At 47.0% G+C, this 58578-nt stretch overlaps 2 protein-coding genes across 4 annotated transcripts in view; both read right to left on the bottom strand.

Annotated features, from left to right (window-relative positions):
• ZBTB34 (zinc finger and BTB domain containing 34) overlaps positions 1-1624 on the bottom strand; it is a 25615-nt gene extending 23991 nt beyond the window's left edge. The window contains exon 1 of one of the 2 annotated variants that reach the window (XM_037036974.1): positions 1570-1624. The gene's annotated coding sequence lies outside the window, so the exon portion shown is untranslated. Of the gene's footprint in view, positions 1-1074; positions 1310-1569 lie in introns of those variants that run through there. The other variant, XM_037036975.1, reaches the window with a different exon arrangement.
• Positions 1625-27323: 25699 nt separating this feature from the next.
• ZBTB43 (zinc finger and BTB domain containing 43) lies at positions 27324-44286 on the bottom strand. Of its 2 annotated transcripts, XM_037036977.1 has the most exons (3): positions 44139-44286; positions 40255-40353; positions 27324-30281 (listed from the first exon to the last, which is right to left on the bottom strand). In XM_037036977.1, the coding sequence occupies exon 3, from the start codon at positions 30256-30258 to the stop codon at positions 28855-28857; it is 1404 nt and encodes a 467-aa protein (XP_036892872.1). In that variant the 5' UTR covers positions 30259-30281; positions 40255-40353; positions 44139-44286; the 3' UTR covers positions 27324-28854. The 2 variants fall into 2 exon arrangements, with proteins under 2 accessions (XP_036892872.1, XP_036892873.1); XM_037036978.1 differs by lacking the exon at positions 40255-40353.
• Between the last annotated feature and the right edge of the window lie 14292 nt (positions 44287-58578).

The raw sequence follows: 58578 nt of genomic DNA, 5'->3' as shown, positions 1-58578 counted from the left end.
TCTCGGCCTAGTGTTCAAGTTCTTTCAGGAACTAGCCCAACCAATCCTTCCTTCTGTTCCTTTCCTATATGAACGCTTCTCTACAAGGAGGCTGGTCTATTCACAAACTCCATAAGATCACTGGACCTGATTCCCATTTTCCTATCCGAATCCTGCGCACCCTTTAACAGCCAGATCAAACTGCACTCCCTCTTTAAGCCTTCCCTGACTACTTGGCCTGTAATGACCTCCATCTCTCCTTCCCCTAATTCTACAGCACACGGCCTTGCCCAGTGAATTACCTTTTTACAGGTAAAGCCTCAGTACCCACTGTAAAGCTGCTCAGAGACTGTGTCTTCTATTACTTTCCCCCACCACACAGAACAGCATCTTGGCATTTAATTATCAGGCAAGCACTCAAACTCTTTTCTTGACTTCCTGTATTAAGTTTGGCATTAGCATAAAGAAAGGAGGGGGGGCTTCTAAAGTCAGAGATCAGCTAAGAAGTTGTTGCAATAATCCAGATGTGAAGCAAAGAGAGCCTAGACTAGGGAACAAAGAGAAAATGGGCAAATATAAACAACAAAATTTTTTTGCATGCAAAAACTCAGAGAGATGTGATTGACTACTACTAGGAACAAAAGCAAGGGATGAATTATGATTGAGGTAAGGTTTAAAAAAGCTTCTTAGAATCATTTTAAAGCCTGTCTGAAACCTAGTGTATTAAGTGGCCAAAAAGTCCCTATTTGCAAAGTCTTCAGTGAAACTGCCCAATTATCTTGAACCTGGGACGGCTCTTCCAACTTCAGACATATACAGAATAACAGAGTTGGAAAGGTCTTCAGAGAGCTAATCTAAAACCCTCATTCACCAGATGGGGAAACTGAAGCTCAGCGTGGAAGAGGCTTGCTGAAAGCCTCAAGACTGAGACTCTTAGACTATTGCCGCCCTAAAGCACAGCCACCAAGCATAGAAAAACGCTTTACACCTCGAGTCCAGCCCCAGCCCAGCCCTCCCTAATGGCAGGACCGTCTGAGGGCAAGAGTGACCATGAACACGTCTAGGGCGAAGCATGACGCGCCGCCTCATGTTTACCTGGAGAAAGGCGGTGGAGTAGGGCAGGGACTTCGTTGCAGCCACCAGCAGAGCCAACCCGCCGCCCGACCCGGCTATCCAGGGGTTTTATTAATCCGGCCTCCTCGTACAAAGGGGTAGCGCGCCCGAGGGCGAAGGGCCCGGAAGCAGGGGATCCCCAGACGCCCAGGGCGGTGGCGGCTGGAGAACCCGGGGCAGCTGGCCGAGCACGACCCTCTGGCCCGCCAGTGGCGCCCGGTCTCCTGGCCGCGCACTGTTGGCCCCTCAGGGGCGCACGTCCGGCCCAAGCAGGTGCCCCGGGCCTCCCGACCCCGCCCGGCCTCTGCTCCAGCCGCGCCGCCCGCCCACCCGCCGGCCGGCCGGACTGACCGGGCGCAAACGCTCCCGCCCCGCCGCGCCCACAGGGAGCCGGACAGCGGTCGGGGACTGTTCCTCGCCCTCCAGCTATGCCCGAGCCTCGCCCGCCGCCCGCTGTTTCCGGCCCGTGTGCCTCACCTGCCGAGAGCGCCGCGCTCACATCGCCCGCCCGCGGCGCTCCCTCCGCCGCCGCCGGCGCCAGGCCCGTCCCCGCCGCTCCGGCAGCCGCCCCAGCCCGCGCCCCCCGCCCCCGGAAGCGCTTCTTGGCCCCGCCCCTCGGCGCCAGCGCTTCCGGGCAGGATCGGACAGAGAAGGCGGTGCAGTGGTGGGGTTTTCTCTCCGAGGCTCCGGGTTCCGGATTCCGCTTGTAGCACGTCCCGGAGCCTTACCGCGGACGACTGGGAAAGTGGCAGCCTTCGTCCCGACTCCGGAAGAGAGCGGCGGGGGCTCTGCTCTCCAGGCCTCTCGCCCGCGGTCTCCCGGGCGCCCCCTGCTGGCTGGAGGAGGGCAGCGCAAGGCAACTCCGGGCCTCCCAGAGGGGAATGGGTAGGAGGCCACGACCCTCCACAAACCATCACCAGGGCCCAGTGCCCACCGCGGTTCAGCTCTCCCCTTCGGAGATCCTGGTTCCCACAGTTGTTACAGTACCTGCTGCTCACCTGAGCTGCACCTGGTGGAGCAGTTAAAGGCAGTAAGGTGCAGTAGTTCAAAGTGATGGGGAACTCAAGACTGGGGAAATTTTAGTTTAAGGAAATAGTTAATAAGCCTAGTATTTAATGCACGTGAAAAGCTATTGTTTCAGAACTGAAGGCATGGCCCACCCTGACTCCAGGAGACCACAGCAATTGACCTTTGTGCTCCACAAGAAACCATAAGCAGTCTAGGTAATAGCTGAGCCATTCATTCATTATGTTCCAGGAAGAGACAGCCAGCTGATCAACCGCCCACCGCCTGGGGCACAGCTATCCACCCAGGGCGAGAATGCTCTAGTGGTTGTTGTTTTTTAAATCTGATTTTCCCTGAATTCCAAACCCCTCACCACACTTTGTTCTCTGTTATAAAAAGGCTGGCTTGAAAGGAAGTGTAGGATGGTCTGTTAGAGTACAAACCTGCTATCTTCTCAGATCTTCGAAAGATTCAATGCCTGTCTCTGCTTATTGGGTCTGGTAGGTGACAGGCAGCACCAACACTGGCCTTTCCTGTTTCATATTCTGGTGACTCTGGGCCAGGACAGATTTTGGGACTCTACATTAAGTTTGCATATTGGCAGGGAGTCCGGATTGCTGCCTGGACTGGGGGCCCCACTGACGCGGATTTGGAGACTCCCTAGCAGCTGCCAAGTGATTTCACTTGGGGACTCTCCTCCTCAGCACCTCCCTTGCTTTTCCCATTTGATTGAAAACCCTCTGAGTTTCTGGTTCCCGTTACAATCCTGGGCTCAACTTAGGTCATCAGTAATTTAAGGTGCCTTCTAATTTACAGAGCTGTGTCTGGTAAAAAGACATATTCTGGTTTAATTAAGGTACCATCTGGTTTACAGGGCTCTATCTGGCAGAGTGGGGGTGTGGGGGGAATCCTCCATTCTGGAAAACAGCCCTTAGGGGCGAGTTTTGGCTAATTGGTTGACCTATGCTTATAAACTGATGACTAAAAAGAAAATGATTTTTTTTTACTGTAACACTATTTGGTTACATACAATCTGGACTCAGGAGAGTGCTGGTCGCTGAATGGGTCTTGAAATTACCACACTAGACTGCAATTAGAGTTGTTTTGTCAAAGATCAGGGAAGTTGCATGAAATGCCTTCCATAGAAGCTTTTATGAGTTTACATAATAAAGATGCAGAATTAAAAGATAACAAGTTAATGGTCCAGGGAAAAGGGAATTTGCCTAAGAAAGGTAGCAGAAGCTCAGAAGAGAGGGCCCAGGAAGATCTAGACACTGTGAGTGCTGCGAGCATGGTCAGGGTTCCCACGCCCTCCCAGCCTTGGGGGATCTTCCTCCTTACTCAGCTGAGAGAAATGGGGAAAGTGAGCCGGAACTGGCATCACGGTCTCAAACCCTCCAAGAACCAAATTCAATGAAGAACAAGCCCCTACCAGGGCAGGGCAACATCCTCTGCAGAGACTTCCCGTGGGAGGGGGGCCGGGGTGCCAGAGGGCCAGCCTGCCAGCTATTACTGGGCACATACTGCATTTTCTACATCAGATCTGTTCGAGCTCAAGCCCTTCTTGTGGGGATGATCCTACTAAAATGACTGATTTGGCTGCATCCATTTTTGCCACCAATCATCCCAATTGGGCAGACATACAGGCCTTATCAAATGTTGTGTTTATAGGGGATGAGTGGAGGCTGGTGTTGGACAAGGCAAATGAAGAGGCTCGGAGGTCGCACCAGGAAAATCCCGATGGGGCTCCTGACCCTACTAAGGCAGTTCCTTTAACTGAGCCCAACTGGGACCCTCGAGGGGGCGGCCTTCCTTTCTTAGAGCATTATACAAGGTGCCTCCTTGAAGGAGCAAGGGAAGGTGTCCCTGAGCAGAAGAGTCTGAACATGGTGCAGGCGGTGCAACAAAAGTCCACCGAGGACCCCCTGAGTTCCTTGAAGAGTCTACCAGGCCTGTAGAAAAGGTACTGATTTGGATCCACAAGCCCCTGAAAATGTTGGAATGGTGAATATGACCTTTATCTCCCAAGTGCAACCTGACATCAGAAAAAAAAACAAACTTCAGAACTTAGAGGGAGGAATAAGCATGAATCCTTCCCAATTCATAGATGTTGCCTTCCAAGTGTATAATAACAGAGAACAGAAGAAGGCCCAAGGGGCCACCACATTCTTGGAGCCAGCTTCAGGGCAATTCCATCGAGGGCAGGAGGTGCCCAACCCTCGTCTAAAATGCTTGCCGCTGACCAATGCACGTACCATAAAGAGAAAGGGCACTGGGAAAGGAAGTGTCCCACGGGAGGGAAGATGGGGCCATCTGAGAACTCGAGAGTTATGCTAAAGAGAGGAAAGCATTCTGAAGATGATCAATGGTGCCCAGAGGTCCTCTCATTACAGTGACCTATTAAAGTCATCCCCAAGGAGCCCGGGTAAGACTAACAGGGTGGGGGGTGCAAACTGTGGACTTTTTGATTGATACTGGAGCAACATATTCCGTGGTCAGCAGACCTCTAGCTGAATCCTCACGGCAGGCTGTAACGGTAACTAGAATTTCTGGAAGCCCTGAAAGCCATTTTTTTTCTCTTGAAATCTTTTGAATGTGCCATGGGGGATATGCTTTTAACTCATAGTTTCTCATATATCGCTGAGTGTCCGATACCTCTTCTGGGAAGGGACTTGCTGTCAGAACGCCATGCCCAGATCACCTTTGCTCCAGAGTAACAGCAGCTTCACCTGCAAGTCCCTCCGGAGCACGTACAGCGGTTCCTCGAGACACCGTGCAGGGAGTGGGAAGAAGCACACCCTGGGCCAGAAGAAGTCCTTACCTTGAGGACCAGGTAAACCCCACTGTGTGGGCTGCAGGAAGGCCAGGGGGAGCTAAGGGAGCCTTCTCTGTTAAAGCTGACCTCAAGTCAGGGGTGAAGACTCCCAGTAAGAGACAGTACCCCTTACAGAAGGAGGCCCTAAAAGAAAAACGCCCAATCAATCAGAAGTGTCAGGTATATGGACTTAGTCAGCCTTGCCACTCTCATATAATACCCCATATCACCCATCAGGAAACCTCACCTAGATGTGTATTGGTTTGTACAAGATTTAAGGGTCATAAATGGCATCGCACAGGACATTCACCCCACTGTTCTGAACCCTCACACTTTGGTGAATGGTGTACCTGGGGACAGCCTCTGGTACTCAGTACTGGACTTCACAGATGCCTCTTTTGCATTCTGGTTGATCAGGACTCTCAACCATTGTTTGCTTTTGAATGGCAGGACCTGGAATCTCAGGTCAAGACTCAGTACTGTTGGGCAGTCTTACCACAGAGTTCGAGAACTCCCCCCACAATTTTGGGGGAGACCCTGAGTCAGAACTTAAAGGACCTAAAGCTAGAAGGAGGAACTCTGTTACAATATGCAGATGACCTCCTAATTACTAGGACATCATTTCAGCAATGTTTAACACCGAAGCTACCTTGAACCATCTGGTGTGTGGCTATAAAGTTTCAGCACAGAAGGCCCAGATTTGCCAACCAGCAGTTAGGTTCCTTGGGTTCCTGCTTGAACCCAGCAAAAGGAGTCTCACTGGAAACAGAAAAGAAACCATAATCCACATGAGTGTTCCCAATACCAGGAAACAGTTAAGAGGATTCCTGGGAATGGCAGGCTAGTACTGCATTTGGATTCCAGACTTTGGGCTCATTGCTAAACCACTGTGGGAAGCTCTGAAGGAAGCAGGATATGACCCTCTAGAGTGGACAAAGGAGTGCACTCGGGCGTTTGAGTCCCTGAAGGCTCACCTGGCTTCTGCACCAGCCTTGGAGCTTCCAAACCTACTAAAGCCCTTTCAATTATATAAGCACGAAAGGCAGGGCATTGCCCTAGGCATCCTCACCCAAATGCTTAGCGACACTCTGCAACCCACTGCATACTTGTTAAAGAAACTAGATCACACTGTTCAGGGGTGGCCAGCCTGCTTGAGAGCTATGGCAGCCACCCTCAAGCTCTTACAGGAAGCCGAAAAGTTTTCCTTGGGGCAGCCTATGGCTGCACCCCACCAAGTGTTGAGCCTGCGGGAGCAAAAGGGAGTGAGGTGGCTCACTGCTGGAAGAACGGGCAGGTACCAAGCCATTCTTCTCGACAATCCCAATATCTCTCTCAACACTGCAAGTAAGCCCTGGCTGGTGTAGTTCCATGGATTGAGCGTGGGCCTGGGAACCAAAGGATCGCAGTTCGATTCCCAGTCAAGGGCACATGCCTGGGTTGCAGGCCAGTTCCCAGCAGGGGACGCACAAGAGGCAATCGTACATTGATATTTCCTTCTCTCCCTCCCTTACCCTCTAAAGATAAATAAATAAAACCTTAAAAAAAAAACAAAAAACTGCAAGTAAGTTAAATCCTGCCTCTCTTTTCCCAGAGCCTGACTCAGCTGCACTAATACTGATGAAACATATTCTAGCAGAATTGATTTACAGGATCATCCTCTAGAAGAAGCGGACTGGACTCTCCATGCAGATGGAAGCCGTTACATGGACAAAGGAGGTAGAGAGGCTGGATATGCAGCTGTGACTCGAGGGAGCAGTGGAGGCCCAGGCCTTGCCACCAGGAACCTCTGCGCAGAAAGCTGAACTGACCATGGGAGCCCCAGTGGTTAGCGCGCGGCACTTAGGCAGAAAGCTGGACTGATAGCGTCAGTGAGCATGCGGGCACTGTCGCATGAGAAGAGAGTGAATGTGTACACTGACTCGAGGTACGCTTTCCTAATTTTGCATGCACATGGTTCAGTCTGGAAGGAAAGAGGACTATTAACCGCCAATAAAAAGGAGATTAAGCATGCAGCCGACATTTTTTAAACTATTAGAGACGGTTTGGGTACCTGTACAGGTGGCAGATGCTGCCCAGGGCATCAGAAGGAGGGCACTGACGGGGCTAAGGGAACAGTCTGGCTGGTTGAGCAGCGAAAGGGGCCGCCAAAGGGACACGCACAGTGCCTTTGGTGCCTGTTCTAGACTTGTCACACTTCGACCCCCGAATATTCGACTGCAGACTTGGAGAAAGCTAAGAGCTGGGGTTTTGATGAGGAAGGTCCTGGGAGTGGATGAAAAAAGAATGAGAAAGGAGTTACACTGCTTCCTGAAACATTTAGTAGAGCCCGTCGTGAAGCGTTTGCATGAGGCCACACACTGTGGAAGAGACTCATTAACCACTTATGTCAAACCGTGGCTCACAGGGCCTGGGATTTCTAAAGCCGTATGAAAAGTAATTGCTAGATGAGTCATGTGCCAGAAGAACCACCCAAGCCCGAGCCCGTCAAAAGAAAGAAGGGAAACAATACCAAGGACAGTGCCCACCTGAGGACTGGCAAATAGACTCTACTCAGCTGCCAAGGGTCTGAGAGTGGAAATGTTGGTTCGTCTTTGTTGATACCCTTTCAGGATGGGTAGAGGCCTCTCCCACAAGCACACAGAGGTCCCTGGAGGTAGTGAAAGCCTTACCGAAGGAAATAATCCCTTGCTTTGGCCTTCCTGGCAGCATCCAGAATGATAATGGACCTGTTTTTGTGTCAGAAATTACACAGGTCAGTAAATTTTTAGGAATCGAGTGGAGACTCCACATGGCATGGAGACTTCTGGCTTCTGGGAAGGTAGAGAAGATGAATCACACCTTGACGAAAAATATAGCCAAGCTGTGTCAAGAAACTCACCTCCATTGGGATCAAGCTTTGCCTGTTGCCCTGCTCAGGATAAGGGTGGCTCCTCGAAGTGGGATTCGGTTGAGTCCCTATGAAACTGAACTACGGGTGCGGCCCACCCTGACTCCAGGAGACCACAGCGATTGACCTTTGTGCTCCGCAAGAGACCGGGAGCGATCTAGCTGGTATGTGAGCCATTCACTGTGTTCCAGGAGGAGAGCGAGGACCGCCGACGCCTGGGGCACAGGTAGCTGCCCAAGCCCGGGGCGGGAATGCTGCAGTGTTTTTTTCTTTTTTTTTATCTGATTTTCCCTGAATTCCAAAACCCTCGCCACACTTTCTCTATTATAAAAAAGCTGGCTTCAAAGGAAATGTAGGACAGTCTGTTGGGTACAAACCCACTGCCCTCTCAGCTCACCGGCTGTCTGAATAAAGCGCCCGTGAAGACCCCTCTCTCGGCTTGTTGGGTCTGGTAGGTGACAGGCAGCACCAGCGCTGGCTTTTCCAGGTTCAAGAGCACAGGCCTGGGGCCCTACCATACAGGGTCACCTAATATAGGACCTTGGGCAGATTTCCTCTCCCTCAAAATGGAGCTAAAAATTCCAAAGTTGAGGTTACAATAAAGCCCTTGTCACAGAGCAGGTCCCCTGTACACTGCTGGATTCTTGGAGACACCCCAATCCTGACATGGGGAGGAGTGGAGCCTCCCCCCACATTTTACTCTCAGCCTTGGGTGAATTTAACTCCCTTTAAAGAGCTCTCTTTACATTTGGTGGGCTCCTTAGTAGTTGGCAGAGATCTATTTTCATTTTTCTGATTTTGAAATAAAAAGTAAACTAGGGTTCTAAGTACTAGATCCCTTCAAGATACAAAGCTGAGACTTTCTGATGCTCCTTCGTCTTTTGCAGGAACGAACTCTCCAGGGTCCGTCCAGTAGCCACCTTCCAATAACAGCAGCTACCTCTTGTTGAACACTGTGCAGGGCACCATGCAGACATGACCCCCGTTTCATAGACATGACCCCCGTTATACACACGCAGGAGGCAGCCATCTATTATTACCCCCATTTTATCCAGAGGAGGACGGAGGTTCAGAAAGGGTGAGTGACATATCTAGAGTCACACAGCTAAATATCAGACTTGAGATGAGTTCCTTTGTCTCTGACTCCAGACGGGAAGTTCTTATGGCAACAGAATATTCCAAACATGGAGTTTTAAGTAAACAGTTTCTAACTGCAGGTACTTGGGCAGAGTCTCACTCTAATTCCTATTTCTCTTGAGCTGTTTCCTTGAGATCTGTCCCCAAGGATGAGATCGGCGAACCCAAAGGCACGGGCTTGTCCAGCCAAGTTCCCCGGGGAGCGCTGGGATGGTCACGTGCCCACCACGGGGTTCTTGTGTCCCTCCAGACCAGCGGGAGGCCTCATCGTTTTAAACGACTTTTGCCAAATCTGTTCCTGAGTTGCATGTTGCTAAGGACTACACGGAATAAAATGCTCCTAAGTATTTAACCTTTGTGCCAAATGTCTCAACGTTATTGCCCATCTGTCCATTGGATACTGGTATTTCCCTCCTAGATTTATATTTATTCCCCCATCTCACTGAGCCATTAAACTCATATTTCCCAGTCCCCTGCTCCTGCTGTTGTTAAGCTAGTCATAATCTCTAGTTTAGTTAGAAAATGTGTCACTTCTCCACAACTGGGATACATGTGTTCCTGTTTTCCCATGATCTTTTCTGCAGTTTAAATGATTTAGCTTTTAGCCTGTTTGAAATCAGGAAGAGTCCGGAGGGTAGTGTGTGGGCCTCATTTTAATTTATTCCATAGGTATCCAGTTTCCACCGCAGTATTTATGAAATGGTCAAGTTCACATTTCCTCAAAGTCTGGGGTTAACCTTCAATCCAGTCAAGGAGGGTTTGCCATGATGGGGGCGGGGTCTGCATTTGTGACCGAGGCAGCTGGTATTAGCCAGTATGTGTACCACTTCCTCTTCTTCCAAGGCGCATGGTTAAAACACCTCGCCCAGCCTGCCCCGTGTGTCAGTCTTTAATGGGGACGGTGTGCGAAGTGCGTATCAAAGTCAAAGTGAATTCCCCTCCCCTTCTTTCCTTCTCTCCCTTCCCAGGACAGAGCAGCCCTCATCTGTTCCATGCTCCCAAGCACTTGGAGAGTCAAGATAGCCAAGTTATCCGAGCCGAGCCTCTCGTTCTGCACAGGAGACCCTTTCTGCCAGGAGTCAGGCCCCACTACATGGCTTGGGCCCACTTTGGAATCCCCAGAGTTTGGCAAAAACTTATTGTCTGTATCAGTACCTGTCTGAGTCTTCACGGGACACACAGAAGCCATGAGTATCCCTTAAACGAAACAATGCTATGGGTTACTTGGAATTTCCTCACTCCTGTGCCCCACCCACCCAGTAGTTCTGGGCCGGCAGGGGCGTCTGTCTCGCCAAACAGTCCCTCAGTGTCTGCAGGATCCAGAACATCCCAGTGGGGCATAGAGTGACTTAGTCTCCCTTTCCACAGCCAAGCCTGGGCTGCAGAGTGCTGTGGCCAAAGTAGGTTGGCAGATCGGGGTCCCAGCCCCTCCCCGCCCCCTCTGGGCTACATGAGAGCTCTGGGATCTGATCTGAGGGAAGGCACTCACCCTGCTGAGTGCCGGGCTCCTGAGTAGGGAGGGTGATGGCCTCTACCTCGGTGAGTGACAGATGCTTCCAGGATGGCACACTCACTAATTATTCTTGGTCAGCAAGAAAGCAAAGGAGAAAGGATGGCTTTGAGAGTCCCTACCCACTTCCATGGGGCCTTTTCTCACTTCCTGGAGAGCCAGCTCTCTCTGTTCTGTCCAGCTTCCGGGTGGGCCTGGCTTTCCTCTGACCGGATCCCGGCAGTCACCCACTGGGCCCCAGTGCTGCCTCTGGAGTCCTACCGCACTGCCACGCTCTCCCTGGTCTGAGCAGGTTCCCTGGTTCCCTGCCGATTCTCCACCACTGCCCCTTGTCACCCATCAACTCTGCTGGCACTCTCTTTGTATGAACCACAATGGCAATTAATTAATTACCTGTACGGCTATGAGTTTAACGTATGTGTCCCCCACCAGTAGCTCATAAACTCTGTGAGATGAGATTTTTGTCTGACTCCTTTTCCTGCTGTTTCTCCAGGGTCTGGTACTCAATACAGATTTGGTGAATTAATAATGAGTGGTTGCCTGTTTTTGCTTCTAAGTTCCTTGAGGGCAGGGGCTATTTAAAGGATCCATGTTCTCTGTGCCCTGCAGAGAACCTCCTACTGAATGGACAACAATAAGTATGTGCTGAGTGAAACGAAGAATGAGTGAGTGAATGAATGAATGAACGAACGAGCGAGCTGAAGGAACAAACCCCCACTTGTGTCTTCCCCTTCACCTGCATCATGCCTTAGGGCCCAGTCTCCCCTTCTGTGTGAGCGGTCTCCTGGCCCTGACCAGCCCCTATCTTGCAGCTTCCCTTGACCCGTAAGGGTGACAGGTGAGAAGCAAAAGGCCTTCCACACCTGTAAGGCATTCTCATGGAAAAAGAAGGCTTTTAGGACATCCCCGTGGGTCCTCTCTACCTCAGTTCCTGCAGAGGACTCACCTACCTGGTCGGAGAGGGTGGCTGTGCTCCAGGACAGGGTACAGGAGTACATATGGGACCACTTTTCTGTGGTCCTGTATTCATCAAAGCCACTAACTGCCAAGTTCCACACACGCACTCATACATACTGCGGTAGGCGGGTCGTTTTCTGGTCAGGAGAATGGAGAAGTCCTGCTCTGGGTGAATCACTTAATTTTTCACTTTTTCTTATTCATCTGAAAATGGCCCTGCTATAACTGAATTTCCTTTTAAAATAAAGGATGCTTTCCTGTTCACATTAAACATTCCTGGAATTAGAGGACATCTTACAATCAATGAGTATATCTTTAGTTATACTCATTGGTTAATCTGGTTGTGGTTTTCTTTCTTTTTTCCCCCCCGAACACAGTCAATAAATCCAGAGTCTAGTGCAGAAATCAAGGGTATTGAGAGCTCTGTCTTCACACGGACTGTCGCTAACACTCTCATTTTCTCACCAAGAACACATCTGACTAGAGTCAGGAGAGTGAAGGCATCTGCAAAGATCCAGCCTGGTTTGAAAAGGCGACTCTGTGCTCCAGGTATTATCAACCAGGCACACGCCTGCTGGGCTGGCATGGGTTCCAATGGAGAGAACAAACTGCGTGTGAAGAGCGTTCACGCCGCCACATGTGTTTAACGTAAAACCTACATCCTGGCTGTCACACTCTGGACCAGAAACACTACTCACCTTCCCTCAAAAGTCAAAGGGCTTTGCAGGATGACTTTGGTGACCAGGACTCGTTAAAAAAAGATGCCCAGGGAGATGGAACCTTTTCCCCCTGAGTAAATTCTTTTAGAGCAAATAGTTCCATTGACCTTAAACATGACTTCGACTCTTTCTTGAGCTGACAGCTGTTTAAAATTAAGTCACAGAATCTGACTGTTTGGAAGCCTCACTAGAGATTTCAAACATGAGGACCAGGAGAGAGGGTGTCTCTCTAATCTTTGTCCCCCTTCTGCTGGTCCTTTAGTCCTTTCCTCCTCGCAACAGAACCTGGACAGAGGGGAGCCCTCTGGGAAGAGTCCCCCGGGAGCGCTGGGATGTTCCCAGGCATTGTGGAGGACAGAGGAGAGTCCATCTTTATTTCCTCTAATCAACTCTATGTAATAAATAAGGGGTAGTGAGTTTTGACCCACGTAAACATTTGTTAACTGCCACCCTGACCTCACTTTTCTGACTGTTGCTGAGCATGAAGGTAGGTGCTCAGCATCTGGTTTTTGATCCTGTTTCCCAGAATCCCTGTGCAGCTCACCTTGCTTGATCACACTGTGGGAATCAGTGACCAGGTGGGGCCAACAGGAGAGGAGCGACCACCATACTCAGAGAGAGCTGATGGGCACTGGGGGCAACAGAGTGCTGAGACCCCTGTCATGAAGTTATGGTTGCATATGTATTCATTCAACACAGCCGTACTGAGTGCTAGTTAAGCGCCAAGCATTGCTGTGGGCGCTGGGGACACAGAAGTGGACAGGGAAAAAAACCTGGGCCCCTCTGGATGAGTCATGCTATTAGAGAGAGAGGCATGCACTAACAAAAGACCACTGCATGTTAGATGGGGAGAAGGGCTGTGGGAACACAAACAGGGGAGAGGACAGTGTATCACCCAACGGCAGAGTTGTAGACTAGGTCGAACTTCTCACCTTCTCTACCAGAGAAGAGGATGCTCACAGCTGTGGGGTGAGGAGGGGCTCATAGCACCCGCCTTCCTGCTTTATCTCTCTCCCCGCTGACGCCGAGCTGGGGTGTGCCTGAGCCCCACGCACCTGCCCTGCTCTGATCGGTCTTCTGCCACAGTCCTCCCCAATCTGCTCCCCGCTAGCTCCCGTGCCCCCCCGCTGCCCCCCGTCCCTGGCCTCAGCTCCGCCGTCCTATCCACCATCTCTGGCCTAGAATGGGCTGGCTTTCCTTTCAGGTTCTGTGCTTCCACCACTAGACATTCTTTCACTGCATTTCCAAGATTGCATCACATGGTGAAAACCAGGAGACCCTGGTTCAGACACGCTGAACTTCAGTTTTCTCATCCATAAAATGGGCGTGGTAACAGTGCCTGCCCCAGCTGGTTGCTATAAGAATCCTGCAAGATAGCAGGTAAAGCGGTTCTTGGAGCCTGGCATTTGGAGGGTGCCGAACCAACAGGAGCTGTTAACAGGAGGGATTGAGCTAATGGAAAGCAAGGCCCGGGGAGACTGGGGGCAGTGCCACTTGTACCCTGGCTTTGTCCCTCCCCACCCTCCCCCAACCCAACACTGTCATTCTGGCTCCCCTTTCATCAGGGAGCTTAACTCCATGGAATCTTTGCCTCTGGCCACTTAATGAGAAAAACCCCTCAACTGTCTGCTCCCTCCTTCCCTCGCCCCCACTCTCATTGCCTGAAGAACAGCCTCTGTTCAAGGGGAAGATGCCTTCCTTGTCAGTCAAGGCTCAGGAAGACTGGGGGGTATCTCGGCCCTTTCACTTCTAGTGCCCTGGTGGTAAGACACCGTTTCCCCCCTCTCTAAAAATCAGTAGCCTTCAGAACACCCGGAAACCTCGGCACTCACTGCCAGAGTCATCAGTGGCTGAATCTGTCTAGGGTGCCCCTTTTGCACTAAAAGGATCTTAGTATCTCGGCCTGGATCCCTTCTATGGGCTGGAACCAAAGCACCTTCGTTATTTCCTAGCTTGGAAGCCTGGCTTAGCCCCCAATTTACATTGCAATGCTTCCTATTCTTTAACCTGTCCCCAGTTCTCACAAGACATTCAGGAAAGTGAGTAACCTCTACCATTCCCCTCTTTCTTGAAGCTTCTTCTTGCTTCTTTTCCTGTGAGCTCCTGGGGTTTCGATCAAGTTTGACGCACTCATCTGTTCTGGCTTCTTACGCAGGCCTTCTAGTCCTGAAGTCCTGCTGGGGAGGTTCAGCTTCTGGCCACGCGACAGACTGAGAACAGTTTCTATGGTCGAGATTGACTGAGCAAGTTTTCAGAGACGCTGAACTTCTCTGAACGTGTTTCCTGGCCCTTAAAATGGACAGTAAGTGGTCTGAGCCCAGAAGGTTACTGGGAGTTCCAACGAGATGACTGCAAAGGACTCGACTAAGTGCTTCACGTGTGATAAACATGAAGACCAGTAGCCCGTCTGTTCGTGTTGGGGTCTGTTCGGACGAGGCTTCTCCTCCTGCTGAGGCCCCCGCCCTGTCTTAGCCTGGGAGCTATCACACTGAGCCCTGGGCATCTGCGGGCTCGTCTGTCAGGCGTGAGCAGCTTAACACGGGGCCCTGGTCTAGCTCCGTCACAGTTCTTAGAGGTTGCCAGCATTTCCTGCTGCCATGGCTTCCGGTGACTTAAGAGTCTTGTTCCTTACCTGTGCCTGGAACGAGGCTGGGCACAAGGTGAGTGCTCAGTAAATGTTTTAAAACAAGGAACAAAGGAAGGACTAAAAGCAGTCAGACCCCAGCTGGGTCCCAGTAGCATGAGCTGGTTCCAGACAAGGGAGTATGGATTCCCAGAGCCCTCCCACCGGGAGCCAGACCTTCCCCTGCCACGCTGGCCCTCCTCAGTCCTCGGTCCAACCTCCTCCCAAAACTGCAGCGCACCCTGCCTTCCCACTCGAACACCAGGCAGAGTTTGCCCATAAGAAAGGAGCGCCAGCAACGCTCCCGGTGCTGAGGGCAGTGTGTCACCGACACTGTTCTCTCCCCCAGCGGGAGAGTCCACGGTCACCTAAAGCAACCTCTCTTCCAGCAACAGGTCAACAACCTTGTTACCAACAGGTGTTCCAGAAACCTGCCGAAGGGACGGCCATTCCCTTCAATAAAACGTGTGAAGCGTTTCCTGAACTTTTGCTGATACTTCAGCCTCTATATCTTTCTCCAGTTAAACTTCGTCAGCAGAAAGGCCATCTTGAATTCCAAAGCACGGTACAATGGCAGTTTCGGGAGACCTAGAAACTCAGAAGAACTGGAAGCAAAAGTCTAAGCATGGCCTTTCCTTTACTCAGTAGAATTGGAGCTGTCATGTGGGCCCAGGAATTTCTCCAAATACCCATCATTTCCTGTGCTTGTGTCTGGCTGCTGTGATGGAAATGCCGTTTCCAGCCGAAGGAGGACACGCATGACAACCTCATTCATTCGGAACCGCAATGGTCTGCGGTGGAGTACGCTTCTCCGGCGGAGCTTAAGCTGCAGCTTTGGGGGCCATCCCATTTTAAAAAACGAGTGCATTAAAAACAAGCGTCAGGAACGCAGCCACACACATCACGGGTGAAGCTCAGACACACAACACCGAGCCAAGGCGGACCGACACAAGGGTATGCGCTTGTATAATCCCATTTATGTAAAGTTCCAAGACGGGCAAAACAAACCTGTGGTGCTGCTAGTCAGGAGAGGTTGGCTTGGAAAAAGGAATGCGGGGGATTCTGAGCCCCGTGACTTTTTGATCTGGGTCCTGGTGACAGGGACACACTCATTTTGTGAAAATTCATTGAGCTGCACGTTTGGGAGTTGTGCTGTTTTATGCTGGATCACACTTCAGTTACAAAAAAAAAAATAGTAAGAGCATGTGGCCAGCAGGAAATCCTGAGGTCCAGGACTGAATCACACAATGATTATGCAGGCTTTTGGGTAACTTTCTTTACATTTAAGCTATCTCTCAGGGCTATGAAAGAACAGCAGACCCCGCCCAGCTGTCTTGGATCCATAGAGGCCATTAAACTCTCCAAGGAGAAAACGTTCTGTTCCTAGAGAACGGGAGGAACTCTCACCCTCCCTGTCTTCCTTGATCCTTGTTAGTACAAGTTCTGTGTCAAGACCTCTGACGGAAGTCAGGGGTCAGCAGCTGTGAGAAAGTACAGCTGCTGACGGCCGGCGGGGGTGGTGGGGGGTGGGGGGGATGGGGGGGTGGCGGAGTCTTTAAGAACACGTAACAATTTTCCCTGGAGCAGAATTGAATCCTGTCTGGGGAGGGGCTCCCAAGCAGATTTGGAGCTGCCCTTCCAGTTTGCATAATTCCCCCAAGTGCTACTCTGATCACCGGACAGGCTGCCTCCCAGGCATTCTGTAGAATACCGAGTTGACAAGTGGACTTTCATCATGCCCAGGCTGAATGGCAGGGTGGGGTGGGGTGGGGGTGGTTCTTTGGGGTCTGCATTTCTAAAAGGAGTAGTTAGTTAGTGACTGGTCAGATTACTCAAAGAATAAAAAGATACTGCTTTTAAAGCCAGTCGTGCTAGTCATTCAAAGTTCAAAAATAAAATGTACCTGAATTATCACGAGCCTCCATTTGTAAAGAGGGTGGAGAGACCAGGGAAACAGAAGCAGCTCGGCATATGGGCGTGACTGCTGTGTATGATGTGGTTTGAGATTGGCTCTCAGTTCCTGACCCCAGGCACCAGGCTGTGATCACTGCTCACAGGCTGGTGGGGTACAGCAGGGGCCTTTCGTGAGTCGGCAGGTTTAGGTCCCCAAGAGGGGAGCAACCTGAACACAACAAAGCCCACTTTCAATACCCAGTACTTTCTGAAGCAGTTCCTGGCTTGCGGTGGCTGGTTACAAAATATATTGACATTTGCTGGGTGCCTGAATTTACAAGAGGGACTGTAACCAGTAATGGGACAGCTTCATACATTTTCAGCTCTCACACGAATAATAATTTCACGTCTCTATCTCAGCGAGCGTTTTGGTCTCCCTAGTCCCTCGCCTTGCCACTGCCACACTCAACCCTTCCTAAGGACTGTAGGGGACTGTTTTAACTCCAACTGAACAAACTTGTTGGGTGCCGAGCCCTATCCTGGAAGGAACACAGAAGTGTAATGAACAGACACATCATGTCTTTACCCTTCCAGTCCCCACAGAGCTTAGCAACGTGCATACAAATGACCCTGCACCAGCGACACAACCTAAGAGTTATGAGGGCTCTAAGGAAAGACAGACAACACTGAGATGGGAAGAGCCACCAAAGCTTCTTAGAGCAGGTGGCATTAGAAATGGACTTCATTTGGGGCAGGACAAGCGTGCAGGGTTCTGGCAGGAGGAGGAAGACGTGGTTGTCCTTAGAGGGGACATTCAGGGACTCGAGTACGGGAAAGTTGAGTGCAAGTCTGAGGAATGTGGGATTGGGCAGCGAGTAGAAACAGTAACTGGAGAAATGGGGAGAACAGACCGGAAAGAAAATCCAAGTCTATAGTCTGAAGAGTTTGGGCCTACTTTGGGAGGAACTGGGGACCTGTGGAGGTTTCAAAGCAGCCTGGTGACAAGATGAAAGAGTGCGGCTGACAGATGTGTGCAGGATGAAGAGGAGTGGGGAGACCAGGCCGGCTCAGTCATCTAGGTGAGCGATAACGAGGGTGGGGTGCCGACAGCCCCCTTCCGAGTCTTTAAAGAAGTGCTCTTAGTTGAGTGTCTGGGCATCAGGTCCCCTCTCAGCCATCCTTCCCTTGTGACCTTCAGGGGGAAAAAGGGATGAGCATCACCCTTTTCTGAGGATATCAGTGGGACAATTTTTGACTTACATTTAAGGAATTGCTAATTGGAAGATGCCAGAGGCAAAAGTTCTATGAAAGAAAACCAGGTTCAGAAGGAGTGTCTGCAATTCCCGTTCTTAGACGAGAACCAGCACGGTATCTAGGTCAATAACAACCTCCCTTTGCCAGTTAGGCTACCAGTTTAGTGGTGTTGCTCCATTCTATCACCGACTTTGAACTTGGCCTACCTGGCTTCATGGTGGCTCCTCCTTCCAGGCATGTTCCACACCCAGGAAACCACATTGGCAAGACTAGTATTTGTCACTCGGCCCATGTGGGGAATGCAGTACAAACCACATATCTTGGGTCACATCATTCCATGGGATTCGTCCTCCTGACAGTGCTGATCCTCACCTATGAAATCAAAGCCACACTCTTCAGCCTGGGATCTGCAGCCCTGCATGACCTTTGGCACCAGCATGGTGTAATTGTCACAAGCGTGCACTCCAGAGTCAGATGACCTAGTTGAGGATTCTGGCTCTGCCACTCACTTACCCACTCTGAGCCTGTTTCCCGTACCTGCCCGGCTGGGCTGTAGTCAGCATGTGAAGCGAGATCCCGGGTAAAGAACACAGCACCACCCGGTACCCGGCAAGTGCACAGCAGCTGACACCCACCACTGTAGTCACGACTTGGCCCCCAAGCTCTACACACACTTTCTTATGGTATTTCCACAGCTTCTTCCATCTTCCCCAATCTCCACGCCTTTGTTAATACTTCTCCTTCTGGGGAAGGTTGGCCTCTTCTTCACTTCGTCCACAGTTCCGCAGGTCAGAACGTCACCCATTCTCCCAGGCCCTGCCCAGATGCTAAGAAGCCTTCCCACATGCCCCAGGTCACCCTGTGGGAGTCTGTGCATGTCCCATTAGCATTAGAGAGGCCCCGGGCCCAGCTGTCTCTGGAGTGTGAACTCCAGGAGGGCAGGGACTTTGTGTTCTTTACTGCTGTATCCAACAGCACGTAGCGTTAGTCTCTCTCTCTCTCTCTCTTTTTATTTTTTGAAAGCGTGACTCTGCCTACTAGTGGGTTCTTTGAGGGCCTGTCCCTGATTTATTCTACAGCTGCCGTATTGTCCTGGGAGTGCAACGTCCTGCACCGTGGCAGATGAACTATGAGAAAAGGGTTCTGCTCCAGAAGGAGGAATGGGAAACCCTGAGAGGCAGACATCGGAGACGCAGGTGGGGAAGTTTCGCCCCCTTGTCCCCTGGGAGTGACAGTGATGAGTTACCCGAAAACCCAGGAGAGCATCAGGGATCTAGGGCAGCTAGAGAGCTTTTACAGGAACTGGCTGGAACTTGGGTCTTGGCCTACGGTTGAATTAAGCTCAGGGGCTAAGCTGCGTCCACGGCTGAGAGTGCCTCTGGATGGCTCCATCCACAGTTAGGTCTGCTAGAGAAGGGTTCTCTTCAAGCTGAGGGTTAAATCTTACTCACGGGTCTGGAGTCGTGTCTACGACGCAAAGAAACCACCCTGAAATATCCATTTCTCTGTCTCCTGGAGCGTTCCCACTGCCTCGGAAGATAGCCAATCACCAGCCCAGGGCCAGAGCTGGTGGCCAATAAACATTCGGTAAGCAAATGAGAGAATGAATGGACCAAAGAGTATGAAGCTAGTTTTTTTTAGGCCCCCTCACATATCTACACTAATACTTTTCAACTATATACTTTTTTGAAGAATATCCATAAACGCACTTAAGCATTACTGAATTCACAAGTGTTTTTTGATTTTGAAATTTTCTTGATCATCTATTATGTTTGTGTGGGAGGGGGCCTGCAAAATTTTCTAATATTAAAAAATGATGCTTCTATTTGAAAAGTACCAACATTTACCCTAAGATGCTTCTGAAACCACTTCTAGCGGAACTGCCTGATGCCGTGTTAGTGGCGTTCCCTGTGTGAGCCACGGGCTGACCTCGCCCTTCCTACCTTCGGACGGTCAGAGAAGTCTCCTGCTTTGCTCCCTCAGGGCTGATTCACAAGAAACGAACTGCTTTTTTTGCACATAATCCCTCGTGTCATCTACCCCAGAGTCTGTTTCCTGACCTCAAGATTCTGTTACCTAAGGCTCAATTCGATCTTGTCCAAAGCAACCTTTGGCCCCCAATCAATCGATATGAATTCAGTATTAGACGAAGCACCAAGTAACATGTAATCATCTGTTTTAGATTGCCAAAATCTCACTGAAAACGTGTGCTCCTCTAAAACAAGCTTCTAGAAGACATGAACAGAGAGTCACTTTTTCTCACTGTGAGGCTAATACACTTCGTAAGGAGTGTAGCAACTCAGTATTCTCGGCCTCCAAAGCCGGTTGTCGACTCTAAGTTATTCTCCTGACCTCTCGGCATGAGCTGGACACAACTTTTCTCTACCAGACACCATTATTTGATAAATCCCGTTGCCCTCTTCTGCCTGGCTTCACCTAAATCCAGTATTACAGCTTAGTTCCTCCTCGGATATAAAACCTTTAATTTGCGTTAGGAAAGATGACCTATACTTATCTTAGAATTCTCAGCTAACAGGCAATTTCAGCAATACTTAGACGACATTCAGTGGAAAGACGGCATTTCCTATGGTTGCTAGGCGCCCACGCTCCCTGAGAAAGGCCTTGGACGAAGCAGAAAGTCTGTGGCTGTCACTGGCCGGCGAAGACCGGACGGCAAACTCTGCATGATTTCTTCAATGCAGCAGTGTGTACTGACTGTGATCAGGACTGTGCCAGGAACAGCCACCTGGAGACAAGCAAGGCACAGTTCCTGTCTCTGAGGCGCTCACTGTCTAACAGAACACATGCGTGTGTGTGAAGCACGGATGGCATATATAAAGGGACGTTACAGTGACAACTGCTATAGCAGAACCAAGTTCAATGGTAAATGAAATGGTACCATGAAGAGTAGTGTCAATAACCGTCAGGGATGCTGAGCAGAGGCATTCAGGAGTTATTTTTGCAGAGCCTGGAACAATGAAAAGTTTTCCAAGAGGACAAAGGCTAGGGAGGGGTAGATGAAACAGAAGAGTGTTCGAGGCAGGGAAAATCGTCCAGGTGAGGACAAGCGGAAGTCCAAGGAGAGCAGCCAGGGCCCGAGTGGGGATCAGCAAGCAGAAATGAACAGGTGGGCTATGTCACGTTGGGGCCCGACCCCAAGCTAAGGGGTTAAGATGCTGTCAGGTAGATCCTGGGCGGTGACAGGATTAGATCTGTTAGAGAGGTGGAGGGCTGTGGGACAATCGAGTGGTGGGAGACGACATTAGGAGTGGAGGCTTCTAACGTGAGGAGGCAGCTGCCTCAGAGAGTGACGGGAAGAGCCCACCAACCAGAGATAAGCAGGGGCTGCTGGTGCCCAGAGCCTCCTCCTCCAGGAGGAGGTAAACACCGCAGCAGTGGTCAGGGGGCCCAGATAAGCCCTTGGCCTTCAGACCCCTCTCTAGATTATTTATGACCAAAATTTAACGCCCAGGGCACGAGCAGGCAGAGCGGGGTTTCCTCTGGGGTTCTGAACCCTGGGGCAGGCACATCGCCAGGAAGCAACGGAGCGCACGTAGCTCAGGGGAGCCCAGGACTCGGGCCGCCTGGGTTTGAATCCTGGCTCTATACCGGTCCTCCTGAGGGACGGAAATGGCACTCGCCTACCTCACAGGACTGGTGTGAGGGTGTAGGGTTAATCCACAGCAAGGGCTTAGAACGGCGAGGGACACAAGACACAGAGTAAATGTCCGCTCCGAGAAGGAGTGAGCAGTTGGTCGGCTGTACCACGTGAAATTAAAGCCGCTCTGGTCAGAAGGGGTGGCGCGTCCATGCTCCCTTTGCCTTCCCATTCCTCGGAGTAGACGGTGGGGGGAACCTTCCTACCTGTTTGAAAATCAGTGGACTCTCCATTCCTGGGTTTAATTTCTACATGTGTTTTCTGAACCCATAGAGTTCAAGCAGAGTTAGCTGCTGAGGCCAGGCCTGGAACAGTATCTGGATGGAATAGTATTTCTCCAAAAAGAGCGAAGTGCAACCACCTGGTGGTTGCCGGTGAGTCACCCATCACCTAACAGCACCAGAAGGCCAGTCCGGCCTGGGCCCGTGCTCCCAGCACCTGCAGTCATGCTCAGGGCCTTGAGGGTGGAGAGGGACAACTAACTGTGCAAATGTCGCCTTTAGATACAGACATCCCTGCTGATCCGGACAAAAGGGCTTCAGGAGGGGTTTCCCTGAAGCAGGAAAAAACAAACCAAACCGCATCTCTCCAACAGAGTAAGAAGCTGTCATCCTTTCCTGCTTTGTGAGGTGGCCTGGGATAAAATTCTCCCTCATGGAACTGGTATGAGGAATAAATGAGTTAATGCTGGTTAAGAACTTAGCACATATTAAACGTGTGGCAAAACCTTCATTTATACCTGTTCTTTTCAGTCCATAGCCCCAATTCCTCTTACACTCACTAAAGTGGGTGTGGTGTTCAGTGGGTCGAATGGGCGTTCAGAGCCCAGAAACTATACAGAACCGCAGAAAAAAAAGAAAAAGCCCCAAGAAGAGCTCTCTGTATCTTTGTATTGTGAGCAAAGAAAGATATTTCATACTACATAAATGTGGTGAAAATCAGCACTTTCTAGCTTGGTTCAAGGTCACTGCTGTCATTTAAAATCCTACAGTTTGTCCTAAGCCAGATCCTTCAGGAGTTCTAGCAGCTTTTACTGAGTTGGCATCCATCCACCGTGAGGGAACTGCCACGCAGCCGAGAATCTTTTCAGCAAATCCTAAAAGTGAGATTTTATCACAGCATTGCCGATGCCAAAGTAACAAGGCAGGGGCAGTTCTAGAAGCCGGCTTTAGCTCCCATTAATAAAGGTTAGCTTTACATTAGGCAGACCAGTACACTCTGGAGACTAACTAGTATCTTATTAAGTTATAAATACACTTAATGGCTTCAGTACTTGCTTCTTATTTTGGAATACGAAGAAGAAAAAATCAGAACTGATAATCGCTAGAGTCTAAAACAGCCAGTTTTTTATAATACATATTTACCTACAATATTGCTTATAAACCACCTGGGTTTTACAGAGCCACACACTCCCTCAAAGGCAGCTGCCATTTTCCTGTAATTGCATCAGGCTACTCTCGGTGGTGCAAGAAAGTGGTGGAAGATCTTAAAATCAAACTGTTTGGTTTTGATTCAAACCAGTCGGACCAGTTCAGAAAAAGACTGTGAGATTTCTCTCCCCATCCTCACTCTCCTTCTGGTTTCTCCCTAAGAGCCAAAAATGCCACTCTTGCCTGTGCCCACTTACTGAAGTCTGAACCCAGGCTGCTGTCCAAGTTTTCTCCAAAAGGGCACAGAACAGAGTTGAAAGAAAGGGCACAGAGTTCTCCTCTTCTGCTTATTGCACCGAGGGAGAACACACTTAAAACCATTTACCAGATAATGAATGTTACATCAAGTTCAAGCTCACCTCATCTCCCGTTGTGGACCTGCTAACTGATCCGTCGACCGTGGGTGACTTCTGGAGCCCTGCGCCCTCCTCGAGGCTGGGCTCAAGGAAACACGGGCTCTGGTGTCGTGCTGGGAAGCCGCCCGAATCGACTGAGGAGGCCTAAATAAACTGCACAGGTGTCACATGCTTCATGTGGGTGACACCCCCTTGCCTCCCACCCCACTTCTGTTCTCAAACACAAACCAGCGGCCTCACCTTTCCCTGTCTCCCCATAAGGAGCACGGTGCTTCTCCTCTTCACCCCAGGGGTCACAGGCCTGCAGGAGCCACCTGAACAAAGCTGTGTCCCAGGTGGGCTGGACTGCCGGTCCCCAGGGGCCTCAGCAGGGTCCCCAGGAGGGGTGAAAGCCGGGGTCAGAGGGGTCACATGCCACAGGGACGTTTTGCCCTTGGATGGACAAGCTCCATCTCAAAAAAAGGGGCGGTGGCCAGAAATGGCTCTGCCGGCCTTCTGTGCACACACAGAACAGCTAAGCTAGCGCAGGCAATCTGTAGTTGGCTTTGGAATCAGCAATGGGGAGGGGGCAACCTCACAACAAACAGTGGTAACAGAAGGTGTGTGTGGGAAGATGGTTAAGTTTGGTCTAAAACAAGCAGTGTCTCTGGTAATGAGCTGTTGTTAGGAAATATGCGGGGCCCCCAGTGCCTGCAGCACTTTTAAAGGGCACTGCTGCTGTTCTTAAGGGTTTTCTTCTCAGGGGGAGGAGCTGACGGGGTAGGGCAGGGTGAGGTGCGGCGGGGACCCACCTAGTGAGCTTAGAGGGTTACAGAGCAGTGGAAAAAGCCACCCACGCGCAGAGCCACGAAGCCCTGCATGCAGACCCCAGCTCCACTCAGGGCCGCCATGCCGTGCTGCCTCCTCTGAGTCACGGCGGGCTCGGAGTGAGATGAGCGCACTGAGGTCTCGGCCAGAGTCCTGGCGTGAGACAAGGGCTTCCTCGGCCGGGTGACGGGGCGCTTCATACAGGGACCGCTGACAAAGGGTGTGGGCAGGGCTACTGACTCCTGCCAAAGCCCGGCAAAACAGGGAGTCTGTGCTAATCCCCAACTTGAAATGACAAGGGGAGGGAGTGGTTACCAAACCCTGAAGCTGCCTGGCAGGAGCTGTCATCCCCGGCAGAGGGGCCCGGCCACCGTCCACACACACCTGGCAGGAGGGAGCCAGGGGAGTGACTCCCCAACTTCCCTCCTCTCCGACGCCAAGCTCCTTCCAGCCCGTCCGCCTGGTAGGTCCAGACCAGAGGCCGGGCTCCAGAACAAAGCAGCACGGGCGGGGGCGGGGGGGGGCACCTAAAGGAGCAAACAGGGACCATGCTGCACACTACAATGTGCAAGGGGGCTAGTGGGGGTTCAAAATGAGATGACCGTCATAAGTGCCTGGCGTGGCAAATGGGCACTCACTATCTATTTGATCCGATTGTCTATTTGGCATTTACTATCAAAAGGCCACAATATAACTTTTATTCTCAGGTGGCAAAGCCAGAATGAAAACAAAGACATGTTTCATTTACCCAGAGTGAAAAAACTTTTACAAAGTTGACAGATAACATTTATTAAAACATGTCATACAAAAGGGCATGGTCTCTTCTATAAGAAGAAAATATTAAACAGTAACATTCAATTAAGTAAAACCATGCTGTACACTGAAGACAGCAATATATAAAGACAAAACTATTCAACTTTTGCAACACAGGCATAACATTTCACAAAATCAATAAGATATGCACCTAGTGATAATTTGTTTATCATCAAATGGTTTTGTGATCTAAGAGTCACCTGGCTTGCATAAATAAGGTAATTTTCTGGAAGAAACATTGGGAACCTCATAAAAGGAAAGAAGGCAGCAGCAACTGACATTGTGACACAGGCTTCAAGCAAAACTAAAAAAAAAAGTCACATTTGCAAAATGTGTTCCAGCATCTTCCCATAGAGTGCTATCAGTAGAAATCTAAAATAAGAGACATGTACCTTCAAATATATTAAGTAGCAAAGAAAAAACTCAAACCCTGGTTTCACTGAACAAAGTTAGTCACCCATGAAAGCAACCTAAATCACAAACTTAAGTGTGGCACAGATAGGGGCTGAGGGGGGCGGGGCCGGGTAATATGTTGCTTAGTTTCCAGCATTCCTAAATTATGAGACCTTTTAAAAGCAAACCCCTGGATCTGGTGTGACGGAGTCCTTGCCAGCCTCAGACCAGGGGACTGTGGCAAACCGCCCCCCTGCCACCCCTGGGGGGGAACACACAGCAGAGCGGGCAGCAGAGCTGCCTCTGCTCAGCCTTGGCTCCATTCCCGCAGCACCCTGGGGAGGTGTGTGCCCCCGCGAGAAGGAACCGCCGAGACTCAGCAGCTTTCCCAAACAGCCAGAAGTCAGCTTAGTTCAGCAAAAGCCCACTAGACTGGAGGAGACCCTTCTGGCAGACTCTTTGAAAGTTGTGGCCAAAAGAAGAGACTGGAGGAAGGCGAGATCCTGAAGTAAGAATCAACAGGCTGGGGCCAGGAGCCCCTGAGGGTACCCTCCATACCTGAGGAAAGGCTGTCGTGGTCCTTCCTCAGGCGGTGATACTGCCTTTACCAAGTGGATTATATAATGTCTGTATCTAAAATTAAAGGCATTGTATAAGTTCTAATATTAAATAACATTGGTGGTGCCCTGAAGCCCTTTCCCACTGGGATTAGAGAAAAACCACAGTTAAGACTCAAAGTAGAGGACAAATACCTTGGTGGCAGGCCACTGACAGGATCCCTGAAAGACTGTTTGAAAAGTGTCACCCACAACCATCCAAACTTGGGAAGGGTAAAGGTTTTCTAAAGCTGTACTGAGGCCAAGGAGACCAACTATCCGCCCCAGGGTAGGCAGGAAAAAAAAGGTAGTAATGCAACATAATCTCCCACTCTTAAGAAGCAGAGTGTATAAAAGTCCACTTCCAATACCCAACTAAGGCAGTCCCCTTCCCCACGTCTCTGGCCGTGGCCCACAGGTCAGATGCCCAACCATCTCACAAAGTCTGGCCGACCCAATTAACAACCCTAGTTGCTATGGAAACCCCAACTATCCTAAAACACTTAAAACTGCAGATGTGAGGAACTTAAGCCTTTAAATTCCACACTTAGCAGATGATGCGCATGGGAGGATTTCCACAGAAGACACACCTGCTCTCGCAGCCCATGAAGCGCGTTCCGGCGCAGCCGGCTGCTCCCGAAACCACCGCCCAGGAGCCGTGTCCTGCTCGGGGCTGAACGAGAGCGCTCTGTCAGGACGACGGTGCTGGCTGGCTTCGGCATGACTGAAGGGCCAAAATTTTTGCAGAATATTTTAATTTTACCTCTGGGACCCTTCTCAAATGTCCCAATGCTCATTTGAATATAATCTGTAATGGGAAACAGGATGTCACACCTTCCAAACAGGCAGAAAATGGTTTGCTAACACCATGGAAGAGGGTAATCGGTTTTTGGCAGAACAAAATGGCTTCACTGCCTTAGCACTGAAATTAGGAGTAATAAAAGAACTTCTCCTCACACATAATGGCTAGGATCACATCTAAAACCCATTGGCTTCCAATATGAGAAAAAGAAAAGGAGCCGGTGAGCCTGACTACAGCCACTCTGTCCGGCACGCGGAGGAAGGACTGTCGACGGTAAAGTTTCGACACTAAGAGAAGAGGCTATTAATGTGGCAAACGACCAAGAGGTAATGTCTAGTTTCTAAGTTAAAAAGTCAATATATATATATATTTATAATAAAGTTTTAAATACAAAGTGCTTTTTATATATCGAGAATGATACAGTGTTCATGAGCAGATCCCTGTTTTGTCACCTTGACCCCCTTCCAGACGACATTCAACGAGTCAACACCTGGTGCAGGAGCTTAAGGACCAGCGGCCATTGCCCACAATGTCTATCACATTAGAGAAAAACCAAACTTCCGAAACAAAATTTCGTTCCAAATCCAATAGAAGTTATTTTTATTTTCAGGAAGAAACGTTTCCACGTGGAAGTAACAGACCAGTAAGTCTCTGGGAGAGACGACACAGAGAGCACCGTGCCTGCCCCAGCGACAGCTGCAGGTGCGCTGCACCGCGTAAACGCATCCCGAACAGATGCCGCTTTTACCCTGAAACACCTGACTGATCGGCGGAAGAGGTCTCAGAATAGCTGCTTAGCTTATTGTTTTTAGTAGGTACAGCTATGTGGACTTGTAAATTTATGCAGCTTTATCTGTGATTCGGGAGCATGAGTCTGTAGACTACTTCCTAAAATTAGGACGCTTCCTTTCCCTCCTTTTAAAACACATTCCAGAGCTCCTGAAAGAAGCGGCCGTATTAGCTCAGTGTGCCCCGCTAAGAGAATAAGTATCTCCCCTACCAAAGTATCTCCACGACTCCTCTTTTGTTGCGCAGTTTCTCCCCTCTCCATTATAACCTGCCACTCAAAATTCTCTATTCAGCAACTCTTCACTCTGACAGTTGGAGCACGCTACTAACTCCTGAAGTTCACAGGTAATTCTTAGGTGTGACTTTTGGCTCCTTCTCATTAACTGTGGTCACTGCTTGACCTCTTTGGGAAGCACCAGAACCTAAGATAGAGCAAAGTGGCTACAGCAGCCAGTGGTACTGTGGTCAGTCACCGCAGGCTAGACGTCTCCTAGCCACAGAGCAGATCCCACCGTGTGGATGCTACAAGCAAACAGAAAGGATTTGGGGCAGCAAACCAATTAGAAATACCCACCTCGGGCACACGAGAAAATTACAATTAGATCCGACTGTTCAAACTAAGTGTTAGCACTAAAACACAATACCTGGCCTTATCAAGAGTCTGAAACACACTGCGACAGCGGCATCTTACAGAAACTGAAGCTTGTACCATAAGTTGTTTCATACTTTAGCCTGTCAGCCCCTTAATATCTCCATAGTTTTAGTTGAAATACCTTTTTAGAAAGAATAAAACCAGACAAGAGCTCTGTTAATCAGTTTTGCATCCTAGGAATCACATTATTTGTAGCTTTTACATAAGTAGCATGTCATTTAGTAAAGCAGCTACCAAAACAAATCCACATTACCTAAGTATCTATAGTAAGAGCAAAATAAAATTCCAACAGGACCTCGTAATAATGAGTGATCAAAAACTGCTACCATCGGAAGCGGAACTGGTGGGCGGCCAGAGTCCAGTTCCAAGGGCAGGTATCTCTGCCCCCAGTCCACCTCCCTCATCACAACAGGCCTAAAGGTGTACCTGGCCAGCTGGGAGGTGCGTTAACTTACCCCCTTACCTACTGCAGGCCTGGACTGTAACATACCAATCTGAGGAATTAGATTTTTTAATTGGCCTACTTAGAACTGGTCTTTCAGAAATATCTCCCATTTTTTTTAAGCTTCTCTCATAATAGCAAGTAGCACACATCATCTGTGCCCAGATTTGCATAATTACCATCGTTTATTTTTGTGCCTGCCACTCAAGGGCCGGATACTATTTTTAGTTAGCCTCAGTCGTATTCTGTTCAGCCTTTGCAGCTTCATAAGACTTGGTACAAGAAGTCACATGCCTGTGGAAACTGTCCCTCCACATGAATCTCTTTGCACAGATATTACACTCATACGGCTTGATGCCTGTGTGAATTTTCATGTGGCCCACGAGATGGTGCTTCATTTTGAATTTCTTACCACAGACACCACAGCCATACGGCCGAAGACCAAGGTGCATGCTCATGTGTCGGTCTCTCTGACTCTTGTGCGTGAAACTTTTCCCACACTGACAAGGATACAGCTTGTCGGTGGCTGAGAATCCTAAGTGGGAAGCTTCTTCTTTAATCCCTGTCACCATTTCAATGTTCTCACTGTAGCCTGCTGCCAGGGCAGCCTCCTGTCTGTGCCCTACTAGACTTCCCTCCGACCTCTCTCCAGAAAACTCCTCCATGGAAGAGCCATAGAAATCCACCTGCTCGTCATAATTGCTTTCGTCGGCCTGTTCATCAAACTCCGCTTCCACTTTTTTTTCCACGATGTGGAAGTCCTCCTCCACTCCCGAAGGCTGGACCGAGTGCTCTGTCTGCATGGTGTTGACGGACTCAGTGACCTGGTGCTCGTCGTAGGGCGCGTGCACGTCCATGCCCTCGCAGGCCTGTTCAAAGCGCTCGGGCTTCACGTGGATCCAGCGTTTATGAGCCATTATGCTGGGCTTGCTGTACAGAGGCCGGGTGTAGTGGAACTCGGCACTGTCGCTGGCTCCCTCCTCCCCGTCCTGGCTTGCCATTTCAGTGCTCAGCCGGTCGTGCTCTGTGGACGAGTTGCTGGGAAGGTATTCGTGCTCAGTGAGCTGAGATGACAGCTCGTCTTTGGTGCTCTCCTCTTCGTTCTCTCCATCCCTCAGTTCTTGGGATTTGGGGAAGTCGGCGTGGCTCCCAGTGCCCAACTCAAAGCTCTCTACCAGGCCATTGTAACTACTGCTGCTTGGAGACTGGTGGTCACTGCTATGATTTAGCTTTTGACAAAGGACTGTAGGGTTTCCCTCTAAAACCTCTGTGCATTTGTCTACCACATGCCACATCTGGAGGAAGCTCGCTGCTGTTAAGTAACTAACAATTTCTGGAGCGGGCATTACAAGACGTCCCGTGTAACTAGACAGGAGAATGTTCTCAAACACTCTTGGGTTCATCACGTCAGGCAAAACAATCCTCCTGCTGTTTTTCAGGAGCACCTGGTCACAAAAGTAGGGCGAACTGGCAGCAAGAACAGCTTTGTGTGCCCGGAAAATGTGGCCTTGCACAACAATGGAGACATCACACAATTGCCCTTGCTGGCGCTGCTGGTTCAGTTTCTGCAAAATGGTGCTGGAAAAATCAGGAAATTCTACTCGAAAAGAGTTTGTTCCAGGCTCCATTTCATCACAAATCTTGTTCAGTGCTACAAAAGAAAGAAAAATTAGTACTGATTCCAGCCCAAAGAGCAACTTGCTGATCACTAAGATAGCTAAGGCAGGTTCCAGAGTTCCATGCCCCTGGCCTGTGGGCACTGTGGGGTGAGCCTTCATTCCCCAGAGCGAGGCTTGCAGGTATGAAGTGCGCCAACGGCAGGAACCACCCACCACTCCTCATGGCATTAACTCTTGATTTGGTAGTGAGAGAATACAACCCACAGAGATTAGATTCCCAACCTATACAAATCTTATATGTAAAACAAACAATTTTTAGTCAAAACAAACATGATATGTATCAAAATGATAGAATATTTAAGAGGCTTCAGATTCAACCCGTATTTCCAAGTTGGAGTGAGGAGGGAATTGTGGGCAGAAGAAGGAAGAGCACATGTAAAGCCTCTGAGGCGGAAATGAACTCTGCAACTGCAAGGCAAGGGGAGGAGACTGCCAGGCTAGAGCCCAGTGAGGGAGCAAGGGGTGAGGGGCTGCAGTGGTCAGGCCCGTGCCCGCTCTGCACCACAGGGTAAACAGGCCAAGGCTCCCAACAGTGTGAGCTTCTCCAACTATTGTCAGAATTTTGGCCCTTCGGGGGCTCTCCGACCCTCTGAAACAAATAAAATGGCAAGGCAAGGTGTTCCTTTTACCTGCTTGTCTTCAAACTGTTAAAAGTTATAGACCAAAGATAAAATTACAGCAAACAATAAGAGATTACCTGCGATGTTACTGTAAATATATTTTGTGGGGTAAGTCAGACATTAGAGACAATTTCTAACAGCAACGAACAAGATGAACTTTGATGGAGATCCTGTGCGTGCCCCATAATTCCACAGTCAAGGAAAACAAACCAGAAAACCCAGCAGATTTCTCAGTGCTATTTGTCATCTGGCCCTTATCTATATCTAAATATTGCTAAATACCAGGTATGAGATAAAGCATAAGATAAAAAGAACCAGACAACCCAAACAAAGATTACAAGTTCTCTTTGAGAGACAGGGAGAGATGCCAAGAGAAGAAACTACTGTTTCTTGAGTAATTACCATATACCAAAGACTGTTCATCTTTTTTTGCTTAATCTTTACAAGGACTCTGCACATATAGGGGTTGATAGTCTCAAGTTCAGTAACTTCAAGCAATCCTGCCAAGGTTAAAATAAAAGATAGTTTTGATTAGAACAGGACTTGAATCTAGGTTTCTGTGACTCTGAAGCCTACGCTGTTTTTCCTGTTTCATCATTCTGTCTCCTCTAAGAAGATGCCAAAAGACCAAGTTAGTTATTAATGATTTGTAAGACAGTGTTTTTAGAATGAAGTATTAGTTTACAGTTTATATCTCTGAAAATATTTTATAATTTAAAACAAAAATAGACCAGAAAACAACTATTTAGATATCTGTACTTTCAAAAAGGAAAGAAAACTATATAAATGCATAGACCGGAGGTATGTAAATTTTAAGAACCACATCTGGGTAAACAGATTCTCTGCTAGATCTCTGCATTGCAGAATTTTGTTTTTAGCTTTTTGAAAAAAAAAAAAAGGAGGAGAGGAACGAATACAAACATGTAAAAAAAAAAGTACAGAAAGCTATAAAAAAATATCTCCACCATTTAGTCCTAGTCACCCTCATCTTTGTGCATATATCAGAATAAATCATGTATGTCCTTTAAAAATCCCTACCCAAATGGGTTCATTAAGTACATTTTATTCTGTACTTAGCTTTTGTCACTTAATGTATCTGGCAGATCTTCCAACATGCTGCAGACTGAATGCTTCTCCCAAAATTCATGTTGAAACCTATTCTGCCAATGGGATGGTATTGGAGGCGGGGCCTTTGGGAGGTTCTGAGGTTGTGAGGGCAGAGTTCTCACAAACGGGTTTAGCTCCCTCGTAAGACACCACAGAATTCCTTGAGAGGGCAGGGAATTCTACCTGTGAACCCAGAAGTGGTGCCCTCACCAGACACTGAATCTTCTGGCCCCTTGGCCTTGGACTTCCCAGACTCCAGAACTCTGTGGAATAAAATATCTGTTTCTAAGCCACCCAGTCCGTGATATTTTATTACAATATCGCAAATGGACTAAGACACCAAATTAGCACAAAAAGAGCTAACTCATTCTGTTCAAATGGCTATATAGTTTCCTGTGGTATGGATATATTATAATTTAAGCAGTTCTCTTCTTACAGAATTTTAATTGTCCAAGGTTTTGAAATTATGAGCAATGCTACAATGGACATCTGTGCAGGTATCTATAGATTAATCTCTACCAGCGGAATTGCTGGGTCAAAGGGCTATGCATTCAACATTCTGCATTTGACATTCTGATATATATTAGCAAAGCACTTTCCAGAAAGGCTGCGGTGAGTCATACTCCCACCAGCAGCAATGACAGTGTCTGCTCCTGCACACTCTTACCAACCCTGGATGTTATCAAATAAGAAAATAAAAGTTTGCAAACCACCACAATGAATAACCCATGATTCATTGTTGTTTTGACCAACATTTCTTTTTAGTCTTCTTTTTTTTTTTATTCTCACCCTGGGACATTTTCTCATTGCTTTTAGAGCGAGAGAAAGGGAGAAACATCAATGCAAGAGAGAAGCACCGGTTGGTTGCCTCCAGGACACGCCTGCACTGGGAACTGAACCTTCTGGCCCCGGGACAGTGCTCCAACCAACTGAGCCACACTGGCCAGGGCTGACCCACATTTCTTTAATTATGAACAAGGTACTCTTTACTCATGTTTACAGGGCATTTCTTTTTCCTACAAATTATCAGTCATATCCTTTGCTCAAATAAATTGGGCAATTCATCTCACTGATTTGTAGTTTTTTGGTAAATTCAGGAAATTAACTTGGGAATTAACCTGGAAATTTATTAAACTAGCCCATCTTTTATGGCTTCAGGGCTTTGTGTTAGATATACAAAGGCATTCCCAACCAAGGTTTACTTTTTTAAAAAGTAAAAAGAATCATTTAGGTTTTTTTCCTAGTACATATTTTTAAAAGGCACTTAAACCTTTAATATACAAAGAGTTTACTTTGGTATAAAGAGTAAGACTGAAATCCAGCCCTTCCCCCTCCAAAATAGCTAGCCTACTTTTTCAACACTATTATTGAATATCCATCTTTTCTTCAAGATTTCAAGTATGTGCTACAGAATTTTAAATGCCCAAGAATAGACTTTTAAAAACAGTTCTGCAAAAATAAACACCATAAGTCATGTTATAAAAACTGGTGAAGTAGGAAGCTCTAGGGGTCAGTCCCTCCACAAAAAGCAGTAAGTTGTTAAAATGATCAGCACCAGCTATTTGGGAACTCTGAAATCTGATCAGACACTTACAGCAACCAAAGCAATGCTGGATGAAGGGAGAGGCTACTGAACCTTGCTAAGGAAACAGCGTACCCAAACCAGCCACAATCCCCATTCCTCAGCCTCGCCACGGCCTGGGGGACACTGCCGGGGTGAACAATAAGGATCACATCCTCTACGAATTGGGGGTTTTGCATCCTGTCCATTCGGGCAGACCCACACAGCTCTGTTTGTCCCCTTCGGTTGCAGTGGCTTCCCCAGAAGCATCTATCATAACATTTAAAAAACAAACACACTTCCCCACCCTTTTCTCTGGGTCAAAGCATTTAAGGAAGTCTTCGTCAAGTCACAGGCTGATCACACAGATAAAGCAACAGCAGCTTCAGTGACTATGTGCAAAAAGAAATACTAAGACTTTGAAAAACAGTCTGGAAAAATCACCATGCTAACAGGCAACTGAGCACTCGACAAAGAAAAAAGGAGATCTCCTAGGAGGGGAAAAATCTTTTTTCAAGAGTTACATTAGAATACTAGTTAGAAAGTCGATGTTCTAGTTCTCAACTAAAATTATAAAATATAGAAAGAAAAAGGAAAATACTGGCACATTCACAGAAAAAAAAGCACTGAAAACTATCTTTGAGGAATTCCAGACACTGGGATGACTAGTTAAAGATGTGAAATCAACCATCTTGTATGCATTCAAATCACTAAAAGCAAATCAAAAACCAAAAAGCAAAAGAAAACAAAGCAAAAATGCATGTGACAAAGAACTAAAGGAAATCAGGGGCACAATGTTAATGACGAGTTAGGAATCATAAAAAGGAACTAAATAGACATTCTGGAGCTAAGAAGTATAATAGATGTGTCATGGGCAGAATTATACCCCTCATTCATACGTTGAAGCCCTATAACCCCAGTATCCCAGAATATGACTATATTGGAACATAAGGACTTTAAAAAGTAATTAAGTTAAAATAGGGCCATTTGGTGGGCCCTACTCCAAGCTGACTGCCCTTTTTATAAGAAATGAAACTTGGCCACACAGAGAGACCTCAGGGGTGTGTGCAATGGGAAGACAGTGAAACACTGGCCACCTGCACGCTAAGGAGAAGTGCTCGGGGGAACCACGTCTTCCAACAGCACAGTCTCAGACTCCTAGCCTCTAGAATTGTGGAGGAAAAATTCCATTATTTAAGTCACCTAGTCTATGATATTTTGCTATAGTAGACCTAGGAAACAAATACAAGTTGAAATTAAAAATTCACAAAAGGAGTTGAATAGCAGATATAAACCGTCTGACATAAAAAAAATCAGTAAATTCGAAGATAAAGCAAGTAACATTACCCAGCCTGGGGAGGAGAAAGAAGAATGAAGAAAAGGAACATGGCCTGCGACTTCTGTGGGAAACCACCAAATACAGCAACACCAACACACACGCCATGGACGTCTCGGAAGAAAGGGCAGAAATGGTTTTAAAAGAAACAATGATTGAAAACTTCCTAAGTTTGGTAAAAGACACAGCTGCACATCCGAAGAGCTCAAAAAACTCCAAATGGGATAAAGTTAAAGAGATCCACAGCTAATTTCTCACCAGAAACCATGGAGGCCAGAAGGCGGTGGTATGACATATTTAAAAATGCTAGAAGAAAAAATCTGTCAACCAATAATTCTGTATGTGGCAAAACTATCCTTTCAAGAATGAAGGAGAAATTGAGACATTTCCAGATAAGCGAAAGTGGAGGGTGTTGTTACCAACAGACCTCCTTGACCTCCTCTATAAGAAATGATGAAGGAAAGGTCCTTCACGATTAGGTAAAAGAACACTAGACAGTTATTCAAAGCCACCTAAATAAAGACGACTGAAAAAGGTAACCACATTGGTAAATAAAGAAACCAATATTATACTTTTGATTTATAGCTTCTTTTTTCTTTATGATTTAAAAGGCAAATGAACAAAACAATAACTACAAATCTATGTTAATAGGCACACAATGTAGCAGGATGTGATGTGTGACAATAACAATAGGAAGGGGGAGGGAGGAAGATGTATACGAGCAGAGTGTTGGCATACTATCAAAAGTAAGTTTGAATTAGTCAAACTCGGTCACTGTAATTAAGATGTTGATTGTAGCCCTGGCTGGTGTGTGGCTCAGTGGACTGAGCGCCAACCTGTGAACTGAAGTGTCACTGGTTTGATTCCCAGTCAGGGCACATGCCTGAGTTACAGGCCAGGTCCCCAGTAGGGGACACATGAGAGGCAACCACACACTGATGTTTCTCTCCCTCTCTTTCTCCTTTCCTTCCCCTCTCCCTAAAAATAAATAAAATCTTTTTAAAATATGTTGATTGTCAACCTCAACATAACCACTAGGAAAATAACTAACAATATATACAAAAAGAAAGGAATCAAAATGGAATACAAAAAATAAAATAAAAAAACAAGTATTTTTATAAGGCAGTCGTGGAGGAACTAAGGAACAAAAACATACAAGATATACTGAAAACAAATAGCTACTGGTAGAAGTAAATCCTTCCAATTAAAAGACAGAGTTTGGCAGAATGGATTAAAAAACATAATTTATTCATATGTTGTCTATAAGAGACTCACCTCAGACATAGAGGCATAAAAAGGCTGAAAGTAAAATGATGAAAAAACATTCCATGCAGAGTTACCACGGAGAACTGGCTCCACAGGGTGAGCAAAAGCAGGTTTACAGCTGTGAGTACAGGAAACAGAGTTTGCTCGTGTTATTTATCAACTACTGTATTATTTTCCATACCAACGACTGTAAACCTACATTTGTCCACCCCTGTATTATCACCAGACAAAACAGGTTTTAAGTTACAACGGCTACAAGAATGAAGAAGGACTGATCTATACATTATATACTGATAAAAGGTTCAATCTATTCAGAAGATTGAACAATTATAAACACATATATACACCTAACAAGAGAAGTATAATGAAGCAAAAATGGACAGAAATGAAGACAGAAACAAACATATCTGCAATAACAGGTGGAGACTTCAACACCTTGCTTTTGTAATGGATGGAAAAACCAAACAGATCTATAAATAAACAGAGGTATTGAATAATATTATAAATTATAATATTATTCCTACAAGACACATATATAGAACACAAACAAAAAGGAATGAAGTTCTGATACATGCTACAACATGGACAAACACTGAAACTACCATGCTAAAAACCATGCTAAACATTAACTTAAATAAGCCAGACACAAAAGTACAAATGTTGCATTATTCCACTTTGTGAAATATCTAGAACGGGCAAACTCATAACGACAGAAAGTAGAGTAGAGGTTACCATGACCTCAGGAGAGTTATTGCTCCACGGGCAGAGTCTGTCTGGGGTGAGGAGGAGTTCTGGAAACAGAAAGTGGCGCTGGTTGCACAAGTGTAATTAACACCACTGAACTGTGCACTTGAAAAGGGTTCAAATGGCAAACTGAATGATACATGTATGTTTTACCACACATTTAAAAAACGGGAAAAAAGGTCATATAACAACATTTTTAACTTTGTCAGTTGTAGCTCAGTAAGGATCTGACCTCTGTCCGTAATTTTGGGTCAGTACGGCATTTCTTCTACATACTTCCTGATCTTAGTGAAACGCAAAGCCTGAACTTCTAAAGGTTTTTCTGCTATAAAAGTAATATTCACATAAGCAATGTTTTCAAAGTTACAGGTAGTTGAGATCTACAGTAATAGTATAGTTGCTGTTTCAATTGTTGAAAAGACTTTAACTCACTAACAACAACATAAAATACTACACGCAAGGTGCTGTGAGAGATTTCTAAGATGATCAAGGCACCTCTCTTTCAGACTCTAAAACATGGTAGGGGAGATAAAAAAAACCACCCAGACAACCCTATTATTCAAGGTAAATCCTGATTTTTAAAAAAAGCACCATAGGAGAATTACAAACTCTGGAAGAACTCAGGGGAGGGAACCCAGTGTACCCTATAGTTATGTATCTTGTCACTCTAAATGTTGGTGTCCCCAGGTGAAGGGGAAGGCCTGAGGGCAACCTATAATTCTTCCCTTGAATACATACTAACCCAAATAGTCTAAGTACAGAAACATTGGTTTGAGCCCGAGAAGCTAGGGATCCAGGATATCTACACGCCACAAGGACTAACTAAGGGCACAGTAAAGATGGGGCCAGACTGCAGAGAGACCCTGCCCCTGCGACCTGCCTGCTACCCCAGGCAATCCTGGTGCAGCAGCAGCAGCAGCCCCTGTGTCAGAGGCCCAATAGTAACTGCTCATCTGGAAGGTCTGTAAGTGAACAGTGAGGGTGGACCTTAGGACAAGTGCCAAGGTTGGCAACATTCACAGGCGGCTGCACTGGGATACCAAAGGTTGCCCAAGCAGAGAGTTCTTTAAAAAAAAAAAAAAAAGCCCTGGCTGGTATAGCTCAGTGGATTGAGCGCAGGCCTGCGAACCAGACAATCGCAGTTCAATTCCCAGTCAGGGCACATGCCTGGGTTGCAGGCCAGTTCCCAGCAGGGGATGCACGAGAAGCAACCATACATTGATGTTTCTCTCCCTCTCTCCTTCCCTTCCCCTCTAAAGATAAATAAATAAAATATTTTTAAAAAGACTCGGTATGAGAGGATGGGGCTCAGTAGCGGCCCAGGAGGGAGACAAAGGCAGCCCATCATTTGTCAGTTGGGCCAAAGAGACTCAGGTAGGCCCCAAATATCACTGCTTCACCAACACAGAAGGAAGTACAGAGAGCCCCCGAGCCCCGTTCCACTTAAGCTAAGCCGTGGTGTCAATAGGGTTCGGGCTGTCCATCCGCAATAGAGCTAAGTGTTGATTCTGACAGCACCCAGGTACGTGGTGAAGGACCAAAACCAATCTGCTCTAAAGGGAGAGAATGTCGGAGCTCAGCAGAATTTTTCCCTCTAAAAAAAATAAATGAATAAAATCAACATGGTTTTATTCTTTTAAGTAAATGGGGTCTGTAAATAAATTCTACGAACACACAAAAAAAAGAAAATAGCAAGGGATAAATGAAGAGTACAGGTTAGACAGCATGCTGAAACTGCAGTTTTCCACCAACTTGTGAACACATGGTCTCTATGAATGACGTGCAAAGACGATACAAAAACAGCAGAATGACATAAAAAAGGACTGAATTAAAGAAAAGATATAAGGAAACTAATAGAGCAGAAATTTAAACAAGCAGTAAGAAGAATTTTGGCTACAGAAGATGGAATCAGTGATGTGGAAGGCTCTTTGGGGAACTTCCATCAGAATTCAGGAGGAGGACAGAAATATGAAAACAGCAGGAGAGAAGATAATAAAACAGGAAAATAGAGACTAGAGATCAAAATTACCACAATATATAGCTAATTAATATCCTTGAGAGAAAGAACAAAATGAGTGGAGTAGAAGGAATAATCAAATAAAATATTTAGTAGAAGAGAACTTCCCTGAGGGGAAAACCTTAAGTATTCGGAAGTCTTGCAGCAGGGACAAATCAGCCCTGGTAAAATGCAGTTCTGGTCTCGCTAAATAAAGCTTAAAAACAGGCCTCAAAAGGACCAAACTATATCCATGTAACTTGTGATCCAGAACCAAGTGTGAGAATATTTACATCACAGAAAAATATCCAGAACCCAACAAGGTAAAAGTCATGTCTGGCCTCCGTTAAAATAAAATCACCATCATGCAAAACAAAAAACAAACAACAAAAAAACCCCAAAACAAACAAATAGGAAAATGTACCCATAATGAGAGGGAAAAAAATCAATCAAGAGAAACAGACCTAGAATGACAAATTTATACAATTAGTGGGTCACATGTTCAAGAAAATAGAGAAAACTTAAGCATATTAGACAGATGGGGGAAAAAGACCCCAGTTGAAATTCCATTGATTAAAACACAGTGAACACTGGATGGCAGTAACAACAGAATTAACAACGTAGGAGAAAAGATTAGTGAACTCGAAAGCATAGTAACAGAAACAACTTAAAATAAAATGCAGAGAGGAAAAAAAAGAGAAGGTGGAATAGCGCGTACCAGTGAACTGTGGGGCTTCAAGGCGCCTGAGTCCCTGAAGGAGGGCACAGGGGCTGAAACGTAGTCATTTGCATCCTTACTATAGAGAGTACATTTTAACACAGTAAACGTTACCTTAGTAAACCTAAAGACCAGAACAAACGTACAAAAATGCCCACACACCATGCCTACCAAAATTTTTAGTCAAATGCTTTACGGTTTACAAAGCAGACTATATAAACTCAGGTCTCACAACATCGCTGTATCATCCCACTCATTTTAAAAAGGAGTAAACAGAAGCTCAGGAAGGTTAAAAGACCTGCCCAAGGTCACCTGTCTAAGAAGTGGTATGTCAGGGGTCAAACAGAAGTGCAACTCCAAACCTAGTCTTTTCCTAAGTTAAAAAAAAAAAGTCACTGAGCAGAAACGTGTCTCTGAAGTTAAATGCTCAGTCGGGACAACGTACGGTAGTGATTGGCCTTCTAGTATCTCCTCAGAAGCAAAAGAAACTTCTGGCCTAAGGCAATTAAATGCAACTACATTATTATTTTTACTGAAAAAGAAACCATTCTAGTAAATTATTCTTAAAGTTGTATTTTTGGCAAGTTTATAACTTACCTAATGCCAAGTTGTATTGGTCATCAAAAAGCAGTTTGAATGAATGAGAAAAAGGCTCCCATTTCTCAGTTTTGCTTCCAATTAAGATCACATCGACTTCTGAAAGGAAAAATGATGTTGAAAAAGTAAAGGAGATGCTGGTGCTACTCACTGTGTTCAAGTGTCTTCCCAATAAATACTACATATGTATGTGAGCAGCAGAAGAAAACTGATCGGGATTGGTATTTTTGGTAATACTGTCTTTTCTGCACCTTTTTGGCTTCTACCTTTGTTGTTTTTAAGTAAACTTTTAATTTGGGGATAATTTTAGCTTTATAGAAAAGTTGTAAAGAATGCTGAGAGTTCTCATTCAATTTCCTTTAGTGCTAAAATCTTACATTACCACGACACACTTGTCGAACACAGAAAACCCACACTGCTCAATGCCTGTGTGATTCTGCAGAATTAAAATAGCCTTTGGAAAATGTTTTGGTTTCCAGACAATGATCAATCAGCACCCCTAAATTTTCTTAAATTGGAATACTTTAGAGAAAAGAAAGAACTTAGTAAAACCTTTTTTAGGATTTCTAAAAAACAAGCTACCTACTTTATACATTTGACTCATATCTCCCTTAAATTTTAAGCCACAGCTGAATGGTTTAAAATTTCAGGACAAACATTCCACAGTGGTAAACAATTTGAGATTAAAAAAAAGGAACTACGCACCTTTATGTGTACTGTAGCATTATTTACAATAGCCAAGATGTGAAGAAACCCAGATGAGGTGTATGTACACAACAGCGTATCACTCAGAAGCAAAAAAAGAATGAAATCTTGCCACTGTGACAACATGGATGCAACCAGAGGGTATCATGTTAAGTGAAATAAGTCAGACAAATACTATGTGATTTCACTTATGTGTGGAATCAAAAAAAAAAAAGGACAAACAAAACAAAAACAGAAACAAAGGGTAGAAACGAAGAATGAACAGACAACTGCCAGAGGGAGCCAGTGAAAGAGGCAAGGGGAATGCGATGCACAAACTTCCAGTTAAAGTCCATCAGCCATGAAGATGAGGTATACAGCCCAGAGAACAGTCAAAATATTGTAAGAACTCTGTATGGTGACAGATGGTCGTTAGTTGGTGATCACCCCGTAAGGTCTATAAATGTCAAATCATTATGTTGAAACTAATATAATGTTATATGCCAACTATACTTCCATAAAAGTATTTTTTTAAGAAGGTACTGTTCTAGCCACTAACCCCCAACTGCTCAGTCATCCTGCCATGACATTTCAATGAAGCCAAGGAAATGTTCTTAACTGCACCCTCTCATATTCATTAGCATTCCGGAGAAGCAGCTCAGATCAAGCAAGCAGAGGCAGAAAGGCACTTGTTCCATGAAAATTATTAACCACATACCAAAAAAAAAAAAAAGGAAAGTTTTTTCCTCAATACATTACAAATAAGACAAAACTCTTTCTATACTTATGGTAGATATAAGTATGGTAAAAAGGATCTGTTCATGAAAATGATATCGAGTATATCATTTTCATCTTCAAACTTCCTAAATCAGGCTGTGATGGCCGGTGGAAATTTAATAGTCGTCACCGCTGGAGACAATGACGGAGCACTCCTGAGAGCCTCGCCAGAGTGTCTGACAGCACGAAGGGCAGCACACTGGAAAAGCATGGACAGAGCTCTGGACAGAAAAGCATTCGAAAGAGAAGGAATGTTAACGATGAACACTTCTACCATATTTCACTCCTTTTTCTTTTTATATGTGCATTAGCATATCATTTAACATGTCTAAGTAAGTCTAAAAATGTTTCCAATAAAATTTTTAAAAGCCTAAATGATAAGAAAGCATATGTCATAGCTTAATTAACAGGGTTTTCTCTCCCTTGGGTGCTAATAAGATAATCGACAATATCTAGGAGTCAGCACAGCAGTAATTCAGTTGCTGCTACATCTTATAAGAAAGTCTGATAAACTACTTTAAAGGCAAAGTGATACCTTAAGTAAGAGAGCAAAAAATAAAGGCCTCCCCCACCAGAATACACATAAGAGATAATACATAACTTTGCATTATTATAGTAAAAGAGCAATTTTTCCAACCCTATGGGTTTGCTTCATATGAAAAGCAAAACATTCCTCAAATTTCCTACTCATGCAGCAGATTCCTGCTTGAATCCAAGGGATATGGAGGGAAGAGAGCCACGGCAGGAACTTACTGTAAGTAGAAAACTTGAGGAAGATTCTAACTGAATTTTTTAAACTCCTATGGACCCTGGCTGTGAAAAAAAGCAGGTATCAGTAAATGTAGGTTCAACTAAACACTATTCCCAAAAGCTACAGAATTATTAAAATCACATTTTCAAAGAGCTTGTTAGTTCCAGGTATCTCCAATGAGCAGTTCTGCACTGTAGTAAAACATACGTAATGTAAAGGTGACCATTTTAACCACTTAAAGTGCACTGTTTGTGGCGTTTAGCACATCTGCACCACTGTGCAACCACCACCACCATCCATGTCCGTCATGTGCCGCCCCGCACTAAAACCCAGGATCCAATTAAACAGCAATTCTCCATTCTCTCCTCCCCCAGCCCCTGGTAAACTATACTTTCTTTCTCCATGAATTTCCCTAGTATTAGATATCTCATATAAGCAGAGTCATACAATATTTGTTCTTTTTGTGTCTGACTTATTTCTCCACTTTTGTGAAGCAAAGAACCCCAAATTATTGATTTCTCATAATTTAACTGCATGTACTGACAATCTCAGAACTAAGCATACAGCTCTCCCAGAAATCCTGCTACTGTCCCTTGAGACTCAAGGGCAGAGGATCTCAGACTGACCCTTCCTTGGGCTATACACAGCCCTGGAGACCATCCTGGGGTAAGTGGATGGAGCAAAGGGAAGCAGGGAACTATGCAGGCATGAAAAACCCTGGGTAAGAAAAAGCAAGGGTTCCTCAAGTTACTTGGACTCTGAGATAGCTTCTATCTGTCCACTGAGAGCTCCTGAACCCTGACACTTAGCTGGGGCAGACACCTGCCAGAGTTGAGGGCAGACTACAGTCCAGTCACTGAGAATGTCACCAGTACAGGAGGCTTCAAGGGGTCATGAGTCACCTTCCATGGCTCAGAGGTCTGGGCAGGCCTGCCCGCCTCGCCCAAAGAAACCCAGTTAGGAGAGGCAAAAACAAGAGAAAAAGACAGAAGTGGCCGAGTCAGAGAAACATGGGTGGCCGAAGAGTGGGACTTCAGAGATAGTCCATGAATGAGAATAAAGGCTAGAAGGGAAACAGACGGTCAAGAGACACAACAGCAAGGTTGATAAGAACATAAAGAGAAGACTGAAATACTCAGAGATGGGCTCGAGAGAGACAAAGTAGTGACAAATACAAAGTTGACAGGAACCGAGTTGAGAGGCCAAAAGGACAGGTGACAACAGGTGACAGAGACAGCAACAGAGGTGAAATACGGAGGAAAACAGTAAAGTATCAGCTATGTCCCAACGCAGCCTTTCTCCCAGATGGGCTCGAACCCGAAACTGCCCAGCCGCGCCCAGCCGGCGGTCTCGAAAGGCCGACGGACAGACGGGGGTTGGATCTCTAAGCTCTCTGGTCCGCCGAGGTCCGCCACCGCAGGGTGACCTTGGACGAGACGCTACCTCAGGGGCCTTGGTGTCGCGGTACGTGCGCCGGGCTGGCTGGAGACCGCAGAAGTAGGACCTGGCGCACCGAAACCAACCACCCGCGCACGCACGGTTTAAGCATCCGGGTCCGCGGCACAGGCCCGGCGGGCCGGCGGCGCGCGCGCCCGGACCTTCTGGTGAGCCCTCAGATCCCGCTGGCTTCCCTCCCTCACCCCGCACCGCCCGTCGTCTGACCCCGCCGTACCTCCCAGGGGCTGGCGCTCACATAGCCGGCCCGGGACACTTTCCGCGGCCGGAACCAGGCCCGTTCAAGCTGTCGCCTCCCCGACAGCCTCAGCCAGTACCTCCCGCCCCCGGAAACGCTTCTCGGTGCCGCCCCCCGAAACTGACAGTGCTTCCGAGGGTGCGTCTGTAAGAGAAAGAGTCGCGCGCATGCGCGACTCACATGGACGAGCCCCGCGAGGCATCCAGCGCCTGCGCAGTACAGCCCGGAGTAGGTCCATCAGCTTAGGGACTCAGACCACCGCCTTTGTAAAACTTGGAGTACCCCGCTCAGCCTGCCAGGCAGAGATCGTGGGAGGTCCGTTTCTGCCTCCACAGCATCTTCGGCACGTAAATGTCCAGTTGAAGGACCAGTACCCTCTGTGTGGCAGGTGCTGTGCTGGGTCTCCTAGGAAAAAACTCATTTTGTGTAGGTACTTGAGGCGATCCTTTGATCCCAGGGCAGGTGGACCTTCACCCCAGCTGGAGGGAATGGCTTATTATTGTTCCAGAATATTCATGGGCCCGGCAGTTGGGTAGCTGAACTAGGCTTAGTCACGTGGCCAGCCCGTGTGTGTGTGTGTGTGTGTGTGTGTGTGTGTGTGTGTGTAGGGGGTCTTAATATTTATTGTAGAAGTCATTGAGGAAAAGAGGAGAAGGTTTGTTTTTTGTTTTTTGTTTCTACAAACCCACTAGGACTTCTAGGTGAGTAAACTCCTTTAGTGCTTTGCCACTTTTATTTCCTTCCTGTCTCTAAGCAGACCTGAAAGTTAGAAGTTCAGTCACGATCAAGTGCGGGTGACATGACAAGGAAATGCTAAGGCCAGCGAAGCAGAAAGTTTGAGAGATCCTAGGTCTTATATGACATTAAGCTTGAACAGTTTGAACTGTTTAACCCTGGATGTTTTGTTCTATGAGCCTAATAAACTTTTTACTTGGACTGTATTTCTAACCATATTATATACTTTGTATCTTCAAATATAACAGCAATGAACTATATAAAGGTGCTAGGAGAAATGTTGAAAACACCCTTTTAAATGCATAGCTCAATGTGTGAGAAAGTCAGAAAAATCATTTGAGTCCAGGAAGAAAACAGAAAAACAGGCCTAGGAGGTTAGATAAAGTTAATATACAAAAGTTGTGTACAGGTACAATCTGCATTTGTCAGTTGGTTGGTGCACGTGCTATTCCGACAGTCTTCTCTGGCCCGTACTGGTGTGGCTCAGTTGGTTGGGCATCATACCACAAAGCAAAAGTTCATGGATCGATTCCCAGTCAGAGCACTTGCCTGGGTTGCAGGTTCGGTCTCTGGTTGGGGACTGTGCAAGAGGCATCTGGTCGATGTTTCTCTCTCACAGTGATGTTTCTCTCCTCCTCCCTCCCTTCCTATTTCTCTAAAAAAAGTAAATAAAATAAAATCTTAAAAAGAAAATAAAATCATCTGTTGAAGTAGGTGAACAATGTTGCTGCTACCAGTTGTAGGGGCATCTGCTTGGATCTGGGCAGAATGAGAGCCAAAATGGAACGTCAGGTTGGGACTGAGAAGGAATATATCTTCAGGGGAAGGATAAACTAGAGGTGGGAGGACCTTCCCTGCAGAGGCAGGCAGCAAGGAAATTTGCCTCCCTCTGCCTTGGCTGTGGGTGGAAAGGTAAAACATTTCCCTAGTAGATAGGTAGCCAAATTCTGGCCACGCTATTTGCATGGTCCAAACCCCCACATGCTAAACATTTAAATCCAAACAGACTTGGGTATATAGGACCTGTGATACTTGGGGAAGGCAAACACAAGTCCTCACTGGAAGAACTCACTGTCAGAACAGGTTTCAAAGAATTCCCAGATAGGCTTCCAATTGAATACGAACTCACAGTTTAAAGAAATAAGAAGAGAAGAAATAAGAAAAAATAAGCAGAGAAGACAAGCGGCAGATGCAGATCCATTTCAGATGTATAACTTATGGGAAGGGTTAAATACCAAATTAGATACAACTGGAGAGAAATTGGTAAATTAAAAGATAGATTTGAAGAGTATAACATAGAAGGCATCCTAGAGAGGCAAGGAAATGGATAAGAGTGAGAAGGTTTATCCTGCACTTATCAGTTAATGGTGGAAGGAGATAATAAGGTGAATGTGAGCAAGGCAATTGTCAATGATAGCTGAGAATTTTCCAGAACTGATGAAAGATAAGAATCCTCAGGAGACAACGAATCCCAAGTAGGAGAAGGAAAGAGAAAACCTAGATCCAGTCTGGTAAAACAGCAGAACACCCAAGCCTAAGAGATACTTTTAAAAAACAGACAAGAAAATCTCTACAATGAAATGACAGTGATACTAACTCCTGACTGTTCAACGGCCAGAATGGCAGCAACGATAACAATAACAGTGTGAAATAATATCATTAATGAAATAATAGTCTTCAAGTGATGAGAGAAAATAACTGTCAACCTAGAATTGTGTACATAGAAACAATGTTTCAAGAATGAAAAAACATTACTCAGATCAACAAAACTAAAGAGTTACTACCAACAGAATTAAATGAAGTATCTTCTAGAAGATATATTTCAAAAGGAAATGAAATGATTCCAAGAGGAAGATCAGACAAAAAAATAAGGATTGGTGGGCAAATAAAATAGCAAATGTGGGTAAATGTAAACAAACATCAAGGGCAAGATATGAGAGCAATTTATAATTTGTGGGACTATAAAAGGTAAAACCCAAATAATGGAATGACAGTATGCAAAGTATAAGAGGATTATTGAAGTTAAAGCATTATAAAGTACGCATCAATTATCCATTGCATGACAAATAGCCACAAGACCTCAGAGGTGTATAATTATGTTTATTGCTCACATACCTGGTGTCTGCTGAGGTTGACTTGGCTTGCTTACAAGTCCAGGATCAGCTGATCTATGATGGCCTTGGCTGCAGGCCTTGACACTGCTCCATGGACCTCTTACTCACCAGCCAGGTACTCTGGACAAGATCCATGGAAGGGACACAAAAGAGCAAATGGAAATACACAAGCATATTCCCAGGACTCTTCTCACATGTCATTGGCCAAAGCAAGTCACGTGGCTGAGCCCAGAGTTACGGTAGGAGGGAGCTATGAAGGATTATGGCAAAGGGTTTGCATACAGAGAGAGTGAAGAATTGGAATCATTAGTTCAATCTAGCATCTTTGCACTGTCCATGAAATATTGATTGGCATTAGGCTTTTAATGGAATATGAATATTAAAATTTTGAGGCTTACCATTGAAAAAATAATTATTGGCCAAACATGAAGAAGAAAAATAACATTTTAAAGAAGAAGAAAAGGATCCTGGCTAGTGTGGCTCAGTGGATTGAGTACCAGCTTGTGAACCAAAGGGTCACAGGTTCTATTCCCAGTCAGGGCACATGCCTGGGTTACAGGCCAGGTCCCCAGTAGGGGGTGTGCCAAAGGCAACCACACATGGATGTTTCTCTCTCTCTCTCCCTCTCTTCCCCTCTCTAAAAATAAATAAATAAAATATTTAAAAAATAAAAAAGGAAAGAAAGGAAATAAAGACAGAAACAAAAGAACATAAAAACTGGAAAAAATACAAAGCACAAAATAAAGTGGAAAAATAAATTCAAATGTATCAGTAATTGCAATTGAAATATATTTTTAAAAAACCAAAACCTTCTAGTTAAAAGACAAATTGTAACCTCAGATTAAAAAAAATCAAACTACATGCTGTTCAAAACACAAAGAAAATTTGAAGGAAAGGAATGGTAAAAGAGATTCCGCTGGATCCATGGACTATATTAACATTGGAGAAATAGACTTTAAAGCAAAAGCATTGCCGGAAATCATGTGGTGAATCGTGTCCTCGTTCTCAGTGATCTGCTGCTTGTGCTGGAGCCGGCCTGTTCTTCCCAGCTGGCGGACTTCACGCTCAGCCACTGAACTCTGAGTGGAAGTTGTGTGTGCACTCCCGAGCTGAACTTTAGAAACCTTTGTTCTTTCTCTCTGCCACAAGAAGATCATGTTCTAAATGGGATACGCTTTCTGCCTGGATCCTTGACTTGAAGATGATGTAGAATGAAGAAGGGACAGTGTCACAAAGGATCCGAAAAGGATGAGTGAAAAACGAACGCTCGCTGTTGTAAACCGTGGAGATTTTTAAGTGAGGCGTGTGGCTGCCTTTGACTAACACAGTGTGAAACGTGTCCCTTGCAGTGGCTGCTCTAAGAGCCAGTGCAGGTTTCCTGCTATCATGCGGCGACTGCAGCCTTCCTTAGCAAAAGATGACTAATGCAAATAGGCTATTTTAGACAGGGGAAGGTCCGACTCACCAGCAGTATGGAATAATTCTGAGTTGTAGCCACACCTTATTATGGCTTCAGATTGTGATTTAGAGTAAAAACTGAGGGAACTATCAAAAGAAATCAACAAATTCACCGTCAGAGTGGAGACTGTGGGATGCATGGGGGCCGTCCACCACATCTCTGATTTAATACCTGGTGTTGACGGTTTTTTAAAACCATTTCATAGACGTGTTGTGATATCTCATGTGGCTTTATTTTACATTGTTCGGTGACTGATTATGTCGAGCGCTCTTCGTGTGCACCTGTCTTCTCCAGGGAAGTGTTTACTCAAGTCTTTTGCCCCACCTTTTAAACACTGGATTGTTTCCGTTTTTACGGCTGAGTTTTGAGATTGTTTACGTGCTATAGATATACATTCTTTATCAGATCTGTAATGTAAAAATATTTTCTCCTACCCTGTGGCTTACCCTCACGCAGGGGAACCACTGTCTGTTCTTTGCCTCTGTAGTTTGTCCTGTTCCAGAATAGACTCGTGTGTAGAATGGCGCCTTCTGAGACTGGTTTCTTTACTTAGCATACAGTGCATCTGAGATTAGTCCATGTTGTTGTGGTATCAGTAGTTTATTCCTTTTGATTGCCGAGTGGCAGTCCATTACATAGATGTACCACGGGTTTTTTATCCACTTTGCAGTCGAAGAATGTGTGAGTTGTTTCCTGGTTTTGGTAATTATGTGTAAAGCCAGTATAAGTATTGATGTGTAGGTTTTAAGTTTTCATTTTTGTGAAAAGCTACGAGTGGGATTACTGTATTTATATGTTCAGCTTTTTAAGGAGTTGTCAAATTGTTTTCCACAGTGGTAGTATCATTTTCTATTTCTGCAAGTCAAAATATTCTCTATATTTGGACATTTAATATATATTTAAACATATATTTGGACATTTGGACAAAAACACACATGAAAATAATTAACAGGTTAAAAAAGAGATCACATAGCCCTCACTGGTGTAGCTCAGTGGATTGAGTGCGGGCCTGCGAACCACACAATCGTGGTTCAATTCCCAGTCAGGGCACATGCCTGGGTTGCAGGCCAGTTCCCAGCAGGGGACTCACGAGAGGCAACCATACATTCATATTTCTCTCCTTCTCTCCTTCTCTTCCCCTCTAAAGATAAATAAACAAAATCTTTAAAAAAAGAGAGATCATAGTGAAAATTTGGAACTATTTAGAATTAGTGGACAGTGAAACTACCACATTCCAAATCTGTATAATCAGCAAAAAGAGTTTTCAGAGGGATATATATATGGATGTATATATATATTTCAGTTCTTAGAAGAAAAGTGTGAAGGTAATGAGTTCATTGCTTAACTTAAAAGGTTGGGAAAAGGAAACCAAATAAGCCCAAATAAAGTGAAAGGAAGGAAAGATAAGGTCATATATTAATTAAACCACAAACAGAAACACAATAAAGAAGAGCAATAAAGCCTAAGGTTAGATTTTTGGAGAGGCCAATAAAACTGGCAGGTACTGCACCTGGCAAGACTGATGACTGTGTGTCTGTGTATATAAGCACACACACACAACTGACCCCAAAGGGGGCTCAAAACTAGTTATTTATTTTCACTCCTGTGTCAGTTAAGGGCTGGCCGATGTCAGCTGGGCTCACGTGCAGCCTGCTTCATGCTGTGGGTCCAGCTGGGCCTGGCTCCTCACTGCGGGCTGGGCTCACATCTGCCGCCGTGTTTTCATTCGGAGTCCCCTCTGAAGGGACAGTAGCTACCCAAGGGGAGCTCTCCTCATGGGACAGAGCAGTGCAAGAGATCAGGCCTCACTGTGCAAACGCACTTTGTGATTTGGCTTCTATCATTGCTGTCAGTGTCTCTCTCACTGGCCAGCACAAGTCACGTGGCTGAGCCTGCAGTCCCCGGGTAGGAAAGTCCCCTTCGGGTGGGGGAAATGCAAAGTCCTGTGGTAAAAGGACACAGAACAGGTGACGCACGATTGGGCCAATACCTCAACCTGCATCTCCATTACTCTGTGTTTTGGAATGAGAAGGATTGGGGGGAGCCCATCCAGGAGAGAGGGGTGAAGAGAAGGGTGAAGGGTGAAGGGAATGGAGAAACCAGGGAGCTCTGTGGTGCAGCCAGAAAGGAACCGCTTGGTGCAGGAAGCATGAAAGTTCATTTACAATAAAGGATATTTAATATGTAAATTTAGGGAGTTTTTTGCTTGGATGCTTGTGATGTTAAACCCCTCTCTGTTATCCTAGACTTTCAATAAAAGATGTTAGATCCGAGAAGGCCCTGTGGAAGAAGTGGTGTGTGTGTGTGTGTGTACATCAAAGGAAAGTTCCTTTGGAGGTGACAAGGAGCAGGGACAAAAATTCAATAAATTCGGCATAAGCTGGGGCTTAGATCCAGGGGTGCCTGGGAAGAGGTATACCCTGGCTACACGCAGGCATCTGGGAAACACACTGAGTTCTCCTCAGGAGAAGGGATGGGGGTTTTAGTGACATTATTTGTATTTTGAGGGGCCAAGAGTCTGGTTAAAATCCGGGCTATACCTGGGAGGAGAATCGACTCCTGGGCCGAAGGAAATGACGCTTGCATCCCTGCCATTCTGCTTGGCAGGCGCGATCTTTCTGACCCTGCGTCATCGCCGGCCCCAAGGAGTTCTACTCCGATCCTCACCTTCAGGGAGAAGGGTCTTCCTTCCAGCTCCCTCCGCCTCCCCTGGGCCCACACCCTCCCGGCAGACCACCGGCCCAGCTTCTCCCCACCTTCCTGGCAGCGCTGTGCCAGGTCCAGCCCTCTAGCTGTGGGTGGCCTGCCTCCACCCAAGCTTGTTTCTAACATTCTGCTCATTTTCCAGGAACTTTGATTTATTAGTATATTAGGCAGAATGATAGCTCCCTACAGAGGTCCACATCCCAATCCCCAGAACCTGTGAGGATGTTACCTTGCATGGAAAAAGGAACTTTGCAGATGTGTCTAAGGTATATGGACCCAGAGATGGGGAGATTGTCCTGGATTATCTGGGTGGACCCGATTTGACACTGCGAGTCCTTAAAAGTGAAACACCTTCCCCACCGAGGTCTGAGATGAGGTGAAACAAGGAGAGATTGGAAGCATTTAGAGGGACTTACCTGCTGTGGCCGGCTTTGAAGACGAGGGAAGGGAACCACAAGCCAAGGAATGTGTGTGGCCTCCAGAATCTGGAAATGATCTTCAGCTGACAGCCAGCAAGGACACGGCCAGTCCACTCACGTGGAAGAAATTAAAGCCAGCCAGCAACCCAAATGAGCAAGGAACAGGGCCCTCCCTCTGCGCCCCTGGAAAGGGTGAGGCCCATGTCAGACTTTTGACCTGTGTCTCCTCTCTACAGGATGGCCACACAGAACTACCAAAAAAATAAATCTGTGTAGTTTAAGCTGCTCAGTTTGTGGTAATTGGTTATGGCAGCGATAGGAAACCAATACAAGTAAGCAAATATTCTCAAGGGTTTGCAATAATCCAGGCCCCCGGCCAGCCTACAGGATTCAGGGGTGACTCCAACAGGCACAGGTCTTGCCCTCAGATTTACGGTGTAGCAGGGAAACAGGTAAAAAGGGAATTTCAATCCAGCGTGGGAGCTGGGGGCCACAATAGCGGAGAGGAGGCGCCCAGCTTGGGCTCACAGGCCAGGAGGGCTTCCCAGAAACAGTAACATCCAGCTTGAAGTCTAAAGGGTGAGCTGGCCGAGCGAGGAGGTGGGGCAAGTGAAGTGTATTCCAGACGGAGGGGACAGGCAGAGATGAGAGCGGGCACAGCGAGTTTGAGGAACTGGTGGGAGGGAGTATGGTGCTTGCAGAAAGGAGGGGTGGAAATGGGGCTGGAGGGGAGGGCAGGTGTCTGATCACTGCAGGCCTGATAAGCCACTCGGGGAGCTTGACCTTGGTCCTGAAGACAAGGAAATGTGCAGGGATGGGGAGAGTGTCTGCTGGGAGTAGCATGTTTGGGGCTGTTTGGAAAGATCATGCTGGTTGCCATGTGGTGGTTGGAACGGAGGCAAGTGAACCTGGGTGCAGAGAGACCAATGAGGAGGGTGGTCCAGCGACCCAGGGGTAGGGGCTGTGTGGGGGTAGGGGTGCATTTAGGGAACCGAGGATGGCTCTAACTCTCAGGCAAGCATAGTGTCTTGCCTTGTGGGGTCTGAGCCCAGTGAATGCCAGTGGCCTTCACACTCACTCTTTAGACATCTACTCTGCAGGAGGCACTGTGCTAAGCCCTTTACACGTATTACCCTATTGGGTATTTACAACAATTCCATGCAGTAGATGCTGCTGTTGCCTTCATTTTACAGAGAGGACTTTGGAAGAGGGAGCCCCCCCCACCCAAACTCCATCCCTAGGTGCTGAGGGCAGGGTCTGGAGGTGGGGCTCATCAGGCTGAGAGGAGGACCCTGACACTGGTCAGCAGGGGCCACCCTGCCCTTTGAGTACATGTCACATGGCTCAAGGTCTGACCACTGAAGCTTTACCAGCCTGGTGGACAGGTTGGCCCTTGCTGCCCCCCTGCCCCCTTGACTACTTTTTTGTCCTGCTCTTGCCAATCACCACGTCTGCAGGTGGCCGACAGAAACTGTGGACAGAGCAACCGCTTCTGGAAAATGTGTCCTCCAGCTGTGCTGCTGGACTCAGAGAAGTGGAGTGACTGGTCCAAGGTCATAGAACCGGTAAGAAGCAAAGCAGAGGTGGGAACCTGGCTGGACAGACCCTCTCCTTTCACAGATACTCCAAGTTCATGGCCACTGGATTTGTCAGTTCTGGTGGCCGTAACAAAGTACCACAGACTGAGTGGCTTAAACAACAGAAGTTAATTTTCTCACAGTTCTGGATGCTGGAAGCCCAAGATCAAGATTTGGTTTCTGCTGAGGCCTCTCTCCTTGGCTTTACCAATGGTCACCTTCTGACTGTGTCCTCACGTGGCCTTTTCTGTGTGGTACATGTGCCCCTGGTGTCTCTCTGCATATCCTAATGTCCTCTTCTTATAAGGGTACCTGTCCGATTGGACTAGGTCTCTCTCTAGTGGACTTACATTAATGTCTCACCTCTTTAAAGCTCCATCTCCGAAGGCAGTTGCATTCGGAGGTGCGGGGCACTGGGGCTTCAGCGTGTGAGGGTGGGTGGGCAGACACAATTCTGTCCACACAGCTACAGACTGGATGTAACACTACTGCCTCCTTGGAGACGCACAGACCTGCAGGATAGCAGGGCCGAAAGGGCTCCAAATGGGCCCTACCCTCACCATGTTACAGATCTGGCCACTAGGCATGAAGAGGAAGAGGGACGCGTCACACGGGTGGACGGGGGCAGATCTGAGCCCAGCCCCAGATATCCGAGCCCCTCAAAGGTTCCCAGCATCCATGCCCCTCCACCCGCCGACAGTAAGCTGACTTTTCGGGGGACTTCACCACTGGCCCCATTCTCGCTGTGTGGTTTGGGAAGATTCAGCTCCAGGGACGGGCTTTGATTTGCTTAAGTCAATCAGTTTTTCCCATTTTCCTATCCCCATGGTATGTGCGGGGACAGGCATGTGATCCCATCTGGACACCCCAGGACTTGTGAGGGAGCTAGCAGAAGGGACTCTCTTCTGTGGGATGGCGTGGGAGGACACGGGGGGAGGGGTCAAGAACTTTTACAGTCATTTTAATGCTGTGAGGGGAGGTCCTGTGGTTGCAGAGGCTGAAATGAGGGGGCTGAAAGTGAACTTGACCGTGAGAAAAACATAAAAAAGGGCCACAGAAAAATCTGTTTCTTGGTGAGAGTCTGCACCACGCCTCACCTGGCTGGGCACCTGTGGACCAGCACGTTTCGTTTATTGCTCGTCCGCTTCAGGATTTGCTTCTGTTTCGTTTTGCTTTTTTACAGTCAAGACAGTCTCAACTGGCTCACAGGCTGTGTGGCAGTGGCTGGGGCAGTGGTTCAGGGACCACTTACCGTCTCTTTTCTCCAGGGTTTTGGCTCTTGGGTTTTGCATGCACTGGTGTCTCTTGGAGTTCAAAGGTACGCGGAACAGAGATGGAGTCTATCTGATTTCAGCCGAGGAGGAATTTGCTAAAAGGCGATCAGTGGCTCACATTGTGTCTGGGAGAGAGGGCTGGAAAATCAGGCTTGGGGACTATGCAACCATGTTCACAATTGGGTCACAGAACTGGAGTGGCCAGGATGCTGCTGCCGCCGCCACCAGTGCCACCACCACTGTCACTGCTGATGGGCACCCCAGTCTGCACTGTTGCCGCCTCTGCTGGCTTGGAAGCCAGTCTTGCTGCAGCTGCCTCCCTGAGCCTCTAAGACTAATTCAGAGTCCTCTGTCTGGAGGAGCCTGGTCCTGTGCCTGCTTCCTAGCTGCAAGGGAGGCTGGGAAAGTGGCTAATTGGCCTTTTGGGGCTTCTACAGTGGGAGGTGGGTTCTGTCTCCTTCTAAGGCTCATTAAGTGGGGAATTCCCCTAGAGACCCACAGGATGAGAGTCTATGCTAGACAGTCAAAAAATAAGCCAGAGGTTCATTATAGGGCATAGGGAGTCGAGATCAAATGGGAACAATAGCTTCAGCTACATTGGTGGCAAATCTGAAATGGAGGATGTAGCTCGAACCTGGGGCTGAAGTGAGGCTTCTGACTTCCCCCTCCCTGAGTTTCTCTCCCAGCTGTGGGAGTCACTAGACCAGGCAGCAGCCCCCGGGGGGGGGGGGCAGTGCTCCGCCTTGCTGAGCTACTGTGCGGCAGCAGGAACAAGACACAAAGGAATGAGCTCTTCTGGAGGGCAGGTCCAGGGGAGGCAGTGTCCACGTGGAGACCTGTCCCCTGCCTTGCCCCACAGATGAGGGGAGTGGAGAGGAGGATGGAAAAGGGGCCTTCTTTCTGAGGCTGATTCCTCCTTAAGGGATGGGTGGAAATCACTTTCTCCATATGGAAATGAAAAGAGAGTGTGGTGAGCTGGGAGGGGGTGGCAAGGAAGGGTGTAACTTTCCCCATGTCACTGATGTGAAGTCAGATGACTACAGGGACCAGGCAGGTGATGCCCGTGTGAGGACCGGACCCGGCCTTTGCACATTAAATATAGAAGAGCACATATTCTTAGCTGCCGCGTGAATACACACACGCTCTCCTCCTTTCTCGTAAACATTTGGTCCTCTCTGTACATTTTTTGTCGTGCCACTTTTGATGGACACATGGCAAGCTGGCTCTCTTCCATATGGCCCTCCCGCCAGATCCTCTCATTGCTTCTCCCCTCCCCAACTCTGTGTTCTGGGAGGCTAACCCATATGGGGAGCATCAGGGAAGGCTGGAGGGGGGGAGCGAGGGAGGAGAAGGCACTCGGGGATTCTTTCCTAGGCTGTGGTCACATGGAGCCGCACGCCTGGCTGCAGCTCGTGATCCCGCCTCAGCTCTATCAGTACGAGCGCTTTCTCTCCAGACCCCACGTGGCACCAGCACCAGGTGTTCGCAGCACTGGGGTACAGTATCATCCCCTGCTGCTTCTCCTAAACCCTGTCCATACCCCCGTAAATAATCCCATTACTACACTCTCCACGATTACCCAGCTATCTGTCCCCTGCCGGTACACTGAATGATATCTATGGAATTGGGGACTGTTACTCCACCAGAAGAAAAACAACAGCTCATGCGCACCAACAAACAGGACCTGAGTGAGTCCCAAACTCCTGAACGTGAGGGAGACAGTAGGGAATGGTAGGGATTGCGACAAACTGGAAAGCACATGACCTCTCACTCCAGCCTTTCTTTTTGCCATGACAGCAGTCCAGTGTTGCTAGTACTTCCCAGTTTTCAAAAGTAGCAAAGCATCCAGGTGTTCAAGTGAGAGCTCCTGATTTTTTAATGTTGGCTTGTAGTTTTAGCAATTGTGAAATGAGCCAGGTTAACGATCAGTTGGCTGAACTTAGTCCTTGGAGATCAGTTTTCAGTCTCTGCTCTCAGCACACCGTGTCCCGCCAAGCCCCAAACGCGATGTGATGACAAAAGCTGATGGAAGACTGCTGTGTGCCGGCCATCGGGAGACCCTGGGGGCTCTGGGGGTGAGGAGGAAGCCTGGCCGGGCTGGCTCTTCCAGAAAGACTCAGCAGTGGAGCCCGCATGCGCATGTCCCCACAACGCTGCTCTGAAGCCTGCAGCCTTGCGCTGCCTGCCTGGTCCATCGCATCTAATATGGGTGTCAGCAGAAAGTAAATTAAACCCGCTGGGCTGTAATTTGCAAACAAAACATTTTGTGGCAGTAACTAAACAAAGCATTATGTTTTAATCGGCCTTTTTTTAAATGTTGTTTTAAAAATCATTTTATTGTGCAGAAGCTGGTACCCTAAGAGCTATAATTCCTTAACTGACATTATGCTAATGCAGTGCCCTCTAGTCTAAATATTCTTACCAGCTGGGGCATTTGTCTTGATGATCTCAAACCAGTATTTTCAGAGTGAAAGTACCGCGCTGCCTTCCGGCCTCCCAGATGGGGACCCCGGCAGCTGCTTCTCTAGAGGGACTGCCTTTTGCTCTGGCTTTGAGAAAGACACAAAAAAATTCCTCTTTCCTTTATATCTGTATCTATCTATGTATCTACCAATCATCTATCTATCTATCTACAAATACTTGCATACTGCTAAGTGTTTGGCAAACATTAACCCAATGAATTCTCCTGCTAACCCCTTAAAAAGGTGTTATTCTTACCTTTTTTAAAGTATATTTTATTGATTATGCTGTTACAGTTGTCTCAGTCTTTCTCCCTTTGCCCCCATCTGCCCAGTAACCCCGTTCGCTCCAGCAGTCCCCCCTTAGTTCATGTTCGTGGGTCATGCATTTAAGTTCTTTGGCTTCTCCATTTCCTATACCGTTCTTAACCTCCCCGTCTCTTTTGTTCCTACCAGTTATGCTTCATAATCCTTGTACCTTTTCCCCCTCTCTCCCTCTCTCCCTCTGCCCCCTCCCAGCTGATAACCCTCCAAAAGATCTCCATACCTATGATTCTGTTCCTGTTCTGGTTGTTTGCTTAGTTTGTCTTTTAGATTCAGTTGTTGATAGTTGTGAATTTGTTGCCATTTTAATGTTCATAGTTTTGATCATCTTCTTTTCCTTAAATAAGTCCCTTTAACATTTCATGTAATATGGCGTGGTAATGATGAACTCCTTTAGCTTTACCTTGTCTGGGAAGCACTTAATTTGCCCTTCCATTCTAAATGACAGCTCTGCTGGGTAGAGTCATCTAGGTTGTAGGTCCTTGCTTATCATCACTTTGAATACTTCTTGCCTCTCCCTTCTGGCCTGCAAAGTTGCTTTTGAGAAATCAAATGACAGCCTTATAGCTACTCCTTTGTAGGTAACTCTCTGCTTTTATCTTGCTTCTTTTAAGATCCTCTATCTTTAACCTTTGGCAGTTTAATTATGGCGTGTCTTACTGTGGTCCTTTTTGGGTTCAACTTGTTGGGGACTGTCTGTGCTTCCTGGGCTTGTGTGTCTATTTCCTTCGTCAAATTAGGCAAGTTTTCTTTCATTATTTTTTCAAATAAGTTTTCAAGTTCTTGTTCTCCCTCTTCTCCTTCTGGCATCCCCATCATTCTGATGGTAGTACGTTTGGAGATGTCCCAGAGACTCCTTATACTTCCTCATTTTTCTGAATTCCTGTTCCTTCTTGCTGTTCTGGTTGAATGCTTATTTCTTCATTATGTTCTGAATCGTTGGTCTGAATCTTGGTGTCATCCCCTCCATTGTTGGTTCCCTGTAGATTTTTCTTTATTTCACTCAGTGTAGCCTTCATTTCTCCTTCTATGTTGCTGCCATACTCAGTGAGTTCTCTGAGTGTCCTGATAACCAGAGTTGGAACCCCTAATAGGTTTGTTATCTCCATTTTGTTTAGTTTTTTTTCTTCTGGGGTTTGGTTCTATTCTTTCATTTGGGCCATATTTGTTTCTCTCCGCAGTGTGGCAGACCCCTGGGTTTGTTTCTGTGTGTTAGGTAGAGCTGCTTTGACTCCCTGGCTTAGTAGTGTGGCCTGTTGTAGAAAAGGTATCTGTAAATTGTGTGGGGCAGAGCCTTAGGTAATTGCCAGGGCAGGCAACCCCCACCGCTTTGTGGCTCCGTGGCGGGGCAG

Source organism: Sturnira hondurensis, unplaced genomic scaffold (genome assembly GCF_014824575.4).
Source record: "Sturnira hondurensis isolate 20B ecotype Veracruz unplaced genomic scaffold, ASM1482457v3 Scaffold0022908, whole genome shotgun sequence".
Taxonomy (NCBI): Eukaryota; Metazoa; Chordata; class Mammalia; order Chiroptera; family Phyllostomidae; genus Sturnira; species Sturnira hondurensis.
The sequence above is the reverse complement of the archived record's forward strand: the minus strand, read 5'-3'. Positions and strand labels throughout refer to the sequence as shown.

What these genes read in the sequence shown, in the direction of transcription:
- ZBTB43 (XM_037036977.1), bottom strand. Translation starts at nt 30,258, where the DNA reads ATGGAGCCTGGAACAAACTCTTTTCGAGTAGAATTTCCTGATTTTTCC.